This window comes from Dreissena polymorpha, chromosome 12 (genome assembly GCF_020536995.1).
Source record: "Dreissena polymorpha isolate Duluth1 chromosome 12, UMN_Dpol_1.0, whole genome shotgun sequence".
Lineage (NCBI taxonomy): Eukaryota > Metazoa > Mollusca > Bivalvia > Myida > Dreissenidae > Dreissena > Dreissena polymorpha.
This window is the reverse complement of record NC_068366.1, coordinates 52,010,934-52,083,022: the sequence shown is the minus strand read 5'-3', so window position 1 is coordinate 52,083,022 and position 72,089 is coordinate 52,010,934. Positions and strand designations below refer to the sequence as shown.

General features: G+C 34.3%; 2 protein-coding genes across 9 annotated transcripts; both read right to left on the bottom strand.

The window, feature by feature from the left end:
• Positions 1-13,904: 13,904 nt before the first annotated feature.
• On the bottom strand, positions 13,905-35,399 carry LOC127854308 (adhesion G protein-coupled receptor L3-like). Of its 8 annotated transcripts, none has more exons than XM_052389405.1 (26): positions 35,210-35,399; positions 28,904-29,990; positions 28,543-28,704; positions 27,295-27,459; positions 26,653-26,823; positions 25,503-25,613; positions 24,407-24,498; positions 23,474-23,680; positions 22,868-22,933; positions 22,130-22,373; positions 21,534-21,597; positions 21,283-21,388; positions 20,474-20,520; positions 19,552-19,669; positions 19,163-19,263; positions 18,637-18,739; positions 18,139-18,289; positions 17,903-17,972; positions 17,661-17,727; positions 17,296-17,381; positions 16,793-16,919; positions 16,266-16,307; positions 15,808-15,855; positions 15,274-15,310; positions 15,047-15,078; positions 13,905-14,497 (listed from the first exon to the last, which is right to left on the bottom strand). In XM_052389405.1, exons 2-26 carry the CDS (start codon positions 29,943-29,945, stop codon positions 14,237-14,239), a joined length of 3,720 nt encoding a protein of 1,239 aa, XP_052245365.1. In that variant the 5' UTR covers positions 29,946-29,990; positions 35,210-35,399; the 3' UTR covers positions 13,905-14,236. The 8 variants fall into 8 exon arrangements, with proteins under 8 accessions (XP_052245365.1, XP_052245368.1, XP_052245366.1 ...); XM_052389408.1 differs by lacking the exon at positions 35,210-35,399 and adding an exon at positions 33,415-33,454; XM_052389406.1 differs by lacking the exon at positions 35,210-35,399 and adding an exon at positions 33,337-33,438.
• Positions 35,400-46,543: 11,144 nt separating this feature from the next.
• LOC127853563 (uncharacterized) lies at positions 46,544-68,832 on the bottom strand. The gene is made up of 6 exons (XM_052388157.1): positions 68,716-68,832; positions 56,045-56,297; positions 55,099-55,273; positions 54,403-54,519; positions 50,926-51,068; positions 46,544-46,970 (listed from the first exon to the last, which is right to left on the bottom strand). The coding sequence occupies exons 1-6, from the start codon at positions 68,799-68,801 to the stop codon at positions 46,641-46,643; spliced, it is 1,104 nt and encodes a 367-aa protein (XP_052244117.1). The 5' UTR covers positions 68,802-68,832; the 3' UTR covers positions 46,544-46,640.
• Positions 68,833-72,089: the final 3,257 nt, after the last annotated feature.

Sequence of the window (72,089 nt, the reverse complement as noted above, 5' to 3'; positions counted from 1 at the left end):
TAAAATTTTGTCATTGTGTCGTATGAACAAATCTGCATGAATACTACATTATAGGCATTTTTCACTGTTGAATAAAATTGTGTCATTGTGTCGTATGAACAAATCTGCATGTAAACTACATTTGGACTCAAATCGTACATCAAATCATTTCTGTCTTCAGTTGTCAAAACACCTATATACTGTTTGATTCCAATAATGTCGCTTTAATGGTATTACCATTTGTATTCATTTGCTTCTTAATATTAAATCACGTAAACTTGTTTTATTAGTAGCACAGCCCCATTAATATTTTTATTTAGTACTGCCCTTGGAATTTGTTCACGTCATTATGTCATTATGGATTTTTGTGACGTCATACGACCGACTTTCCCAGTTGTAATCTACATGCATAGGTCATTGGGTTTATAATGTTCCATTTTATTTATATTTTCTCTCTGATAGGCGTTTCTTGTTTGATTTAATTATTTTTAATTTGTTTAGCAGTCACATAAACAACCAAGCTATGTAATATGGAATTTTTACACCCATTAATGCTGCTTCTTCCTGTATTTGCGCGATGATTATCTGAGATATTAACTCTATGATTCTACATTCTCAAATCTTTTCTATAAAGAAGGAATGTAGTTGACAATTGTTAATAGTTTTATTTGATCGTTCGTCAAAAAGTTGTAATTCTGTTACTCTTGTATCTTCAATGCAATTGAGTAATTAAATAGTAATTAAATTGAATGCGTTTTAATTCCCTTTTATTATTGTTTAATTTGAGTTACAATGCTATGACGTTAAATTTTATTTACACTTAAATGTATTATGAATATTGCTGGGCCAAGTGTGAGGTTGAGCGCTCTATAACCAGGTTTAAACCCCCAATGCTTTGCATTGACCGTTCCAAGGCGGTGACCCCAGCTTTATTCATATTTTGTGTTTATGTTGGTTTGTATTGTGCTGTATTGTGCTGTTTTGTACTGTTTGGGCAATCGGTCACTTGCCTTAAATAAAGGACCAACTAATTGTTTTTAATGAAAATTCAATACTGCTCCAGCAGCTGGAGTTTCACTTCTTTATATTGTAACAAAGGTCTTGATTTAATTGACCTTCCTAAAATATTCAATGATAAAAATGTACGTCGGTTGATTCCCCCTTATTTCCGCAATACTGAATCACCACTTATTTGCTACAAATATAGTAAACCTGTAAGCAGTATCGTTTTTAATTATAATTCTATTTCCACAGATATAAATGTAATTAGCAATTGTCCTACATTATGTGACTGTACTAGTTCTAAATATATATATGGTCCAGTTGGACATATTATTACTGGGGACCTTAATTTCATTCAAAATAAAAACCTTAGAAATTTGCTACGCAGAGGCCCTAAGTACAGACTGCCTATTCCTGTTGATTTTGATGACTGCATTAAGAATATCGTAACATCCTTACATGATTATTGCACTAAATGGTGCAGGAAGGAAAATGCTAAAATTACTGCACTCAATGATTGGAAAACAAAAATATTTAGTATGGCCATGAATAAAATATGTTTTTATGATACACATCCTTTGGCCCTACCACATTCACCTAAATTTAATAAACAAAATCTCTGTAAATTGCTTGAAGACTTAAAATCTAAATTCGTCTTAGTTCCTGCTGATAAGGCTGCTAATAATGTTATCATAATATGACGAGTGTTTTATGTTCAAACTATTTCACAAGAACTTTCACAAACTACATCATATTGTGAGTACAATAAGCAACCTAATGAAATTATTACCGACCATATTGCGCAATGCATAAAGTTAAATGTAATAGTCAATATTACTGACAAGAAATTGCCATCACTTTACTGGATACCTAAATTACATAAGACGCCATATAAAAGTCGTTTTATCGCTAATTCAGTGTCTTGTACCACCAAACAATTATCAGTGTATCTTACATCTGCATTGAGTGCTATTAGATATCATATAGCTAAATTTTGTAATAAAGTTTATGAAAATAGTAATATTAACCTATTTTGGTCAATAAAAAACACCTTAGAAGTTATTGATAAAATTGAAAATAAAAAATATAAGGTGTCACAGGTAAGTACTTATGATTTTTCGACACTATATACAACGCTTCCTCACGCTTTAATAAAATCCAAACTTGTTTCTTTGATTGAAAAAACTTTTGCTAGAGAGAAATGTTTGTATCTAGCTTTAAACACTAAAACAGCTTTTTTTACTAATCAGATATTAGATAATTACATCATTTGGACTGGTCTTGACTTTTGTGCAGCACTTACTTTTCTTTTGGATAACTTGTTTGTTGAATTTAATGGTAAAATATTTAAACAAATTATTGGCGTTCCTATGGGTACTAATTGTGCGCCACTTATAGCTGACCTTTTTTTATATTGTTATGAAAGCGAATTTATGTTAGAATTATCTAAAACTAAGCAAGTAGATTTGATTAATTGTTTTAACCTTACTAGTAGGTACATTGATGACATACTTAATTTAGATAATCCATTATTTGAACAATATATTCACAAAATCTACCCAAAAGAACTAGTCTTAAATAGATTGTGTATATCCAATACAGACGCTGCGTATTTAGACTTACATTTAACTATTAATACTAATTTGATCAAAACTAGTTTATACGACAAACGGGACGATTTTAACTTTGAAATTGTGAATTTTCCGTTTCTAGATGGCAACATCCCTAAAGGACCTTCCTATGGTATTTACATTTCGCAGTTGGTACGTTATGCTAGAGCATGTTCGTGTATTAAAGATTTTAATGATCGTAATCTAATATTAACTAAAAAATTGCTAAAACAAGGCTTTTTGTATCATAACCTAAGAAATAAATTTGCTAGATTTTACTCTAAGTATGGTGATTTAATTTCAAAATATAATGTTTCTTTAAAATGGCATTTAAATAATGGAATCTCCCATCCATCATTTTATGGAGATGTTTTGAAGCGTGTCCGCAAATTAAAATATGTTAAACCAAATGTTCATATTAAACTTTTCAATTTAATTAACTTGTTTTTATCAAAAGGATACGATGCTTATGTACTTAAAAACACGTGTTTGATGGTTTTTGATTCACTATATCTTTCTTCCCAGAAATTTGGAATCATTAGTGATATTATAGGCATTTTTCACTGTTGAATAAAATTTTGTCATTGTGTCGTATGAACAAATCTGCATGAATACTACATTATAGGCATTTTTCACTGTTGAATAAAATTGTGTCATTGTGTCGTATGAACAAATCTGCATGTAAACTACATTTGGACTCAAATCGTACATCAAATCATTTCTGTCTTCAGTTGTCAAAACACCTATATACTGTTTGATTCCAATAATGTCGCTTTAATGGAATTACCATTTGTATTCATTTGCTTCTTAATATTAAATCACGTAAACTTGTTTTATTAGTAGCACAGCCCCATTAATATTTTTATTTAGTACTGCCCTTGGAATTTGTTCACGTCATTATGTCATTATGGATTTTTGTGACGTCATACGACCGACTTTCCCAGTTGTAATCTACATGCATAGGTCATTGGGTTTATAATGTTCCATTTTATTTATATTTTCTCTTTGATAGGCGTTTCTTGTTTGATTTAATTATTTTTAATTTGTTTAGCAGTCACATAAACAACCAAGCTATGTAATATGGAATTTTTACACCCATTATTGCTGCTTCTTCCTGTATTTGCGCGATGATTATCTGAGATATTAACTCTATGATTCTACATTCTCAAATCTTTTCTATAAAGAAGGAATGTAGTTGACAATTGTTAATAGTTTTATTTGATCGTTCGTCAAAAAGTTGTAATTCTGTTACTCTTGTATCTTCAATGCAATTGAGTAATTAAATAGTAATTAAATTGAATGCGTTTTAATTCCCTTTTATTATTGTTTAATTTGAGTTACAATGCTATGACGTTAAATTTTATTTACACTTAAATGTATTATGAATATTGCTGGGCCAAGTGTGAGGTTGAGCGCTCTATAACCAGGTTTAAACCCCCAATGCTTTGCATTGACCGTTCCAAGGCGGTGACCCCAGCTTTATTCATATTTTGTGTTTATGTTGGTTTGTATTGTGCTGTATTGTGCTGTTTTGTACTGTTTGGGCAATCGGTCACTTGCCTTAAATAAAGGACCAACTAATTGTTTTTAATGAAAATTCAATACTGCTCCAGCAGCTGGAGTTTCACTTCTTTATATAACCTAGGGGTTTATGTCCTAAAGTGTATGTCGTACGCCTTAAACTATGGATCTTGGATGCGCGCGATTCACAGCCGGAAAGAATAACGTTCAGACAGACAAAGGGGAGTACACAAATTATTTTAAAATTGAGGTTGTTAACTCCAAAGACAAGTATGATTGAATGTTTACTACAAAGAAAGCAAATGTTATTACTTGAAATACTGAATCCGACGGAGATATACCACGTTGTGATTCACTCTGACTTGGAATAACAAATAGCTTATCAGAAGAAGATGTTTTGATAATTTTTTCATAAATGTGTAATTCCTATTACGGAAGTTAACTTTCGTAGACTCAATTTCATATGCAGTTAAACACGTTTAATAAAGTTTTTTCTTTAAACGTCGACAACCGTGTATACCACACAAACCTTCGAGTACAACTGATTGATCTTTGTGCGAAAATATGTATTTTAAATGATAAATTACCGAAATGAATCTTTTTAATATTTAAAACAACAACAACAATTATTTGAGTTCTTACTGTCAGAGAAACAAATATTCTTAGAAACAAACATATAGGGTGCTATCTAAACATGTACCTCAACAAACATGAATTGTTGAATTGAAAACATACAATTGAAAATGATCGACATATCTTGAAACATGCCTCTCATTGTCATGTTGACTCATTGCGATAAACAAGAGTACGAACGCTTCTAAGCATTGCAAATAAATGATTTGTTCTTCAAGCATTCAGAGTCGTCCCATAGGTTGTCATAGCGCACTTGTATGCATTCTCCGTAAAACGTTAAAGCATATATGATCGTGTGGACGTTAAAGTTTAATGTTCATTTACTGTGATGGGTCTTGAACATACGGGTAAGTAAGTCCATCTTTTTTCTTCGATGTCCTGGTATACACTTATAAGGACTTTGAGACAATATGACCAGTAGTTTGTGGTTATAGGGTCATTATGAAGGCTTAATTGTTATATTATAAAATTCGTTTAGAAAATGATAATTAATTTGTTAAAAATAGTTTTAAACAAGAGATGTGTTTGTCAGAAACACAATGCCCCCTATTGCGCCGCTTTGAAATAAAATTTCAATATATAACTTGGCAGGTTTATAAATTATTTCCCTTTTAAAGCTTATTACTTCCCTTGGATTGTATTTTTTGACTTTTGACCTTGAAGGATGACCTTGACCTAGATCTTTCACCACTCAAAATGTGCAGCTCTATGAGATACACATGCATGACAAATATCAAGTTTCTATGTTCAATATTACAAAAGTTATGAAGAAGGTTAAAGTTTTGGGACACACACACACACACACACACGCGCGCGCGCACACACACAGAGCCACATACAAAGACAAACAGGCCAAAAAAATATACCCCCGATCTTTCAATCCTGAGGCATAAAAAAACAAGTTACCAGTTATAACATATTAATTTTTGTTTAGTATTGATGCAGATTAGAGAAGACACAGTTTTGTTAAACAGTGTCTGTTGTACAAAACACTATCAGAACGTTTAGAGCAATGCTAGGCCTCGGGTACTATCCATAGTAGCAAAAAAACAGTTGTTTTGAAAAAAGTAAAAATATTTCCTTTTAATTTGCTTGATTTAGGAATGGTAGAATGTTGGAATGGTAAAATACACCAATTTTATCAAGATTAAAAAAAATGATATTGTATACCGTGCTTATTATTGATTTTATATTCTATCAATGTGTTGTTGCATATGTAAACAAACTGTGTGCGCGCATACTAGATTAGGGGATAAAATAATGTATTTTCGTGACTGATCGAAAAAGGTGGTTATTGAAAAACGGCAGTGGGGAATACATGTATGTTATAACATATTCATGTCGATCAGTCACTGAGTACAGTCAATGAAAGTGAATTTTCATATAAAAATGCTCTATAACTTCAGTCTCTGAATACAGATAAAAAGCCACCAGAATGCAGGATTTTACTTTTCTTTTAAATCTTTTCTAGGGAGAGGACCTCCAAACTCTCCGATTGCAGGAGGGGGCATCCCCTCCCCCACTTGCTACTTCGTTGCTCAATAACAATAGATAATAGGAAAATTCGCACCCCCCCTTTTCAAAACTCTGAAAACTGGCTACGGGCCTGATTCCATACACAAATATACTAACAGTGTGAACATTTACAATCATAATAGGCGTTTATGGCATTGTTGAACAAGCTACATCTACCAATATCTAAAATCATCAAAAATTGATACTATCAAAGTTCATCAATAGTCAATGACAGGAACTAACCTATTGTGTTTGCTTTCAACGGTACATTATGATGCCGTATTCTTGTCCTTCGGAAGATTTCGTATTATATGAAGATATAACATGTATATATTTAAATAGATAGAGTACTTTCAAAATACAAAATGTATCATTATTTCTTCCATTCCATTATTATTTAACATTTCATCTCCCCTCTTTATTTCAATCTTTAAGCATATTATCGCATCGTGTTAAACAAATTATGGTAACTATATTAGACATATGCACATTGATGTTAGAACAGATTGTGATACTTATTGTTATTATGTATAATTTTATATTAATGGCTAAATATTTACGTATCTTCATGTATAGTAGTTATTATAACTGTATACGCTTCAATATTGTTTCGTATGATTTTTACCGATTACATTTTTCAAGTCCACAAAGTAAAGTTAAAATGGGTTAACTGTTAAAAATTGTGTTAATTTCCCGAAAATGTCGAGAAATGCACACGATTCCAGTTTAAAAATGATTGTTTAAAGTTTGATATTATACGACTATAACTCAATGCATTGGTGAAACAGATTATGGTAATGCACAAGTTTACATGCTGACTGATTATACTTACGCTATCAGCAATTCTGTTTTGGATAATTCGCCGAACAGCAACACACTGTGGTGGGTGGGGGGATTTAAGCAGATGCAAATAATGTGTATGAGTAAACTGAGTAAAAGCTTACAAATCAGACGTGTAGATCTATTTATATACCGGAAAATAGTTGAGTGGCTACGCGTAAAACAAGTTGAATTACACTTCGTTCCATTATGCAGTGGAAGGACACTATTATATTTGAATATGTGTTTACTTATTTAAGTGAATATGCTGTAGTATGATGATACAGCATGTCAAAAATTTTACATTTTAAATTACGTCAAAATGATATAGAAAAATCAAATACGCTATAATATTCATTTGATTATACGAAACGGGCAATTGGAATTATTCTGCTTATGTAAATTTAAACAGAAGTGCTCAAGTATACAAGATGGTTGCGCTTATTGGTTTGAAATGTTTCATTACTAGTGTACTATTGCATGTTCTGGCCGACACAAGATCAAAATTAGAATGGTATTGCTAAAATGGCAATACTCAGCTTAGGTTAAACAAACAACAGAACAAAAGTACCCAGGTGTGCAAGTACACAAGCTGGTTTATGTGTTGTAATGTTTCATACTTGTGATAGCAATAACTTTTGAGATGCACGCGATTCCAGTTCAAACTTATTTTTTTAATGTGGCTTTAAAGGATTGTAACTCCGATGCAACTAGACCAAATTATGGTAATGCGCAAGTTTATATGCTGGTTGATAGCACTGACGCTAGCAGAAATTATGTTAAGTTACGCGTGAATCCTGCTGCCAATCGCAATGGACGAAGGCATATTTATAATCCGACCACTCCCCTCTGAAAATGGGATAGATATGATCTTTTTGTAGGATGAAAACAAATAGCATTTGTTAAATGATGCACAATGTTCATGCTTAGTGTCGACCGATACACAATATATACGAAAGTCCTCTGGTCAAACATACAATTTATAAACGACTGGTCTCTTCTCAAACTTTACACATTGCTCTGTTCCCAAAATTATACATTGCAAATACATGGTTCTTTGGCAAAATATATTAATTGTAAAGACAAACATATTGAAAAATCAACTTTTCCTCTCAATGAAACACACTATAAATTAAAGGTCTCTTGTAAAAAAATACGCATTAAAATGACAGATATTAACATTTTGAAGCTGCAAAGATACCCATTTAAAAAAGAGAGTATATTTTCATTTAAAAACGTTGCAAGTAAAAGGCATCTTTTTAGGATGTATTTTCTATTGTAGAATGTAAAGGTGGCTTGACAATTTGCCATTCTTGGTTGATTTGTAGGTGACGCCGATGTTGAGGATGTGAAAATGTATTGAAAAGTGTTGAAAATTAGTGTAGAACCTGTGGTATTGGCAGATAATGACCAATATGAAATCAAAGTGGAATCAATATGTTGATGAAGCTGATACAGAGTAGTTTTTAATACAATCGTTGTCGATGGTGTCAGAAGTCGGACAATTGATTTTTTTAGGAACAGAAGCAGCATTTGACGTAATTATCGGTGGAGCATTGATTGGAGATGACAAAATCACTGTTTCAAATGCCGTATCGCCTGATAGTATTGGCGTCTGAATAAGTGTCGGTATTTTCGGTTATGAATGAAATAATTTTTTAAGGGATGGGAATCGTATAAAAACGGTATTCGGATAACCGCATCCAGTATCCGAATATATTCGGATATCCGTATACTTTAATAAGAAAACTATAAAAGACTACCGTCAACATCACTACCAACATCACAACACTTTGAATACGATATTGAGCACGTATAACACACAACTGAACAACGCCTTTTTATGATTAATTTATTAAAATTATTTTAAGTATAATCACAATATCAAAGTCGTAAAGTACGTTCGTTATAAAAGAAAACTCGTAAAACTGATACAGACTCAAGCAAGCTAGATATTTTACATTATATATCAGGCCCGTAGCCAGGGTTTTGAAAAGGGGGGGGGGGCGAATTTTCCCATCAACGAATGTTATGCAACGAAGTGGCGAAGGGGGTAGGTGCGGGAAGGGGGTTCCCCTCCTGCAATCATGGGGTTGAAGGTCCTCCCTCTAAAAACATTTTGAAAATGAAACGTAAAACACTGCATTCTGGTGACTTTTTATCTGTATTTAGAGACTGAAGTTATAGAGCATTTTTATATGAAATTTCCTTTCCATTGACCATACTCAGTGACTGATCGACATGTATATGATATAACATACATGTATTTCCCATTACCGTTTTCCATTTACCACCTTTATCGACCAGTCACGGAATACATTATATTATACGGCGTTTAACCCGACACTAGTATGCGCGCACACACTTTGTTAACATATGCAACAACACATTTATATAAAGTAAAATCAACAATAAGAGCGATATAAAATATCATTATTTATTGGAATCTTGATAATATTAGTGTATTTCACCATTCCAAAATTTTACCATTTATAAGTGAAGCAAATTAAAAGGAAATATTTGACTTTTTTCAAAACAATTGTAGTACCTGAGGCCTAGAATTGCTCTTAACGTACCAATAGTGTATTGTACAACAAACACTGCTTTACAAAACTGGGTCATCTCTAATTTGCATCAAAACCAGTGTGCAGGATCACGGTACTTTGTTAATGGAAGTCAACACACCGTTAAGTGCTGCTTTTTTCCAAATAACTATGTAAAACAATTTTTCTTAAGAATTTCAACTAGTGCATAAAAGATATATTTTGAAGCTACGTATGTCAATGTGAAATACATATGAATAGATTAATATAATAAGCATGTGTTCTTTTTTGAAAAATTTCATTTATACTGCACAAATTTAATATCCTTCACGCAAATTGATTTTTTTGTCACCGATCGATTTCAGACGTATTGTCAAGGATCGACACAAACTGCAAAAAACTGTCTTTTATGCAATAAAGATTTTTGCAAATGTATTTCAATAACGTGACATATTTTTAGAAATAAAGTTCTGAACGGTGTGTTTACATTCTGTCCAGCCCGTGTGTAAATACCTGAAAACCAGGCTTATTCTGCACCATGAATACTAAATAGAAACAAAATGGTATAACTGGTTACTTTTACTTTTGTCAACTTTTTTTAACAAATTTGTTTTCTAAACGAATTTCGAGGGCATGATCATCTGCGGGCGCTCTCGAAATCCGTTCCTGTCCGAGTGCGCAGCACGAGGGCAGGAACGAATTTTGAGAGCACCCGCAGATGATCATGTCCGAGAAAATGTGTATTTTCGCTATTATTGCATAAACAAATCACACATACCAAAATTATTTTAAATAACATTGAAAACAATATGTTTTGTTCATTCGACATCGACAAAATAATTCGATTATTTCAATACAGTTCAAGGTTGTGTTTTACATATGCCTCACTCGGTCATCATCCGAAATGACGTGGCTTTACCTCCGGAAAGGCAGTTTTCGATTTAAAATGTGTTTAAACAGTGGGTTAATGCAAAGTTGAAATGCAGCCGCGCAAAGTAAGAAATGAGGAATTATTTTGGAATTTACAGCAGGAACGTTGAAGGTACATAAACACTTACATTTACAGCATATTCTTTTGAAAGTGTTGAGTAAATAATCTTAACTTCAATGACGTTGCCAATAAAATAAAGCTGTTGTCAAGAGAGTACAGATGGTATAACTTGAAAAGTGGATTGAAATAGTCATTATCCCTGCATGCATGAGGAAACTGGTGCTTATTCAGTTCCCCATTTATGCTTGGAAAGTCGTCGAAGGCCTGAGAAGGGAAGTAAATGCGCGTGGACCAGATTATGGATATGAAAAACACATAACAGGGCTTGAACGGCACGTGAATCGCATTGTTAATACACGATTTCTCCCGTTCAAGCCCTCCTTTTGCCAAGTTTCAGCACCTCGCCAGATGGCATTATAGATAGAGTTTATGCAATTATAAACATTAACGTCCACCTGATCAAATGCTATAACGGTTTAAATTCATTATAACATCATAGATCTTCTCACATGTTGCTGTCAAAACTTCTATTGATTTCAGCAATTCTGCGGTTAATAATTGCAAATAAAAATCACGGTCTATCTTAGAAATGACTTCATAGAGAAATTTAATTATATGGTGACCTGTCTGTAGCCTATTGAATTCAACATTTGTGTAACGCTTAAATACGAAGACTCATTGGATTCAGAGAAAAGATACATAACCGTTTTTTGCGTCGAATAAAGCTGGGTGCAACTTATAGTACACATGTTGTTTACTTGTCAAAAAAACATTGGGTGCGAACGCACCCAACGCACCCCCCCCCCCCCGGCTACGGGTATGTATATACATTTAGCACAGTATAAGAACTTCACACAAATAAATAGCAAGCAGTAATCGATTCAATTGATTGTATATGCAGCAGTGAAGAAAGACACAACCTTATTAACATTGTGTTTTATTACAAAAAGAGATGTTCTACTACAGAGAGAGATTGGAATTGACGATTTGAAAAACAAATGAATGTACAGAACACATGTTTGCAAACTGTTGCACCCGTTAAATTAAATCGAGTAACCATGTCGTCAATTGTCGGTCAAAAATGACCATAGAACAAAACACGAAGGTGCAAGTGAACAATTAGCCATTTAGGCTATTATCGCCATAATGATCGGAGTACTGTCATGGGCACCCGTTCAGTAACAACCAATTTACGGATGTATGATAGTCTGCCAACGATGTCTGGTCGAAATATACGGAAAGAGCATAATGTGCACAACATAATGGGTAATAGAGTTTATTTTACTATTTCGTCAAGAACGTTTTTGTTGTGACTAAATAAGTAGTATATTGTCGGCTTGTGTGTTGTCTGTGCTGCAGAAGACGTTCATCCTGGTGTTGGTGATGAAACCGTGACAGAATGTCCTGTTCAAGTTGAAGACAATGTTGGTGATGATATTGGAGAAGAAGTATGTGATGTATGACCAATTTTGGCAGAAAAACATACAGAATGACAAAAGTACACCTATGACAATTACGATCTCATACATTTTGTTGCACAATGGTTTTCAGTTTCACTATGTGCAAACTCTCCACGTGAGGCTGAAATATAAAGTGTGTTCGACATGTTTGGGTGGACTTCTTAGATAATCAGTGTTGTAACAGTATCATATGTCATGATAAAGAAATAAAATAAAATTGCACATTTGGTAGCGATGAAATTTCATAGATGTATTTAATAACACATAAACAACAACTGAAAAGTCGAGATGTCATAAATATTCAAATTAGGCGTTATTTTGCTTGCTTTTTCTTCCCGTTTATAAGTTTAATAACAACAATCGTTGAATCCACTTGTAAACATTCAGAATCTAAGCGGTTCATCCGTACTATTTTCCTATACTTATATCAGACACATACAGCTGCATACTCGGAAGTATAGGGTGAAAAAATAAAAAGTGTATTGACTCGTCACGACGTAAGTTATACGGTTGGGCTGGTATTCCTGCTAGCCTGGCACGGCCCAAATATATCTTGCATTTATGTCACCCTAACTGTACGTAAGTTAGACGTTGTTTTAAATAACTTTATAATGGTTCGATTGTATCTAAGCAGTGAATTGCATAAGTGCTGTATTGGTTTTTTAAATCTTTTGATAAGAGTCATTCTGCCAAATTTTATCGTTGACAAACATCTGAAACAGTTCTTCCATTTGATTTAAAGCATGAAAATCAATGAATTAGAATGTAATATATACAAAGCAAACCAGGTTTGATACACACACGTAAGTTTAAACGTATAAAAATGTTAAATCGTTTGTTTTGTTAGTGCTATAATAGTACAATTATAAAACTTTCATACATAATTGAACTTACAAACACTTTTATTTATACAAAGCTTCATAAATATAATAATAACACATATGTTGTGATCATTTGTTCAATTTTAATATTATTGTATAGGCTTCTAAACAAGTAAACATCTACTATTAATTCTACTTTTATTATAGCATGTATATTTCAAATAATAAATAATGCACTAGTGTTATGGGTCAAAGAAAGGTGTATACATTTAATTCCATTCTGAATACAATTTAATTACAGAAAAAACCTGGGATCATATCTATGGAACGGTCAATTCAAAGCATTTGGAATTTAAACCTGTTTGGAGGCTAGCTATGTCATGTTATGTAATATGTAATTTTTTATGAAATAGAATATATTACATGTATTAAGTGTAGACTTTAATTATCATGTACGATTCTTTATATACAAAATAATTAATAAAGCAAATAAATCTTAATGTTTAAATATAGCACCGAGGCAATGTGTGCTACAACATTGAGTAGCTTTTATAAGCAACAGCCTAGTTTGTGTTGCCATCCTTAAGTCGCATAAAAAAAGTTTCGCCGTCATCACTAGCCGGTGCAAAGCACAGCAACACCGTTAATGTATATTTAAATCAGTTGAATATGTACATGTTTAGACGTTTTAAACATTGTTAAGAGAAACAGATCTAAATGAACTTAAATACAATAAAACCTCGAAACATTTTAGATAGTCCTTAGATGTGAAACGTTAACGTTGTGATATTGATGACATTTAGTAGCTGCAATTCTAATGGAAACAAATGAATACTAAATGAAAGTTGTCATCCTATTTTCATTTATGAAAGCAATGTTTATATTAACAGTCAAACCAAAATTTTTAAAAATACAGAAGGCGATAAAGCAAAGACTGTTCGTATTCGTTCATTTACGAGTAGTTTTTAGGTGCAAAATTTATGATAGTATGTACAAAGTGTTCAACTAAATAACCTCTGTATTCTTTATTATTGAAACACACAAACTAACATGTGAAGAAAACAATGTCGTACAAAACACAGGTTATAATTAACAAGGCAAACTCGTAACAAAGATAGAAACCCCAAACACGTTAAGATGTAAGTTCATTCATATCATTACTAATAACGAAAACTTAACGATATGACAACTTAAAAGCATAAAACTTAATACACTCTTGTTTATATATATCGTCTTAAATTATTTTTATTAAAACTTATTATAACAACTTTCGTGCAACACAAAACAACCAATATTCGATCATTGGCTCCAAAAATACCATGCATGGTGCATACGAACAGTTTTAAAGTTCTGTTGAAGTGTAATTCCTATATTCGAGGTATCCGGCCTTTCTTTTGTCCGAAAAATGTTTAGCGTGTCTATTGTAGCCCGTATACGCTGTGTATCCATCATTACTCATACCCAACGATGTGTATCCGACCGCATTATCGTCATGGTAACCGTTGTCCTCACTGGACGAAGGCTTATAATCCACATTAGGCCGCTTAATCTTTCCAATTTCGGTAGATGCATTAATGGTTTCATATGACGAGGTTTCAAGAATCTGCGAATAGGTGTTTAGAAATTAACTGGTAAACGCAATGTAAAAACAGACAGCAAATAATATGACAACGTACTGGAATACCAACACTTAGTTATTGTTACGCTATCCAACATGATCATACATTTCATTTAATTGCAATTTTGATCACAACCTATGCCTATATATGAGTAAATAGTTGTTTTTAATGTGTTTCATTACTAATAAATGTAAACATAACCGATGAAAATAGAGCAATAACTGTGCGGTTTGTACGGTTCCGTTAAGTGACACACGTAAGGTTTGTCTTTGCTTGCAAATACTGAATAGATATTTTGCCCTTCATTTTTCATCAATCACACAACCAATTGCATCGAGGATTGATTAGACGGCCACTACGATAAGCCGTTCAAAAAGCTTTGACATAAATGTTTCATGTGTATATCTTGCAAGGAATTCGTGTTCTGTTTACGTATTATGTCGGATTTTTATATAAGGTCGGAGAATTATACATCTGAATGCGTATTGTTATGTGAAATTGCTGGTTCAGTTCATTTCAGTACTGATTCTTACCAAATTTCTCCAGTCAGGGGTACTGTTACTCGCTGCAAAAATACAAAACGCGTTATAAGATAACGGTAACGAAAATTTTGCACGGCATTCGATACAGACAATTGTATTTTAAAGGGTGCATTGTGATATTTAGAACATGCAAGTTAAAAATGTTGAAAACAACCAAAGGCAAACGATTGACTGATATGCATTTTTATGGCAACTTTGAATGCTTTTAAGCAACTTACTGGCATTGGATCGTTTATGTCTGGAGTCTTTTGTGTCCTGCAAAGTTAAACATAATTTTATTTTTTATTTTGAGGCAAAACAACATGGTATTACATAAACATAGCAAACTCTCGACCGGTAAACAATATTGTTAGACATGCGCACATAAGGTTTTCTGGACCATAGCTCTGTAGTTCAAAAGTTATTTCATGTCTGGGCGGTACATGGTAAATATTTGTCGAGAATGGCACAGTGTGTCAATGAGTGAAAGTAAGGAACATATTAGTTGTAACGGTGTATTAAGAATAATTAAAGACAATCATGCATAAACACGAATGAGAAGTAACATAACAACATTAACATGCTCGTGTTATATTCCACATGTGAACTTAATAATTATAACGTTGTATTCATCACAAGTTCAATGACTAATGCAAAATAATCACAACAACTCCATTTCACAATTGAAAAATATCTCTTGATAAGCGTTTACATTACACAGTAACACATGTTGTCAATAACTATAAAGCAACAATAGTTGTAAAATAACTTACGGCTTCGGATTTAAATCGACGATACCGGATGCATAATGCCACTCTCATCTGGAAAACGTCAACTATGGTTAACCAATCAAGAAGCTAAGCATACAAAGCAGAGGTTCATTAGAATAAACAAATGGATTAAAATAATTTCCGGCAACGGAACTCTGTATTGAAAATAAAATATATAAAAGCAGAATAATGTTTTTGTTTTTTTTTCGTTTGTTTTTACTGTTCAAACAATTGGATTGTTTTAAATTCAAATTTTCGAATCTTGATTGTTGACGTTAGGTGAGAAAATATAGATCGATAATTGTTTATTATAAGATATTCTATGCAATATACAAACTCGAGTATAAGCCCTACATCAATAAATGAAACTTCAGAAACTCTATCAAAAGAGAAATCTTGTTTTATTCGGTATTACAATATTTGTCTGTGCATAATATTAGTTTGTGTTAATTTGATTATACCTTTGGGTTAAAGACGCAGTGGATCAGGAAAATACAGAAGCCCTGCAATAAACATAACATTCTAGGTCTTATTACTATATGTCAACGAAAACAAGCACATCGCAATTGCAGTAGACGTCATTTTAAAACATAGCTTACTGTGAAATTCTGTCAACTTTTTTTTAAACTTAATATGATCATACTGATCATGCTTACATTCAGCTACAGCAGTAGACGCAAGTCGACATTGTGGTCTATTTATATACTAATATAATGAGTTTTAATATTGTTTTAATTTTTATTTATAATATCGCTGGTAAACGAGTTCCTTAAATGAACCGATATATTTTCCGTGTAAAGCATGATACATGGTTCTATACACTGTTATGGTTTAGATTACAATAATTAGTGCTTAATAACAGAACGGAACCTTAAGTCTTGTGCAAGGAAATAAGAACGCGGATAATAACCGTTTTGCGCAAGATATTGTTACGTAAAAACCGTATGCACGGATACATCAATATTATGTTGTGAGAATGATTTGTAACCTGTAAGCCATTACAAACGGCAAAAACGTATTGCATGACGGCGAGGTTTTCGTTGACGTAAAAGATACCGAGTATCCAGGACACGCCAATCAATGGTACCAGCACACACAGGGACCGCACACTGGTGCTATGAGACAAAACATTTCAGGAAATATAAAGAACATTTCACACATGGTTAAGTGAGCAATTCTATTTACCTTTAAACAGTATTATAGGGAATCATGTATGAACATAAAGAAAACCACTAAACATAAACATGATTAAAACTGAGGTCACTGCACTATGCAAAGTGCTAAAGCTGGAATTAATAATTATATAACAAAATTTCATGACGTCAAGAAAACAAGTACATTAGATATTTTAAAAAAGTATCATATTCCATGCGAAGTAAGCTCATTCTTATTTATAAAGTAAAACATAACAAATACACGTGTGTCTTCAAATTAGAAAGGTGTGTAATTAAATGCATAACAATGCGCAAATAAGAAGTTTTTTTTTCATACAGGATCTTGTCTTTGAAGTTCTTATTTTCCATGGCTTTCATTGTAAACAGTTTCCTCAGCACAATGACTAAGCTTCCAACATTCAGCTGAAAGTGTAATTGAAAATGTATGTCATACAAACTTGTTTTGGATTTTTGTGTAATCATATAGGTTGCCTTGTTTTGTGTTGAATAGTTTTGTAAAGAGACGAAAGCATTTTCTGATCCACTTGTGATGTAACGGTATTAAGTAGGTCATCTTATGTTCTATTAGAATAAAACGTGAAGGAGAATACTGCGACAGAAAGTACACAATAACAGATCAGAATAAAAATCAAAGAATTTCATATTAGACGTAATGAGAACATATGTTAATCAACTGCATACCAGAATTATAAGTAGAGTTGGCCCAACAAAAGCCCAAATCACGCCATCTTTTATAGACAACCAACAACTGAAAAGGACAAACATCAAGCCGTTTTTACTGACCAGACATCATAATAACCCTGCTGTACAAAATCTGACTTTTAAACATTTAATTTTAAACAATAATATAAAGTTACCAAAATGTATCAATTATTGAGTAGTTTGATACCATGTTATTCCCAAAAAGCTCAAAATATACTTACAAGTTTTCGTTTCCATACCCCTTTGTCTTCGTCACTCCCAAACTTATTCCAACTATTACGGCCGGAATAGCTGTAATACCCAAATTGGTATAATCAAGTATCAGTTATGCATTAAATGGGAATATCGACGGTAAATATGATATCATTGTTCCAAAAGTAATTCATTCTGCTAAAATGTATGAATTAAATGGTTGTTAGAAAAAATTGAGATACGTTGTGAAATGCATTAAACTTACCCCATGCCAGAATAATCATTGGTCTAGCCCTTGACTTGGTGGCAAAGACATAGACTACAGTGATCACTATCTCGATCCCTTCCACCAGCATAAGACAAAATACCACCAAGTATATGTAGTGGAGTAAAGAAGCGACAGCAGCACAGAATGCCTATATGTACATAGCTTTACACTAAACTATAGAAATAAGTATCATGTACATTCAAGAATGCCACGATAACACAATGAACATAAAGGAATACGTCTGAACTCATTAAATCAGAATTTAACTAACACTTAATGGAAAAGATACAACTAATAGAAATAAATCAAACACACAACGTGATTTATTTTAACAAAGAATATGTCCTATTGTTAACTGCGCAGATTTACTTCAACAAAGGAAATGTTCACAAATTTGGTAAATCTGAACCAAACGTTTAATGTTGAATGTTATTTCGGACATTTTAGCTCTTATCATATTGTTCATTGAATTAAAGTATACAATCCACAGCTCACCTTACTTTCCGTTCTATCCACTCCAGAAAGAAAAACAATATACGCACACAATAAGGCAACACACAAATTTATTAGAAGGGACGATCTGTTGTTTTTCACCTGTCTGAAAGACAATAATCAATATAGTGGCAAAATGTTAAGTGCAACTTAAACTTCAAATTTGTAGAATTTCTTTTAATATATTTGGCAATATCAATGTAAATCAAAACATACTTGTAAACATTGTGTATAGATTTAGGTGTGCTTATACTTTCGTTCAAACAATGATGAGCTTCAGTAAATTATATCAATTACAATTTAAACTAGCATGATACCTTTTTGAAAGGCATGATGTTAAATGATTGCATATTTGCATAATGTTATGTTGTTCTTTTTTAAAAGTTGTTATCGACAGGAAATGCGGTGTACAAGTGCGGCGTAGCACAGGTACGAAGACTGAAAAAAACACAGCTGATTAACTGTAAAAGTGCAAGAAAATAAAAACAAACAAACATATGGATAACGTAGTTAATGAAGCGACTCGTACCTCCAAAGACACGCATGAAGTAACACCGTCAGTAGTAGGCCAAAAATGGAGACACTTATGCCGATGATGGAAACCAGTCTTAACGGAAGAATATTGTCAACCTGAACGACCAACGCTAACAGTTAAACTTTGAGTAAACACATGTAGAATTTTATAAAATGTGAGGCCATGATTGGTCAAGACTGTGTTGATATAAAATTACTTCGAAAGAAATCGATACATTATATAAAATGATTTTAAAGAAATAACTCGATATCAAGTCTTTAAATTTGAGCACATAACATCTGTATTACTGCCAAATGAAAGTTCAATAACAAACATTGGATATCAAACGAAATGGTTAATTGTCACTGCATCAAACAGACATGCAATCCTATCAAAATATATACCTCTACAAATGGGCTCATTAAAACTGCAAAGTTGGTTAAGTGGTTACATTCGCATGTTGTGAGGTTTGCCGTCGAATTGACAAAGAAGCACCCCAGTGTTGACCATTGTCCACTTCCACTTCAATCAATGAATTATTGTTTAAGATTACAAATATTGATTCTTAAAATAAAATATCGTATCACACACATTTTAATAATCGACACGACGCCACAACAAAAACGTAAAATTAGATATCTGTGGAACTAGGCAGCGATTTTTTCCTTCTTTATATAGAACCGGAAAACGTAATTTTTTACTATAAGAAAAAAACTACAAATTTCCCAATGGCTGTCAAAAATATTCCCAATTGAAGGTTTAACAAAAATAGTATTATCTTTTTAAGTAAAATGCAACATTAAATTAGTTTCCATATGCAGCTCTATGGCTTGAACCTAAGTTAATATAATATTGACAACTTGACAACACATAGTTATAAATTTTGAAGTATTTAGGAGCAAAAAAATCAAAAATACCGATTTCTTAATATTGAGACGCGAATTTCGCGCACATGTGTCCCAATTTGGCTGGTATTTTTCCCAATTGGACAAAACAATCGCTGTCTAGGTCGCTGTGCATATTTAAAATATAATTTTGGTTCAAATATTTTAAGAAAATCTGCATATATAAACAATATGTAATTTGTCTCATTACACGATATATTTTACTTCAAAAGTTATGTATTATAATAAACATGACTCTTTTAAGATAAAAGTTTGACAGTAGAAAGTATGTTAGAACGTAAAGCCTTTCTACTTGCTTTGCTAATAAAGATATGATTAATATAAATATAATAAAATACACATCTTAAGTCAGAGCAACATAGATTTATTTACAGGTTTTAATGTGTTAACATGTTTGCTTAAGAGTGAAAAAAGTAACAACCTTGATTGTTCATTCCAAAAACTACATTGCGGGTTTGTATATGATGGCTGAAACATAAACATAATACAAGCATTCAGATATATATATGTTATAGGCACGACATAAGTGTAAATATGACAATAAATAATTCATTAGTTTTTGTTTGGCTTTTTTTACACCATATTTGCAAATAAACAAAAATAACACCAAAGATTAGTCATCGATGAAATTAAAAAGTGTTAAAATCACAAGGCGGTGTCAAAAAATCTTACAGCAATTTTGAAACATAAGACTTAAATACAACAATTCGCGTGAAAACTACACACGAGTCCGCACGGCACAGATTTTCTTAGTTACTGCTGGTTGCAATAAAACTCAGCTACAATCAATTATAACTGCTCTGAAATATCCAGGAGCATAAATTATCATGCTCACGACTGTTCATAAAGTTAAACTTTATGCTTATTTAGCGACTAAAATTTTAAAAATATCACAATAATGATATTTATATTAAGATAAAAATAAGACCGTCATGGTGCTCATTTCATACAAATATCACATAAGGTAGTGCGAAAGTTTAAATGCTGATTGCAAACATTAAACAATATTCAACTCTTGAAAATAACATAGTGATTAGTATGCCCATGCCTCCATTCACGATAGTGTTTGAGTTACGTGCGACAGAGATGGTCGGAAGGGCGGGCACTTGGAATCCCGCAATATTTAGCAGCGGAATTAAACAGCCGGGTAGAAATACAAACGTAGAAGTGAAATAATTAAGATGACTTTGATGAATTTTGCAATGTTTAAAGGCAAAGAAAGACAGTTACCGAAAAATGTTCAATCTGTATGGTAATATTTTTCGTCAAATTAACACTTGTATCAGACACCGAAAACGCCACAACCTGTCCACGGATTTCAGTGTAGATTGAGTCACTATAAATACAACGTAATATACAATTGAAGAAAATTTGCGACCGAAGAATATCGTTTTGAGTTTTGTATATACATTTGAAATAAAGCTGCATATTTGCGAGTGTAGCACACGTTTTAAAATCTGAGTTGTTATAAAAAAACTTACTTTGAAGAGTGAGTCGGCAAAATGTCGGACATGTTTCGATAAAGGACGCCAGTTGCAAATGAAGCTGTCAAGTTCAAAATAAAACAAACCATCATCTCTATGCAATACATTAATTGAGTCAGGGTAAAGATAAATATTAACGAGATATTAATTATATAAAAGTAGAATAATCAGACAGGGAATGACGTCAAGGCACAATTACAATACATTATATTATTCTTAAATATATTTTATTTATTATATTATCAATCTCTTATTATTTGCGTTCGTATGGCAGAAAATTGATTGTCGTAATAAAAAAAAATATCAACAATATGGTTATCAAATACAAACTGTCTCAAAAAATATATATCATTAACATCAATAAAACATTTCAATTGTAGCCAAGTATAGTAGGACTCGACTCATAATCATTCAGTATACTGGAATATCGATCTCAACTCTACTGTCTATTTAAGTACAAATTTCGGTTTGCTTATAAGACACCGTACATTATATGTTTATTATTAATGGACATAAAAGAAAAAAGCCGTTTGTCCGGAAAATAATATGTTGGTATATATTGAGAAATAAGCTTAAATAAAAAATATGCGTACCATTAAAACTACTCGGTTGAAAAGTTATTGCAGTTTTCGTTCTTTCGCCACCCCAATCCAGTGTATCTGCGAAAACTCCGCCGGGAAATTGAATTGCTTTATTACCTGTCATATTAAGTAATTCAATTGCAATATTTGTGGTTGAAAAGGTCTTATTTATTGTAGAATCGGCTTCAAAGCTTTTTCTCAGTACGTCCGTCAATGTGTCTACTGCTTTCAAAATTTTGCCGCCATCATTTGTACCCTGCAAGCAAATCGTCACTGTTAATTACGCGCAGATTATAATTTGTATTAACGTGTTTCTAACGTTGTGCTTATATTTTTTTAAATAATTAATTTATTTGGTCACTGAAACTAATAATAAGACACGGTGGCATTGAATGAAATATTTTTAACATTGTTATAAACGTAATATGTAATTACGTTATTTGATTTGCAACTATATTTAGTGCTACAATTGAGTTATTCATTCTTCCATAATTTGATCGTATGTTAGCTTATAATTTGCTTTATGAAGTTGGATGTATTAACCAAATGTAACCTAGTTGACGCCAGCTGTTATTGCCTTAAACCTTATATTGTCACTTTCGTCATTATTGTTTTCGCGTCTGCTTTGTATTGTACAGATGTTGTTTTGTATGCGCATTCGGAGAACACTCTGTCTTCAATACTTCGTTGATATTGTTAAGTACTAGTTCCTATATGTAACGTAGCTTAAAATTCATTTAACAGTTTTACCGATTCTTTCATTGTTTTCCATGTATCTTTTTCCTCCAACAGGTTGCTCGTTGATGTTAGAAAATCCTTAATAATGACAACAAATACTAAATTATAGCAATATTGATATACATTTCAGTTAGAAAAGAACTAAAGCAACCATGAGTTGATAAGAATTGACTAAATATTTGTTGTATGTTTGTATAACTTCTTCCAAGTATGTTTTTAAACTGGACTAGATCTTACGTATTATAACAGGAAAATAATACAAAATAGAAAACACAATTGAGCTTTCACTTAAATTCGACTCTTGAGGATAAACAGATGTATTCCTTATTTAAATGCTTATATTTTAAGACTGCTTTTATTTAAAGACTCAAAGTGTTTTTCCTTGCATTACAAGATGCAATTCTTAAAGGCAATAAAATGTGTTGTGTGAATATCTTAACGCTGATTATAATTTGTGAAGGAAAATTAGGAAGTTACAAATTTGCCATTTTTTATAAATGTCCACCTTAAAAAAAACAGCAAAAGAAAATGGCCATTAACAGATTCACAATCTCATTTTTGTGTATATTTATATATCATTATATAATGTTCACCATACCAAAAATAAGATTTTCTTACTTTGGTCATGCTTGTTGTTATATTCACCGTTCCGGTACTGGATTTCAAGATGTCTGCAACTTTTGATAACGAGTCGGCTAATTTTGAAACTTCTCCTCCTGTTAGTTTTTCAGATGTGGTGGTATTTACAGTTGTCGCTGCCGTCATTGTAATTAACACGTTGACAATGGCACTTGAGTTCGCATTTGTTGCGTTCAGTTCATTCAGCTACAATTATTCAATACCAGAATTCACATGGTATTTGTAACGGTAAAGGTTTGTATTTTTACTTTTATAAAGATCACTCATAGTTTACAATTATTCACACGTCGAATTGTTTTATGTCACTCTAAAATTATCTCGACGCGTGTGCAAAGCGCAAAAAGCATACAGCTTAAATCACTGTATGAGAGCACAAGGCTAATTACAAATATTAAATAATTTGACGGTTCAATATTGCAAATTTGCATATTACATACATTGTTAAAGAACACATTAGATCGTACATGTTGATGGATTTTGACATTTTGGGTTGTACGTGTGTTTTAATAAGTGCATGAACAACTATAAATATTTACACGAAGTGTCGTGAGCTCTTTAATTATAAATGACGAACTTAATTCATTTTCTGTATGTAATAATTGGAGTTTATCGGTGGGCTAGTTGTAATCTCATCTATGGTATTTAAGTGGGATATAGTTTCATCAATTAGTATTCGTAATTATTTTTTTTATATATTATTGCATTAATGCAAATGTCCATTTTATACTTTTATAAGTCACAATCATTGTTAAGATGAATTTATACGATAAATATTCGAAACCACATGCACTTCACTATAGACAGAAAATATTGGATTACTTTCTTAGATATTAAGAATTGAATTTTCTCTATAAAGCAGTACACTTATTATATGATCGGGATTTGAAATGTTTACAGTATGTTCTATCGTACCGTTTTTGCAATGTTACTAATCGCCTCCCGTATACAGGTGTTATTAAAGTTAACCCAAACACCTTTGCTGTCACATTGTCTGGTGTAATTCCCTGCAAATTATAACATCATATAAGAAATCACAAAATAAGTTATATGAAATGGCAATTGGATCATGTCGATATAAATTATTCTATAAAAACTGAAAGTAATAGAAAACTGAGCTGATAAGTTATAAAGCAAGGCGTTTCCAACCTACGGCTTTATGACGGTTATTTTTGACGGGCAACACGGTAAAAAATGAACATCTAGGTTGAAAAATATAATAAGACATGAAAATGATATCAAAATGTTGAGACGACCAAGACATCTCCACGAGATAGACCTTAATTTATAGCCGATAGCCTTGAAATAAGGGCAATGGACAAAAGTCCGAAGCTTTTCATGGCAAAACGTACCAAAACCCAACAACAATCTCATTATTAATTAACATCAGTGTCATTGCTATGAAACGGTCAATTTAATATATACTAAAACATAGCGGACTAAATAACTTTGTTAAGTTTAGCTTTATCACAGTTTACACTGCAATTGTTTCAAAACCATATTAGAAAGGACAAAACGAAAATAGCGACTGAATTTTATTAATCACAAGGGGTAATCATGTTATAGTCAAGATGGCGACGTCCATGCCGAGGCAAGTATTTTTTAAGCCGTTCTATCCCCTTTATTACTTGTATTATTTTTTTTAATGCCGCTCACTTTCCAGCCATATCAGCAAGATAGTTACTAGCGTTTATATCGTATTAATATTCGCTCTAGATTTCGACTTTACTCCCTGCAAACTTTCTTAGCAGGATGACCTAATTACAGCTCAACTAAGAAAATTTGCGGCGAGTAAAGTCGATATATAAAACGAATTTTAAAATGAAATAAACACTTATCACCGTTTTACTTATATGGCTGGAAAGTGAGAGTTATTTTAAAATTTAACAAAAGAAATAAAGGATTTACAACGGCGAAAAATAACAGTCTCGGCATGGACGTCGCCATCTTGACTATAACGTAATAACCCCCTCTGATATTGAAGAATAATTTTCATAACAATATGAAATACCTGAACTTCCTTTTGGACACTGTGACCACTGAGTTTGACCACACAGGGATTCGTACCAAATAACGCCCCAAATATCCGTGTAATATTTGCACGTACATGTCGATACAGCAACTGCATAAATAATCAGTACATTATAAACTCCACAGAAAGCCAAAAATTTCAGACAATGATTGCATATATGCATGAAACATTGATAGTTTATACGATGCAATATTGTTGTATTCAACGAATTGCAATTTCTTAATATGGTTGATTGTTTGGGAGCGAATTTGTTAAAGATATAGAGGATATTTGTTCATGTCCGTGTAAGATCGTTAGTTATTTCACGAGTGATCATAGAAAATATATTTTCACGAGTGGCGCATTATTTTTCTATGATCACGAGTGAAATATCAAACGATCTTACACTGACATGAACAAATTTTCTGTTTCTGTTATGCCCCTTTTTCAATAAAATAAGTAACAGCTGTTTCCCTTTCGCTGAAAAGTTACCCTTTCTCGGAGTTTCTCCCGTGGCGTGCGTCAATACATTTCAAGTGTGACGAAATGACGTCATTATACCAGCGAAATTCTCCAGTTAAACGCTTTTACAATGTAAATCAACGGTGAAAAAGCATAAAATAAAAAATAAGATTCGTTGAATTCGTTGGAATGTTGATTTTAATTGACTCGTGATCATAGAAAATGTATATACAATTATTTATGATAATCTAAGAATAGAAAAAGGAGTTCCGAAAATGTGTTCTTTTCATCGGTGAAAATAACAATTTGTTCTTTTCACTGCTGTTCTTTTACTGCAGAAATGTCATATTTTATCGTGAGGTATAAAAGAAGGCGTTACAATCTAAGCACACGCAAGAAATACAAAGCACAAACTGTACACTATGACACAGGCATAGTGCTTGCTATGTACGTTATATAACAAACAAAAACTGTATATGATAATTTTCTTTATTTCAAGCATAAATTTACATTCCTTTTACCTACCTCGAATATGTTCAAACTAGACAACCTTTTAGAACAAGAACAATGAAGGTATGTGTTGTCCACTACAGACAGCAAGCATATGTCCATGATATTGATACTGCTCGTCATTATAATTATTAATGCTCATATTGTCATTAATGTAGCAATTAATGTATTCGTGTACCTTTTGCACACCTCGGCGTCTGACCACTCCAAAGTCCAGATTCTAGGCATGTCCGTGTCCATGTGCCAACTATGTAGTATCCGTTATTACACGTATAATTGACCATCGATTCATATAACAATCCATTTTGGATCAAACGTCCGTTTTCTGGGTCAGTGAGATTTCCACAAACTACAAAATATTTTTATTACTTTATAATCCCCGCATTAAGTAGTTAACACCAATCTGTTTAAATGTGAATGTTTTTAAACTGTGGATACAACCAAAATTTGTAACGTCAATTTGTTTCTTTCAATAACGACATTTGATGGTTACATGTTGTATTCATCCATTTCTTTTGTTTGCACACATAATTGGAAAATCATGGTATAATTAAATGTTGGACACGGATAAGTTGTTTTTCTCTGAACGAAAACTACATCCATTTGCCAAAGCTCGTGATTTTATATTTCTTATCGCTATTTAAATGTATCTGCATTTCCCAATTACCAAGTGATCTCTATGTATGTACTGATATCAACATAGTTATTGGAACTAACTTAAAAAGGAAATAAACGTGTTTTAACATCACCACATTCAATATGCACAAAAAGAACTACGACGTTTATTTAAAATCATCTTTTGAAAACAGAATCACTATACCTTTTCTGTGGCAAGTTGGTATAGCTGCGCTCCAGTTGCCATCGCCGCATGTCATCTGGCTGCTTCCGTTCAAAACGAATCCCGGTATACACGTGAAAGTGGCACTAGTATTTGAAGCCGACAAACTAACGTTTCCATTTGCAAAGGTTAATGGTATTTTACAATCTGAAAAAAAAACACATAAATTAACGTTCTTCATTTATAGAATGTTATGTAGGTGCTTAAGACTCCAATTTACAAATTATATAAACATAATGATCCCGGAGCAAGCTGCTAAAAACTTAAATAAAGTAAAGTCAGCTTTTTTACATATGAACGAAGATTATGCTTGTTAATTAAATGCCGACTTTCAAACGTAAGTTAAATTAAAACAATTAAATATGCTTAAAACATTGTGAATTTTTATTTAGAAAAATTCTACTCCGGATCTTTCTTGATGCTATGGAAAGCCGTAAGTTTTACTAATTGGACATTTACTTGCAAAGGTTTTCGATACAAGTGTTAATCAAAGCGCTGAAGGCACTGAAGTTGTTCGCTGTTGTATAATCTTAGACGCAACTCAGTTTTCAAAATTATGTTATAGCTTTTATATCGCAAGTTTGAAATGAACACAGCCCATTCACATTAATAAAGAGTGTGTCTTAAAGCACAGGTTGAGATGCGTTTTTTTCTCAAATCATTAATAATTAAATAGATAATTTAAGCTTCATTTTGGGAAAAGGGCTTAATGCATATGATTTAATTTTCATTCCAGTACCAGAAACTGTCTTTAAACGAAAAACACCATAAAATCAGAAATGGTCGTCCTTGATTAGCTTGTGCGCATTGCACCGGCTAATCAGTGTATACATGCTAATTTTATTTGACACGCATTAAGCCCCGTTTTCTCTGAAAGCAGCCAATATGTACAGATTTCAATGATAAACAATAGACTGGCCAATATCGTCTTACAAGCTGTTAAACACTATTGATTAAATACACACTGCAGTGGTATAGCAGACGCTTCTAACATTCGTCGTCTGCACAATTTTACTGCAGGTAGTGACGAAAGGCAGTGGTAATCGTTCATAGCTTAACAAACAGCAGACTGACTTGCAGTTATCGTTCCTAGCGTAGTTACAAGCAAACTGTCTTGCAAAACTGCGTCTCTTCATTAGTGTGAGCTAACGCTCACAACTTAAAATGAGTAATAAATCCCGTAACTTGAGACCATTTAGTAAAATAGAAATTCATTAAACATCATCATACTTTCCAAACAGCTCGGATCATATCCACTCCAAGTACCATTAGCACAAGTGCGTAGTTCGCTGCCGTTCAACCTATATCCATCATGACACGTGTATATCGCGAATTTGCCATCAGCCGAAATAGTTACGTTTCCATTAAACAGTTCTGTTACATTATAACATTCTAAAAAGTAAAATAAATGTTTATGTAAATATAGTATTCAATTAGGTAAAACATATTATATTATTTTATTACTGTTATTGAACATACTCGAGAAGCAAAATGTGTCAACAAATGTGTAATAAATAAATTAGAATGGTACTTATTTTACATGTTACTTTTGTTAAGACACTTTAATTTATTGACGACTTTAAATCAGTACCAAATATAGCTGTTGTACTTGACGGTCCAATTGACATCGATGTTACACTTGGCGACATACTTGATGGCGTTGTTATTACTGGTTGTGTCGATGTTGAACGATCTACAGTTGTTATTGTTTCTGTTTTAATCCGAGTAACGGTCGTTTCTGTATAAGTCGTAGTTTCAGTGGTTGTATCTGTATTGGTCGTATGAATATCTGTCGTTCCTGTGATCACTGTTGGTACCGTGGTGGTGTGCAGAATTGTCATATTATACATTATTGCTTCGGTCGTAGGACCTGTGGTTGTTTCTGAATTTATCGTAAGAGTGTCGGTCGTGTTTGTGTTTGCTGTAGGAGGACTTGCGGTCGTTTGTTTGTTAGTCGAATAAATCGTAGAAATTGTGGTTGATTCTGTTTTAGTCGTAGTTTGATTCGTAGTATCTGAATAGGTTGTATTACTTTCTGTCGTTCCTGTGTAAGCCGTAGGTACCGTTTCCGTGTCTGGCATTGTTGTTTCTGAATGTATCGTATGAGTAGCGCTCGTGTCTGTATTAGTCGTGAGACGAGTTGTCGTCTCTAAATTGATCGTAGGAGTTACGAACGTTTCTGTAGTGGTCGCTTCTGAAATAATCGTAGGAATAACGGCCGCTTCTGTATCAGATGTAAGACTTGTGCTTGTTTCTAAATGTGTCGTGGGATTAACGCTCGTTTCAGTATTCGTTGTATCTTTGACAGTTGCCATTTCTGCAGTCCCAGTCGAAAGCTGGGTCGTTGTCGGTGTGTGAATTATCGTTGGAGTTAGAACATCGGACGTAGTTTCCACTTTAGACGTTGGATCCGCGGTCGATGTTGATGGCAATGTATTTGTAGGCGTTATAGAACCAATAACTGATTGAGTAGTACTCGTTGGTAGTTCAGATCCAGATAATGTCTCAAGTGAAGATGCAGCCGATGTCCATGGTGTACTAGAAGTAGCAGTCGTCGATGAGGTTGAGGTTGAAATAGTTACGGTACAAACACACAAACAGCCCGTGAGTATACTAATTATCGACTGATGCATTTTGTTGAAGAAGTCTGTTGTTACCTAAGACGATTCAAGTAGGCACTGAAAAAGGACGTACGTTTTATATATACTCATACGGCGTGATATTTGCTTAACTAGTAATTTATTATCAGAACTATTATGTTTGATCTAGAACCCTTATTAATTTATCAAAACGTATTGGCGCGAAGCAATTTCAAGACTATGTTTTAAGAACACATAAGCAATGATAAACTCTTAACATCTAGCTAGGTAAATGTAAAACTGCCTCGTTTTTTTATCCATGCAATTTTATATCAGACGAGTGTACATCGTTTTTTATTATACGAGCACGGGATCGCTATATTACTACTATAAATCTCCTGATAAGAGCCAATAAACAGAAAAACACAATCACTTATCAAACCAGCAAATTTAATTATCAACGAAAACTGTTATATTTATAACTTTAGAACAGAATTTGTTGAATGTTATGTAAAAAATGAAATAAAGAAATCATGTATGCATGAATGGACAATCAAATACCTATTGGTTAATTTACCGTATACACTTGAAAAAATAGTCGTTAATTACACTGAAAGCACATCATTATTTTTCCGTAGTTGCTTTTATCCAGGCTTAAAATCATTTGAGCGATAATATATCAATATGTATTAATTTTATCACCAACATATATACAAATTTAACAAGTTCCATAATGCAATACGACTTGCAACTTTTAATACATCCAAAGTATAATGTGTATCTCAATATATGCGTTGTTCATGTTTATATCTTAATTACTTCCAGGAGTTATAGTTAATTGTTAAAAAACAAACTACATTGATTGTGAAATACCTTAATGCCACGAAAGATGCATAACGATCATTTTCCATTTATTGATATATGCCTCAAATGCATAACTTTGACCAAACTTATAATCCAGCTGTAACTTTTATGTTTAACTAATCAATTGTGATTTTTTTTTCCAATTAATATTTCATGTTAACAAACACGTTATGAAGTTACACTTAGAAGAGTTTACCAAAATAGGATAACATTAACGTGCAATTGTACATTGAACCGTCTGAATAGTATTCTCACGCATTGTTTAAATATTTACGTTGTAGTGCGTATTCCATTTAAATGCATAAAGAACTATTTGATTGCATGCCAATTGTTTAGGGTTTAAACATACCTGTACTACAAGTATAACTATTTACACCCATAAGCAATTATTCTCCTTTTTGTCACGACACATGTACTATTTCTCTTTAGTTTACGAGTTCATTATGACAAACATGCTCACGGAAAGGAAGTATTTCACGTCGCTAACCTGACAGAAGATTTATGGATAGGCAGTTTGATAAAGTTAATGGAAATATAAAAGCTAAGAGGCGTAGCCATACTTATAGATTAAACTAATGTATAAGTTGCACAAATAATACAATACGTAGATTCTAATTGTAAAAAAATGTTCCTCCGTTTGTGTTTTGTCATGTTGTCTTTTCCACAAACATCATTTTGCAAAAAAGAAATAATTTAAATACGTTTGAAATCAAATTGTTTGCATATATTGATTAAAATCATTTTAAAACGCGTTGTAAGGATTTAATTCAAATAAAAAATAATAAATCCAATACTGACAATAAATAGTTATGAATTTTAAAAGAATAATTTGCCATTACGAAACGTTATAGATGTCAACGATATTACTGTAACATGTCCATGTTTTCGGCGATGGAAGGTTATTGTTGTGGAGCAATATTGAACAAGAAAGAACTTTAATATTATAATAAACAAACAGATATCTTTAATTTGAAATATGTTATATGGGTTTACGATTGAAAGCCATTTAAAATACATTATTTTAAACCACACCCTGAAAATGTATAGCTCCGCAGTAATAATATACCCAACAAAATAACTCAGTAACTGATTAATAGCTACCCAATCTCAGATTTAGTTCGTCTGTGCGCAGTTTACAGACAGCTGGATGTAAAATAATGCTCGTGCAAATAGTGTTATCAGTTTTACATTCAAAATCGATTTAGTAAATTACTAGTACTATCAAGGGTGATATGCGATTGATTTTGTTTGAGGTTTGCGATAGTGAAAATGACGCATTAACGACATTTTGATAGATGATCCTTTGAAACTGCACCTGACATATTTAACTGTTTAACTGTGTTTAATTTAATAAAATTAAGTTAAAGTTGAAGTTACTGACATCGTTTGTGGTTAACAAACACTGTATTGGGAGGCAGATGAGTGGTTGAGTGGTTGCACATGGACGTTATATGCCTGCATTCTCTTTTTGTTTAGCCTTTTATTTACCGTTACTTATATACACTTCTATCATAACACTGATACTTTATAAAGATGATATTCGTTCATAAGTAAGTAAAATGAGACTTAAATCAAAGTATTGTAATTTATTTGTAAATATGTCGGTTTAAGGGACCTTTCCACGTTTTGACAAATTGATAAAAGTAAAAAGAAAGAGTGTCACATGTTTTAGTTATGTTATTTGCAAGGAAACAGTAATACTGAACATAAATCATGCTCTAAAATATTCATTATATGCATCTTTTGACGATTTAAAAACCTAAAAATTATCAATTGTTACAAACGCGAAACGATTGTATAATTTGAAAAGTTATCTTGACTGCTATCGTTATATTTTGTGACATTACGACGATCGCTTATATTATAAATAAAATACATACAGCGTTCCAGCAGCACGGATGGCGAATTGATTTCAGCGCTCAACTTTTACTCCAAGGGTCAGTGATTCGAGCCTAGGTGTCTATTCTTTTTTTAGTCCTTAAAGTGTTGTAATACTGGAATAATTTACTTCCGATGTTAACATTTATCAATTGAAATCATTTAAAAACAAACTTTAAAACATGCCAAAATCTGTAAAAAAAATGTCCATTAAAATTCCACACATTCTGTCAGAAATAATATAAGAATATGTATTTAAAACGACTTAGTATTCTCTGAATTAATTATTGACACTTATAAATAATGCATTAACTAAAAACGTATTAATCATATTTATGTTTGATACCGTGTCAGTAGATGCTTATTTTGTTCCGCAACCGATTACGAGTTATGGAATGTTAACATACCTTTATAAAATCCCGATAGTGTTATCTCCTTCATAAAGATTGAGACACCGGAAACTTCGTTCGTATTTTAATATAAAACAGGCATACAATCACAATATGTATCACATTTATTTTTTCAAACAAAAATGTCAGAGCGGAATGCAAAGATTGATTTAAGATTTAGGAAACGATATTTCATAACATGGTCATACCACATTATTGGGAACGTCTCCGAATAATTGATAGATGCTTAAAAGAACATGTTTGTATATTGATGACACGTATCTACAAATTAATTGTATGCGTTTAGAACTTACCGTTATCCACGTATAGTAACTTTGATAGCAAAAGTTTTATTATAATCGATATAAATCGTAATACGCTCCAATTTTTACCGTTTCCATTTTCAGACTAGCTTTCGGACGTTTCTGTCTGGGGGATTATGTCAACATCAACTACGCAAAGTCAATATGCATAAAAAGCTAAGCTTTACATCCGTAAGACATTATCTTTGACTCTTAAGATCATCTTAAAAGGACTTGTTCACAGTTTTTTGCATGTTTAAAATGTGTCATTACGTTCTATAAATTGATAATTGGAACTAAATAGCTCCATGTATCCAAATAACATTAAAGAAAGAAGAAACAGTTATCCACATCTGGGCTCGAACCACTGACCATTGGAGTCAAAGACTGGCACTAAGAAAACTCAGCCCTCCGTGTTATTATAAAGCTGTTTTTATGTCACAAAAATATAATTATAACAACAGAACTTGCCAAATTATTCAATTGTTTCGCGTTTGAAATGCTCAATAATTGTCAGGGTTTATAATGGTAAAAAGATGCATGTAATCGATTGTTTATAGTGTGGTAATTGTTCAGTATCGTTTTTCCTCGCAAGTTACTACAACGAACATTTGCAAAATTTAATCTGGAAAATAATTAATTTTGTCAATTTACCAAAGTGTGAACAGGTCCCTTTAATATATTGATCAATGCAGGAAAACGTTATATGGACTCATGCTTGTGCATACACTTTTATCGCATTAATGCCAAACTTGATTGCGTTATTCATGATCGGATGATGATAATCTACACTTTTCAAATACCTCGGTTTCAGGTTTATAGACAATGAATAGTGGGCTTGTCAAACTTCATTTAAGACAAAGCGTTTCCAATATGCTATATCAATATGCATTTGTTTGCATTTTTGACAATACTAGGATTGTTAGGAGTTGTATTCTAGTGGTACTACGTTGACTTGAAACCAATGTGTAAAGCTTGTTTCGAGATTCTCTTCAAATTGAATAACGTTTTTGTACAGCGAGCTCGAGATTATTGTATTTATTTCGGTTGAAACTTATATGCGGGTCGTTAGACGTAACATCTCCTATAAATTGACTGTATACAGTTGAATGTGTTCTTGGTGTAAATTGATATTGAAATGTAATGCAAGTGCTCATCAATATTGACTTTTAATTGTAGAGGTATCAGACAAAGCCCTTATTGAGATCGCGATCGAATTCACCATGGCATCTTTTTTATAACAGTTTAAACATATTTTATTTCCAAATTGACAATTACAAATAAATAACAATTCACAAAGTGTTAAATGGAAAAAGGGTTGGACCTAAAGTGCTACAACATTATGGGAGTTGCTGACCTACTCTCAATGTATTTCGACCAATATCAGTCGTTTACACTCAGAAAAAATGTGATTTTATGACTTGCGGTAAATGAGTGGGGATTTTAACAGTATTGGTATTTTTGTCAATTTTGATAATATACTCAATTTAACATTCCCAGCATACAAAAAAATAATAATTATAACCCAAACAAAATAACTTAATAACTTACGCGGAAGCGGCATGAAAAGCTCTGATACATGTCAAATTCTGCAACTTTTATAAATTCATCGTTAAGAAGAATAATAAAAATAAAACAGCTGTTTATTTCAGTGTCACATCGTTATTTTAATAGACGAGTGGTCAGGTGTAAATATTAAATTTATTTGACAACAATATTATAACCGATATTGTATAACATACAATTTTATTCAAAGTGCATACTCGTCTTGAAAGGAAACCTCTTTAAATGGAAGATATATCCTTATATAATTGTGTATAACAAATTCCAAAAGTCAAAAATTGTAATATATTTATATTAGTTATTAAACAGCAAAAATACATACCTTTACAGCATTTTTGATCTCCAGTTACAACACCTATGTGCCGATATTTGGCAATAATGTACACATACCATATACTGTTTTTTTTACATGTTGAGACCAGTTTTAAAGCACTTTTTTAAGTTTCAAAACGTACTTGTTCTTAAAAACTTGTTTAAACCATTCATGGTGAAGATATCAGGTATCCTTCTCGTTCAATGGTCTATTTAATTGAAATCCGAATATCCTACGTATGCAATAAGAATTGAATGATTTACCAATAATCATTATCATATTATTCGAATAGCTCTGCTTTGTGCTTAACAAAGAATAATCAAATAAGTCAGGATAAATAACTAGTTTTACGCAATTTGTCTATTATGAAATAGAAGTGAAGACACAATTTGTTAATAATTATATTTAACATAATAAAACAGAATGTAACATTTTAGTGAAACCTCAGTGTCAAAGATGAACACCAAGGGCACCCAGAGTGCAAGGATACTAATAACGAGTCGATTTCATTTAAATATTGACATTTAAAAATATGATATGAAACCCTATTATGGTAATATTCAAAATTGGAATAGTTCACTTTGTTTAAAAAAACCAACAAATACTCGTGATTAAGTCATCTCTTGAAGTCGACAGTAGTTGTAGAGAATGGAATGTATCTTCTCGTTTCTGACTTGTATAATACTCACGTATACTGTAAGGCATCTGTTAATTATGTGAGAATGGAATGTTTCTTATCTCACTTTTAACTCACACATAACCTTAAATTAGGTTTTGACACCAGGCCAACAAACACATTTCTAAATAGATAATGATTCAACATCTTTGAACTTATTGTATTAACTTGTATTAGTGCTCAGACAGTGTGTAACTTATTAAACTACTCAAAACAACAATACAGCCATATGTTTGTTATTTATTCATAGATATTTGATTAAACATTCAAGTTTAGTGATGTAAACAAGTGTAACCATGCTTGAAAATCACCGGCTTAAAGGGAAATAAAACCCGGGGCCTCCCGGTTTCAAGACAGACGCCCTACTCTGTCGTTATAGAAGCTTGATAATTTATTAAAGTATTATTTTATTAAAATTAAAAAGCGCTAAAGCATTATATATTCATAATGTAAAACAAAAATTGGCATAAGACCACCCGTGCTTTTTATGTTTAAACGGCCATCTTCCAACAAGAATCATAAATGGTTTGTTAGTTTTGCTATGAAATTTGAAACGAAAAGTCGAAATCCAATAATCTATGTGCCAATCATTGTGTACACACCGGTCTTACTGACCTGTGTGCTAACGCGAAAGGAATTGTGGGTAACACTTCTTTTACGATTGAAAAGTGAAAGCGAAAGCATGTGAGTTAATCGTGCTTCTGATAATCGCTATCAGTCTTAATAGAGATTCAAAATCACATTTGAACATAATTAAATAACATTTCTTTAAACAACACTCCGTTTAATAAAACACACAATAAATAACGATTTACGTCGTAGACGTCGGGATAAAAAAGTTATTGAAGGAAAACCGCCACCAATCTGTTGTCTCTTTACGTGACGTTCGATAAATGGGATGTACAAATATCATTTTCTCTTATAATACACAGTACTGACGCACTTGTACGGTAAAATATAAATTCCTTTTAAGCACATTTTGGGACATGACTTCCAAATGACCAACACAGCTCATACCCATGTAAGAGGGTAATACACGAACATTTCAACGTGAATTAATTTACGATTGCTATGCATGTTCAAAAAAACGTTTCCACAGCTTAAATGTATACCTCTTTCATACTTTTCTCAAGCTACATTACAAAAGATGAAACATAACTTGTATTGTTATAAACTGCGATTATACTGTGTTATAAAGTGGGGAGCTTCACTATTTTGCAATATACATGCACTATTAAGCAGCATAGCGCCGTTTTTGAAAGGGATATTATGTTAGTTTAAACCTATTTATTTTAGCTCGATTGCATCGAAAGCCTAAGGCTGATATAAACGCTCTCGAGTCTGTTTCATGGGCTTAGAACCAGTACTTGGTGTCTTTTGGGGAGATCTAAAGAACGCTCACTATGGGGACGTTGACGTCGCTCTTGGTTACCAGAAAAATTCACATGGATGGATTTCAACCGTCATTGTTTACAATCAATTAAGTGCACAAGTGCTGGAATTGGTATATGGTTTTTAAAGGTGTATGTCCAGCGAGTGTGCCAATAAAAAAGTATAATACTGGGAATAATAAATAAGCCTTGGTCTGTTATCTCGCATGATAAACCCAATGACCTTGTGAAGTTTCAATTCAATATCTGTAGTAGTAACAGAGATATATACATGCTGGATGCAATCTTTTAAGTGAAATTCAACTTTCAGCAAAACATAACTTGACTTTTACAGTAGAGGGTATTATCATGTTTAAAGGATGTTCTGCAATCAGTGAATGTTCATAAAGATCCCTGAACAAATGTGTGACATTTTCATTTCATTATATGTAGTAAATATATATAGCTATGAAAAGGGACATAATTCTTCTAAATTAAAAGTCAAAGTTATTTCACTTGGGAAGTGATATCACATGATAGTCCCAATAACATGTAAGAAGTTTCAATAAAATACATAAGTAAAAAAGTGATATGGAGAAGTTGCATCTTTACCTTACACAGATGCCGAAATTTGGGCAAGTAGTATAGCTCATACTAGCATGTGAATGTGAATGATGGGACTAAAATTGGCATACATGTATTTAGTTAATAAGTGATTTAAGTAAATAAGCAATCAAGTACTAATATTTAACTAATGGCAGTTACAAGTTAAACAACTTGCAGAAAATATACAAATCCTTACAATATTTAACAGTACAAACACTATCACATTCATTTTGAAGACCTGACACGATGTCCATCAATTCTTCAAATCAAATTATCAATAATTTGTTTTTGTTAAAAAGTTGACAAATAATAAATGAACTAAAACAATAGTGCAATTGATTGCTCAATTAATGGTGCATAAGCAAGCCATGCGATTTGAAACTTATTATGATAAAACCCTACTGCCTTGTGTGATTATTTTACTATCCGCATGATATGATGTGTTTTTGCAAACAATTTTTCCATGTGAATGTTTTTCCACAAATATGGCAGGAAAACCTTGGTGGCTGGTTGAGCCGTTTGTGTTGCTTTAATAATCTCTGTCGACTGAATGTTTTATGACATATTTCACACTCATGTGTTCCATTTTGTCTGTTAATGGGGCAAGATGCAGACTTCAAATGGCGGTCCAGTGTATGTTTATATGCAAATTGTTTTCCACATGTTGGACACTCATATTGTTTGTTAAAAGTATGACTGGCTGTATGTGCTACCAGAACACGTTTGGAAGAACACCTTTTCCCACATGTTTCACATTCAAAGGTGGATGAGGTAATATTTTGATTAATAACTTCTTCATAACGTCGAAGTCAATATGGCTTGCTGAACGAGTTTCCACAGTGAGTACACAGATGTTTTTTGTTTCGTGTGTCTTTAGGTGTTGTTTGAGTCAATCTCTATTGAAGAAATCCTTCTTGCAAATTTCACATTTAAAATCACGTGGTCCATGGCTGGTGAAATGATTCGTGAGTCCTCTTTTACTTCTAAAATTCTTATTGCAAATACTGCAAGTTAAGCCCTCTGAGACCTCCATCATTTGAAAAAAAATTCATATCATAATAAGGTCAACATACCCAGAAAGAAAAATGTCAAGAATAAATATTTACATCATTCAATTTATTATATAAAGCACATTAGTTTATTCACCCTATTGTTACTTAAAACCGCTCTTTTTAGCAAAAAAATTATGTCATCTTCGTTTTCTATTAATCTTAAGTCTCCAGGGGCTTTAGATTTTTAATTTGAGATGCTAAAAATGATCAAGCATATCAATCAGCATTGTTTATCAAGTTTATATATACATAAATTATAATGAATTTTCAATTCATTTTATTATATTTTATAACAGATAATGCCATATATGTATTTTGGACTTTTTTGTCTCTAAAATTTGAGTTTGGGATGCACACAGATTACTTTGAAATTTAGTATGCTAGTTCTTTATTTATGATCTAAAAGACAACCATACTGACTCAGCGTTGCTCACCTGAAAGAATCGTAAAATAAAACAAATTTTTACAGAATTAGGATTTTGTTTTTAAATCAACTTTTAAAACTGTAAATAATGTTGACAGTACTTATCTACAAAAAGGGAGAGCCATGCAGGGGAAGGCTTACTCAAAATTCATTCACCCTGTATTTTAATTGCCTGTTTCTGTAATTTTGGTACTTAGACCTTTATTTCTCATAATAAGCAATCCGGATTTTTAACTGAAAGACATTATTGATTTAGATTTTATGTTGGTAAATTGTGTGCTCTCTGTGGGTTATGATTTATTCCCTTATATTAGTAATTAAACCAACTATGTATACATTCAATTGATTGATACGATCATACACACATTCAATTATTTATAGAAAGAAAAATTAGAAACTGTCTTTTTAAATTCAGCTTAACCACAAATCAAGCACATTCTATGCCACAAAATTCAACTATTATTTTAGTACAGTGTCTGTGACGTCATTTAAATGTGTCTTGTTCTGAGAAATCTGGGCTTAATTCATGTGCATAAAGTGTCGTCCCAGAGTAGCCTTTTTAATTAAAATAAAGAAAGAAAACAAGTAACCCTCCACTGGGCTCGAACCTCTGACCCATGGAGTAAAAGTATATCACGAGACCACTCGGCCATACGTGCTCATACATTTAGTGATGAATTTTATACTTAAAGGGGCCTTTTCACAGATTTTGGCATTTTTTAACTTATTCATTAAATGCTTTATATTGATAATTGTAAACATTGGATCGTAAAAGCTCCAGTAAAAAATCAAGAATAAAATTAAAAAAAGGAAAAGAACATTGCCCGGAGCAGGTTTCGAACCAGTGACCCCTGGAGTCCTGCCAGAGTCCTGAAGTAAAAACGCTTTAGCCTACTGAGCTATTGCGCCGAGTACACATACTTGATGTATTTATACCTTATATAAGCAATCTTCGTAGTTTCACAAAATTTAACGACAAAAACAGAACTCTCCAAATTATTCAATCGTTTCGCGTTGCAACGCTTTATAATTTTTAGGTTTTAAAATCGTCAAAAGATGCATATAATGGCTATATTAGACCATGGTAAATGTTCAGTATTACTGTTTCCTCACAAATATCATAACTAAAACGAAAATTTGCGAATCTGAAACAACTTTTTTCAATTTTGTCAATTTACCAAAGCGTGAAAAGATCCCTTTAATATAAGCAATCCTCGTAGTATCATAAAATATAACCACAACAACAGAACTCTCCAAATTATGCAATCGTTTCGCGTTGCGACGCTTTACAATTTTCAGGTTTTTAAATCGTCAAAAGATGCATACAATTGATATTTTAGAGCATGGTAATGTTAAGTAGTACTGTTTCCTCACAAATATTATAACCACATTGAACATTCGCGAATCTGAAACAACTTTGTTTTAATTTTGTCAATTTACCAAAACGTAAAAAGGCCCCTTTAAGGGAAGGGTGCAGATTACATGGACCATAAATAACTTTTCAAGATTTGAAGAGTCATACTCTTCAGGATATCGACGTTTGCGGAGTATAACTCCATATGTATGAGACGTGTATAAGTATGTACATAAAAATGTGACAGAGGAGATTTCGAGTTCGTGAAGCTCACAAGAACAACGACTCAAATGCACGTATACATATTTCTGTTACGTTATTGTCATTTGCGTATTTTTGTAAAGTCATCTTCGTATGTGAAGCATTACTCTGCAAGTATCAGAGGTATATCATTGCGGAGTGATTTTTCTTTTTTTAATTATTTTTTTTATTAATGAATAAATAACACTTCAGTTTTCCCACACTTCAAACTACACGATGAAACTTTTGAGTTTAACAAATCACACAGTGACCGCGCTTGTTTACATATTTATAACGACATGTTGTAATAATTGGTGTATGGTAGGTAACTTTTGGATAAAAATAAAGTCTATAAAGATCCACGAGGACTGTTCGTTTGACTTTAAAAATGTCGTGTTCATATGTTTTCAAGCAAAACATGAGCTTCATCTGTATTCAACAACCACCAAATATTCTCAAAATTGTCAATATGTATGCTTAATATGGGCAAAACCACCTGTACTATTTAAAAAGTACTGCACTTACATACTTAGGTGTGCATCCGCAAATGCAGGTTTATGAGTCTGTAAAGTTGTATCAGAGCATTAGCAATAACTCTTGTGACCCCAATTTCAATAGGGGTCACTGCCGAATGTCAATGCACATGTGAAGCATCAAGCCAATCGGTCAAACCGTTGACAAGTTATTGATCAGAAACGATTATTACAGTTATTGTGTGAGATACCTTTGACCTAGTGATCCCAACTTTAATAGGGGTCATCTACTGTCCAAGGCCAATGCACATGTGAAGTATCAAGCCTATTGGTCGATTCGTTGACGAGTTATTGATCGGAAACTATTTCAAACTTATTGTGACGGTGACCTAGACCTTGGACATAAAACCCAATTTTACTAGGGATCATCTACAGTACAAGGCCAATGCGCATGTGAAGTATCAAGCCAATCGGTCATTAATGCTGTGACGAGTTATTTATCGGATGTTATTTCATGTTACAATATACTAAATCATTTTGGTGTTCAATGCTATACCCTCTAAAAAATGGAACGTCATTTATTTGAAGACACACTTCTCTGTATGGGCACTTGCCATGACTTTATTTTTGAATATTTCTGTGTGCATGTGGTAGGGAAAACATTGTTGTATACTACAAATTCAGTGTTTTGCTTATAGGTTGGAGACTGCATGAGATTTCGACAGATGGCGGGAAACCCTCATCAACTGGAGATCAGCCGGTAAAAGGTGGCCTTAAAACAGTGACCGTTGATTCGCGTCGAGTTCTTTCTTACATACTGCATGACCTATTTTTTTATTGTTTAAATCCATTTGGCTTGACATGCTCTTTAAGAAAAGGTATGGGTATGGGGGTGTCTACGCGCAAAAGTTTGACTTTATTTTTCATTGAAGTTGTTGATTTTACATTGAATTTGTTAAGGAAATCTTTTGGTATATTGTGACCTAAATGCTTTCGATTTCTATAGTGCAGTGCATGTGTTATCCGGTATTGGCATAGATGATAACATACGCACTGACCGTGACGTCTAAACGCTATAAATAGAATGATGACAAATTAGTTGGTAACACGCAATTTTTAATAACATATTTTTGTATACACGAACACTAAATTGTTGTATTTTAAGTGAAGCTAACTTAGCAACATATAGCAGGCTAACGTATTGCATATTCAAAATGATGACGCCTGATATTGGATGTATCATTCGTTTTGTTCGCGCACAAATGTTTAAAAAAATTAATAGCTGCACACAATAGTAATATTAGTATAAGCACAGATTTCATTGCACAATAACACCAACGTTACTTTTTACCAGTATTAGCTGCATAAGAACCATATGGTACAAGAATATTGTCAAGCAATATGGTCCCCTACCGGTTAAACTCCATCATTTTCAGCAATATCTCTAGCCTATTTGTTGCCATAGCAACTAGTCCAAATAATTAGACGTAAGCTACCCCGCTTACGTCTAAACGGCTACCGTCGTTTTCCTATAGCAAATTGAGTTCAACTAAAACTTCAGTTTTTCTCGTTAAATCTTTGCTAATGCATAAAATTATCATTAATTAGACATATATGTGAGCGATTACCTCTTAAATGTGTAAAAATTGTGCTTTTAAACCACTTATGTACATTTTTAAAAATAAACATACACAACACACTTCGTGTGTTTGTCGTTTATAGAATTACATTGAATTATCTTGAACGAAATTATTTTTTGAATAGGTTACACATAACCAATTGTTGTTGTACAACAAACCACAACACTTTTTAGCTTTCTGTACTCTTAAATTAAATGGAACCTATATGTGTGTGTTAAAAATACCAGTTGTATCACGGAGTGTATATTGTTAGGAGATGAATCGAGTATTTGACCCTTACTGTAGTAAATTCAATCTTATGCAAAAACTATTCATCCGATTTTATTGGTTTATACGTTATCTTGTTGCTTATTAATTCCTCTTTCAAAAATATACGTTTTAGTATATTCCCGTTGTTATTAATGGATTTATAGCGAGATAAACACAAGTAATACACATTTTATGTTTTACCACCGCGCGTTTTGCCGTATTGTGGCTATCGATTTTGTACAATTAGCGTACAGCGAAGCGCCGAGGTTATACATTTTGATGTACCCACTCACGTCTTTTATTGAATTATAGTTTCATTTCTCGGCCGATTTTGACAAATTATATATCATTAGAAAGCTTACGTTACGTAGTAAACAGATATATAAATATATATTAAGTTTTTCTTCTGATTTCGACAGCCCGGCGAGTTATAACTTTAACTTTTTCAAATATCATACCGTTTTGGAGTTTTAGAATCTAGATTTACGGTTGACATGTTCGTACTTAATACCAATTTGTAGCGTTCTTCTGATTTCGACAGCCCGGCGAGTTATAACTTTAACTTTTGCAAATATCATACCGTTTTGGAGTTTTAGAATCTAGATTTACGGTTGACATGTTCGTACTTAATACCAATTTGTAGCGTTCTTCTGATTTCGACAGCCCGGTCAGTTATAACTTTAACTTTTGCAAACATCATACCGTTTTGGAGTTTTAGAATCTAGATTTACGGTTGACATGTTCGTACTTAATACCAATTTGTAGCGTTTATATTTGGAGTTCAGTTTTAAAAATTACATCTTGCTTAGGAGAATAGAATTCTGTATACGATAGAAAAAAAATTGTTTAAAAACGAAAGTAATTAAGGAATGAAGGCGGAAGAAAGTAGCGCGAGTTCCTAACGCACTGAACTGATGCTACGGTCTTGGCGATTATGCTTTTGTTTAGAAACCGGCCATTGAATTTCCTTTGCCATGATTATTATATTTTTTATGATATATTGTAGTATTTTGTTCACGAAACATATCAATAAAGCTTATTATAAATAAATCTTAATAAATTAACTATTTCAGCTCTTGTTTATAACACAGCAAGGGTGTTAAATTTATGATGAAACAGCGTATATAGCGGACCCTCTCGATTTTATTCGGCTTTGCATGCATACTTGAAATAAAATGGGTGTCAAAAACATTCATCGTTTGCTGTTAATTATCAACGAGGGAATTATGTATAATTATATGAAATGTTATTTACCTTAAATTATCAATTTATTAAAGATTCTTGAAAATCACGGTCGGTGTTACGCGGGTCATTTCGTATTTTGACATAAGGGCATCATGTTCAACTATTCAAAATCAGATTTTTTTTTCACTGGGACGATGACGGCTTTGATTTAGACAGGCAGACAGATAGTTTATTCAGACTTATACAACAGTACATCGTCTTCAACTCAAATATATAAATTATTTTTAGACGAATTGTTAGGTGATTACACATATAGCAGTGATGATTCTGAGAATGTTGCCATGTTTCTTATCCGTGTAATCTAGAGTCCGTGGTTTAAGCATTTTTATCGCGGTGTTCAATAAAAGATATCTCAATAATCTTGTTTTTTGATAGATCTGTGGTTTTATTGCCCCTGTGTTCAGCACAAACCAATTGTCTCGTTATGATCAGATACTGTGCCGACCAATAATAAATAACACTATGGTGTCATACGCCACAGCAGGGACCTATACTTGTGATCATGGAGTCTAAGTGCAAGACTTAAAAAAGTATGTTGTTTCGCTTGCGGTTGTTAAAGCCAAAACGGGGCTCCCAGCTGGCACAGCTGCTGATATTCAGATCTGAATACTTAAACTTATTTAGACCTTATTCTTAACCGTTGCGCGTTTTACGATATCGGATTTTAGGCGGGAATAAAACTCAGTGAAACTATTCAATTTCTTACACAACATTAAGCATATTAACAGTTATTGAAATTAACAATATCAGCGACATCTTTTTAAAGACTAAACACCTTTTCAAGTATCGAATTTAACATGTCAATAAAATATATTAATACCAAAAAAGGTTTCATTTAATATTGTTCACATTAAACCTTTAAATGAAAGTGTCGCTTTAACTATTTTCCGTGTCTTATTAAGCCGCGAATCGTTTGCTAAAAACAGTTAACAAAAGGGGCTACACGTTCTAATTCTTAATGAAATACAAAAATAAGTATAACATAATTAATAACGTCCATAAACACACACAGCAAGATCAAAGTTTTAATGGAAAACTAATATGACATTCCACGTAAGTTATTATTTTCGTCTAAATCGAATACTATACATAGAGAAACAATGTATTTATAACCGACCAATGAGGTAACATTATGCAACTTTCAATTTACACAGTGCTATATGGCAACAATATGGAATTTGAACAGTGGTAGTGTTTTAAGGTCTGGACTATCATTACTTGTAAGTTTGTATAAACATTTTTCTAATGCAATTAGTAAAATAATGTTTATATTTTATGTTTAATAATTTATTGCATGATTATTCTGTGCTGTTATATGAATTTGATACCGTTAAAGCTTCCGACATGAATTCATGTCGGAACGATGCTATTGCAAAATAACGTTAAACGATATGAGGTCGATGTAAATCGACCTCATATTTATAGGAGTACCATAGCAACCAAATTTCATGACGTAGGTACACAATAAAATGACGTGCATACTCTCCATATTGCCATCTATCCATGTTTCAAGTTTCATGAAAAAATATGAAGAACTTTTTAAGTTATCGCAGGATCCACCATTTTCAGCAATATTTCTAGTCTATTTGTTGCCATAGCAACCAGAAATTCTTGACGTACGAACAAAATGAAATGACGTGCATAATCTCCAAATTGCCATCTGTCCATGTTTCGAAATGCATGAAAAAATATGAAGAACTTTTAAAGGTATCGCAGGATCCAGAAAAGTGTGACAGACTAACAGACACATCGGTAGGGGACAACAAATAGCCTTACTTCACGAATGTCTACGTTTGAACTTATTATACCTTTGCATGCTTCACAAAAAGTTTTAAAAGACATAATCAATGTTGTTCTTCGACATCTTCGCCATCTCTTTGAGAAGAAAAATATTGTGCACATATTTTATATGCAAATAGACAGTTCATGTATCAACAACGTCAAGATTTCGACCTTTGAAAGTCAGATGCAATCATCACATCTTATTGTTAAAATCAAATGCACAGTGCTCAGTAGGTATATTTGTTCATGAGAATCAAATATAACAATTAATGATGTAGAGTTAATAGTCCCTGAAAACAACGGATTGTTTTCAAAGAAGCTCTATTTTTTCAAAGAAGCATATCTTCTAGAAGTGGCTGAGCCAGTTTCGTATTAATGGCGTTCACAAGCGTTATGTTAGCCTTCTTTCCTATTAATCCATCCCAGTCAACCACCATCATTCCACGTGTATATTTTCCCGCTAATTCAACTGTCGCGTATACGTCACTGGTGCTACTGACCAATGAAGGATCGACAACTGTGAGCATCGCGTTCAGGTCACATGACCTGTAGATTGGCATTTTGCGCTCGATTCGCTGACGGTAGGCGGGTAATTTGACAATTGCTTTCATAAAGCGCCCTTTCGGAGTGTCTGTCTCCACCCATTTGTCGTAAAAATCCTGTAAAAATTATAAATATATGTCGTTAACAAGTGTTAATACTACAGTAATATATGACTATACATTGATCTAGGCCAGAATACATTTATTTTGCCTATGCTGTATGTTTGCTTTTTCACAAAGGAAACGAATTTGATACCGTCGACAAGTTTCCATTAAAAGCTACGTTTGTGTGTTGGTTTGTTTTACGGTTTTAAAGCACATTGATTTGATCACGAATCATGCATGTCTTTTTTACCCTTGCAAATCTAACCCAGTTATTGGCCATCTCAATCCTTGATTGATAAGTATGAACTTGTCAACTCTCTTTACCCTATTCTAGTTACATTTTTAACAATGCATTGCCATATTCAAGCCTTTTTAACACTGTTTACTTTGTACGATTGTTTATTACAAGACAGGCCCGGCCAAATCCTAATTTTTAAACGTAAAAAACACATTGTGAAAATCTCTAATTGGGTCAATTGATCATTCTTGCAATTTAAATAGTATAGTGACCAAAATAGTTTAAGTGTTTCTTGATAAATAGACTAGTACATAATAACAACAACAATATCAAAGTCATAACATTTTTTTGCAATACGTAAATATATATTGCGCGATTTTTAATGGCTCGCAAACCACGCAACGTCATTCGCTACATATTTGAACAAATGGCCTTAAAAATACAAACAAGAGGGCCTGAAAGGCCAAAAGTCGCTCACCTGAGATAAAAAGAAATGACCTGTTTTTGCAGCCCAAAATATCAATGGAACAAATGTTCTAACCAAGTTTCATGAAGAATGAACAACAAATGGCCCCTTGGCGGCCATGTTTTTTTAAAAGACCTGAATCATATTTGAACTCTTCCAAGATATGTCCAAATTTCATGAAGATTGGGCAACCAAATGTGTCTTCTAGACTGTTCACATGTTTTCACTACATACACATATAAAGAAAACTGCACCACTCCCTGGCGGCCATGTTTTTTCACTGATCACGACCATTTTCAAACTCGTCCGAGACATCCACATAACTAATGTTATGACAAAATTTCATGATGATTAGGCAAAAAATGCGACTTCTAGAGTGTTCACAAGCTTTTTACCATATAAATATAAGAAAAAAGACCCCCCCCCCTGGCGGCCATGTTTTTCTACCGATCCAAACCATTCGAACTCAACTGTGATATCCAGGTGTGGTAGTGCGGTCTCCTTCGCTTACGCAAACGAGTTATGTCACTCTGTGAGCACTTATGTGTTGCGGAAATATTTATTTGACGAACGCTTATTTCCGGTAAGGATGACACCACTGACTGGTTGCAATTCAATTAACTAAGGGCGTCCAGCAAGAGACGTCTGAATACACTCTAAAAAAAATATTTATATTATTAAGTGAAACCCAAAGCAGCTTTAACAAAAATAACTTACTTTTATTCCAAGAACTCGGAAAATGAAGAACAATGACAGAGAATAAAGAACAGGTACAAGCCAAGTCTAAGGAATCTAAGTATCGTTACAAAAATGAACAACATACAGCAAATACCTTAATGAATGTAAAAACAAATTCATAATCTGTAAAAAAAAATCTGATATAAATCAGGGCCCTCAATCCATTTTAGGGAAGCGGGTCGCTACCCATAGCAGGGGGAATTTTCGCGGCGTTTCCCTTTTTGGGGAATTTTTAACTTACTCTATAATTATTACATTTGTACATGTTTGCACTATATTCATTGCTTATTTCATAATTTAGTATGTTTGACAAGATTAAATTAAAATAGAATTGAGATATAATAATCATGAGACATCTATCTATAAAAAAAATAAATATATTATTTCTTTTTTTTAGGGGGAATTTTTCCCCCAAAAAGGGGAAAAAAGTATACTTTTCAGGGGAGGGGGGGAATGCGGCCGAATCTCGGCCGCGGATTTGACAGATTGAGGGCCCTGTAAATATTAGTTACTGTAAGTCTAGAAAGTGCTTCAAAAATCTGGTTTACAAAATAGATCTAACTTAATCTAAAGAACAATATTTATGGAGATAAGGAAACTTAAGTGAATCAAATGTAAAAATAAGAAGAATTTACTAAAGTTATTGAAATAAAATAGAGTCTTTCTAATTTAGAAAATACCAAATAAAAATAATCTTAATAATAAGAATAATGTAGAAAATAATGCCAAAATGTCTTGATGCTGGTGTTAAAATAATTAATAGTTTAATAATTTCAAAATTCCAAACTTTTTCAAGAGCTGTAACCCGTTACTATAGCCATATAAAGAACAAGAGCACCGCCTTGAGGGTGCAGACCGCTCATCTATTTTCTTTTTAAAGGTGAAGGGACTCTCAATTTCAATCACAAAGGAGGGAGGGGTGGAGTGAAGAGGGGTGTTTAGTGTGGGGGTGTGGACATTTATTACATTATCTTCCCAAAATGCGAAAAAAAATGCAAAAAAAAAAATCGGGGCAGGGGGGGTGGGGGGGGGGAGATTCTTGGGTGCGATGGTTGGACGGTATTTCAAAAATAAAATAATAAAAATAAATATTTGTGTTTTTTAACCGTTTAAAAAAAAAACTTTGGGGTGGGGTGGGGGTGGGGGGTAAAGTGTGAGGGTGTGGTGGTCATTTGTGAGATGACCTTAAAAAAAAATTAGGGAGGGGGAGGATTCGAGGGGGGGGGAGGGCACGGGGGATGGTTTGGGTGGAGTCTATTGTGGTATGTCAGGTAAGAGTAGTTTTGTCAAAGTATCGATCAAATCTAATCATAAATAAAGAAGTTATGGCAATTTTAGCAAAATTTAATAATTTGACCTTGAGAGTCAAGGTCATTCAAAGGTCAAGGTAAAATTCAACTTGCCAGGTACAGTAACCTCATGATAGCATGAAAGTATTTGAAGTTTGAAAGCAATAGCCTTGATACTTTAGAAGTAAAGTGGATCGAAACACAAAATTTAACCATATATTCAAAGTTACTAAGTCAAAAAAGGGCCATAATTCCGTAAAAATGACAACCAGAGTTATGCAACTTGTCCTTTTACTGTACCCTTATGATAGTTTGCGAGTGTTCCAAGTATGAAAGCAATATCTATGATACTTCAGGGGTAAAGTGGACCAAAACACAAAACTTAACCAAATTTTCAATTTTCTAAGTATAAAGGGCCCATAATTCCGTCAAAATGCCAGTCAGAGTTACATAACTTTGCCTGCACAGTCCCCTTATGATAGTTAGTAAGTGTTGCAAGTATGAAAGCAATAGCTTTGATACTTAAGGAATAAAATGGACCTAAACACAAAACTTAACCAAAATTTTCAATTTTCTAAGTATAAAAAGGGCACATAATTCTGTCAAAATGCACGCCAGAGTTATCTAACTTTGCCTGCCCAGTACCCTCATGATAGTAAGTAAGTGTACCAAGTTTGAATGCAATAGCATTGATACTTTCTGAGAAAAGTGGACCTAAACGCAAAACTTAACCGGACGCCGACGCCAACACCGATGCCAAGGTGATGACAATTGCTCATAATTTTTTTTCAAAAAATAGATGAGCTAAAAATGCCCTGCCCCCTAGCGGCCATGTTTTTTAACCAACCGGCATCATTTTCGAACTCGTCCAAGATATTATTAAGATGAATCTTCTGACCAAGTTTCATGAAGATCAGACAATAAATGTGGCCTCTAGAGTGTTAACAAGATTTTACTATAGCAATATAAGGAAAAATGCCCCGCCCCTTGGCAGCCATGTTTTTCAAGCAAACGTAATTATTTTTGAACTCATTCAAGATATCATTGAGACCAATCTTCTAACAATTTCATGAAGATTGGACAATAAATGTGACCTCTAGAGTGTTAACAAGGCAAATGTTGACGCCGCACGACGGACGCCGCACGACGGACAAAAGGCGATCACAAAAGCTCACCATGAGCACGTTGTGCTCAGGTGAGCTTAAAAACACGCACAACATAAAAACGTTGTCTCACCCAAGGTTGTCCTGTTGCCGCAGTGAGGTTGACTTCCCAAGGCACCACTGTCAGGTTCCGCCCCATTTCGCTCAGCACCACGAACGCCGCGTCAGGATCGACGGCGAAGTTAAACTCGGCACACGGTAAGACGTTCCCACGACCTGTAGATAAAATAAAACTAATAGAGAATTGAAAATTAAAAAAACAACACTTTCTTCGGCAAATATTACCTTCATAGTCTCATATTATTGTGAAGGAGCACGGCGAAGTTAAATAACAGTATTCTGAGTAGCGTACAGCTCTAGCGATCTTAAAACGAAAAATTGCAAACGCTCGGTGATTCTAAATTGAGAAAAGCTCCTATCTTGTACGAATACGTTTCTGGTCACATTGCGACGCGCAACTAAGAATGCATTGCGCTTTTTAATCGGCAGATCATTTATCTGTTAGAGACATCACTTAAATTATTTATTTATGTCAATAGTGTTAAAATAAAAGGCGCACCCACACAAAGTTGAACATAAGATATGTAAAGGTTTCTCACTCAAAAAGTGTTTAACAAGCCCAACAGGAGATTGAGAACATGAGCATGAGTGACTACAAATCGAATGCCGACCGATCAATTGACCAGTAACTTAATGTATCATCGCATATAAGTTAAATTCCGATTTTCTAATAACCGAAACTTAAACAAAATACGAAAACAAAATTAACTTCTTTATATCGTTTTTCGTTGTACTTATTATAAAACAAAAAACGAAATTGATTTCCCTGTGCATATTTTGTTTCAATTCATATGACAAAAATAAATGTTTGAAAATTGGAACGGATTGTTTGATCTCGTTTACCGTTCTTAGTTTGAAAAAACGGTATACGAAAAAAGAGTGGCGTTTGCGGGATGTGCTGCTGTCTTGGGGAGGTAACTCTTTAGTGGCTTTTTGCGCGTATTTTTCTCCCTTACATAATCCTTAATCACTTATTTCCATCAGCATGACTTCCTACGTGCTTTTTTCGTGGAGGTAAAGACACGCCCGTAAGGGACAGAGACGAGGATATTTTCATTTGTTTTTCCAGGTATTGTATTTTTCCAATTTGAAATGATCATAATCTTGACATCGAAAGGTTTTTCAACGTACCGGTATTTCATGCCGATCCAGCCGATTAGATAGGGCTATAATTAGACTCTTATGACACTTCTTGTTCTTTGCCCCTATGCTATGTAAATTCAGTACTTACTTTACAAAAAAAAAATTCGTTTTAATCCTATTATCATTGGGGAGTTACTTTCATTTTAAGAGCTGCAATACCCCGCCCCCTGAGTCCCGAATTCCTATTTGTATTTCCCGTTAGACCTGCATGACAATTTAAGGACACAATAATCGGCGGCGGCTGCTAAAATGTCCCTATGTTTTACTTTTAACGTCACCTTGCAAAATAGAATAAATAAAAAAATGTTTTAATCTTATGGAACGGTAAAGTGTAAGGTGTCTAATATATAATTTCCAATTCGTTCGATTAATAACAAATACATGTTGCATTTAACAACTGCATTGTGATATGTCTAGTGATTTTAGCTCTAAGACAAGAGTTATAACCAAACACCTTATATGAAACCGCTTTGCACTTGAAGAAAATGAAATTAACTTAAATATTATTAATAAATGTGCCAATTTAATAACTTATTAAACAACATATTTAATGTTCCTGAAAGAGCGCCCAAGATATAGTTAATGCTAACAAGATATATACATTCCAATGATATTATTACGCCGCTTAATATTTTTTCCTTTAAACGTTACGTTACTTAAAGAAGGCGAATTTCATGCGTCAAGCCTATAGAATCTACTTGCACTCATTGAAATGTTCCGTTTAAGACCTTGGTTGTCTCCTAAAATGAAACTCGAATGCCATTATAGAAAAGTGTTTACATTTGTAACAATACGTGTATGATTTGCTGAGCCCATGATATATATGAGGAGCGGAAAAGTGTATTATTTTATTCGTTTTATACACATCCAGTTCATTTTAACAGTCCTTCAAAAATTGGACAAAATCTGTACACCAAACAAAAACGTTATTAAAAATAAATAAAGAAATTTGTAACAACGTCAGTGTTGTAACTTATAAAATAAAATCCATTGACATAATGTACTATACTTAGCGTTGATTTTTCTGTTATTTGAATAATGTGTTCTCGCAAAGAGTTTCAAATAATTTTATAATTTTTATAAGCAAATTTTCTTTATTCTATAAAGGTAGCACCAAATATAATCATGCTGATAAAATTTAAAAAGAACTCAGTGCATGAACCGATAGCTTTATAACAAAATAAATTAATACATTCAGGGCCAGTGTCGCAGCCTACATTTGCAACTTGTTGCAAATCACTGGTTGGATGCAAGAACTGCATGGACACCTGGTACGAGAGGCACCGCCAGCCAGTTACCCGAAGTGTATGAGCCAGGACGGCACACGACGTGCCATTACAGGGCTTTATGAGGCCGTGCATGCGCTTAGGAATAGTTCACCATACTAATTGAATGTACATGTGTATATGTTTAGCAATAATGTGGATTTTTTATTTCATTTCTTAAACAGATATGAATACAGTGTAGTAAATAATTCGATTTGTGTTTATTACTTGAAGAGAAAGGCTACGCCGAACAAAGATATTTTATTGTGCAATGATTATTGTAATGCATGTTATACATTAAATCAAATCCAATGACTTGAAACAAAAGCAGGTATGTATATTGGTATATAACTTTACTGTTGATCTATTCATTATTCCATAAGACTAGCCAAAAAGAGCTGTGCCAAGACTCGTCTAGTCTTCCTCTATAATACATGTAATAGTGAACATTTTATTATTCAAAACAATTGTTTCAAAGGGAGGAAACTGCGCACTAAGATTAATCATGAGTTATCATCCAAATAAAGCTGCGCAGCGCCCCTCGTTTTCCGTTTTCCGTGTATCGTTTCATCAAATCAAGAACGATGAATGAGAGCAGGCGCTTTATTTCAATTTTCAAATATTGATTTTTTAAAATTTAAATTGAAACGAAATAGGAATAGACATACACGTTTCGTGTTTTGTTTTGTTATTAGTAAAACGAAAAACGATATAAAAAAGTCGATTTGTTCTTTGTTTTTTGTAAATGTTTCGCTTATAAGAAAATCGGAATATGAACTAATATGCGTTTATTTTCGTGTTTCGTGTTGTCGAATGCAAAACGAAAAACGAAAAGACGGTATGTACACGGACCGATAGGGCTGGTATTCACATAGCCCTTTATAAAAATGTTATCTTTATTGCCAATCAAATGTTTTAGGCTTTCAATTGAATTGTTTAACAATATTTACTTGTTAAATCATGGCTACCAAAATTAACCTAATAACAAATACAAGCCAGAGACCTTAAACTAGAAGTTTAAGAAATTATCTTAAGTTTATCCTTAGCAGCTTGTAAATATGGACTCTGGTCAATATGCTCACCTTGTGTGTTTCCTCCCATCACCGTGATACTCTTCAACTTCTCGCCGAGTGCAGGGTCCTGACGCAAGGCAAGGGCGATGTTGGTCAGTGGGGCAAGGGCAACCAGAGTAATCTCCCCTAATAAAACAAAATGGCGGCTTAAGCAGGAAATCTGGAAAACTCGTTTTCAATAGATTCTATTATATGCTAATGATCAATTGAGACATTTGTTGGGAGTTTGATACAATTTCTTTGCGCAAGAGCACTGGGAGCAGATTAACGTACATGCATCTGCTTACGTTTAAAACACGGTATGTAGTTCAAATGTATAACTTTCAACCATACATCGTCATATAATCCATAGCAACGTGCAAAAAGAGGCGATTAAACTGTGGATACTGTTAGATATTAAGCCGAGTGTTACAAGGTAAGGCCAAGGTATAACAAAGGTGTAGTACTGTTTGTTTTGAGTACATAATGTATACATATTTGAGCACAGACATATTTAATTTTACGTATATCTTAGAAATGAAAAAGAAAGATATAAATACACATAATGCTACTAAAATATTGGATATTTTTTCTCTTTTTTTAGTTATGTTTTCTTCATATAATCATTGTCAAACTGTGATCATCCTTCGAAATAACTGATCACGCTTAGGTCAAATTTTGATGTTTCTAGAATGCAGGTTTGGAAATAATGAAAAGACGCCTTACCTGGATTTTCATTGACAAGTCTTATTATGGCTGATACAGCATGCTCTTTTTGCGCTTGGTCCCTGGATACGGCGATGTCAAGGTCAGCATCTCCGAGGCCGTCTTTCCCATGGTAATGGGTGGCGGTGAAACCTTCAACCACCATGGCGCTACTGGCGCCCCTGAACACTGGAATCTGTTCGTAAGGCACATAGTCGTTTTTTGCTTCTTTTCCAAAACATATAAGAAAGAATGTGCATGTGGAATTAAGCCTTAAGTACAGGTGCTTACAATAAAAGTTATGTGTATACAGCGGCCATAGAGCGAAGCGTTTGTGCAACGTATTTCTGCAAAACCCAACTATGCAAAAGCAAACTATTTGCTTTATTGATAAATTTCATATTAAACATTTTTAAAAAAGGTACGGAAAACTGCATGATAAAACCACCCATATCTCAAGTCTTATGTAAGTAAAATAAAATGTTTGTGGGGAAGTGGCTTCAAAAAAGTGATCTACAGCAGACTTACTGCTAATTTACGGTATCGCAGACAGCAATTTTAAGGTTTACAAATAATATTAAGTTTGTCAACAAAACATTGAAAACAAAGAGAACCGTTAAAACCTATGAATGAGTCGATATAAGATAAACAAGCAAATTCGTTGAATTGATATCCCCCGCCATTATACTTCTAGACACAAAAGTTTTCTGGACGAGTGGACAACGCCAACGTGCACCATCCTCTTATCCATATATATATACTCAAACCAAGTTTCAATGAAATCAGCCAAAGCACTTCCAAGATATGGCTCCGGACACAAAAGTGCCGGACGGACGGACGGATGCAAAGACGGAAGGACGGAAAGACGGACGGACGGATGGACGGACAACGCCAAAACAATATCCCTCCGCCTAAGACGAAACACAAAGGATTGCAGCGCCAGTATGAACAGAAAAGTACAACTTACGTCCAGACGTCCCCACACTGTAAGGATTTTGAGAGTGTTTAGAACGACCTGGTCAACGGGCACATTTCCGGCCACGCACGTGATTGCTATGACGTCAACGTCCGGTCTCGAGAGCGCCAGCATAAGCGCCTGTGCGTCGTCAACTCCCGTGTCAACGTCGATAATGTACTTGGATTTCATCATTGTAAGCCGATAACTTGGGTATTGCGAACTTCTTTTGGAGGCAGGTGATTGCGATGTAGTTCGAATACAGCTTTAAATAAATTATAATGTTAATACATGTAGTTAAAACAGACGTTTAAATGCAGCCCCTCGTGCGGAAGGCCCGATAAACTTGAAATATGTGCCTAAGATGTGAGCTTGAAAATATACACGTATATAGTTAATCACAACAAACGATTTTGCCGTTCTTAATTAAGAAGTAACTATATTCATAATTGTAATAACTTGTTACGGGTAGAGTAGATCACAGTCCTCGGAATCTATATGTATGAATGCCTCATAATTCATTTATTGTTTCAACAGTCGTTTTACCCGGTCAAGAACTACAGTGCGTTCATTATTATTTGTTTATCCAACCACATTAAAACTTCATCTATTACAGGACCACTTTTAAACGATATAGCTGCGAGGAAACATAATTATTAGTATCTTGCACCCAATTGCACCTGAAAGAAAACAGACGGAACACTCAAACTATGTCACAAAAATGACATGTCTGTCTTATCCTTTTACCTGCATTTACACAAGCAATGTTTCGGTCTATAGCTTGGTGTCTGTACATAAGACAAAAATGTGTGTGTTACCACTAACCCGACCGACCCTAAATTGTTGTTCCGATCGTTAACTTTTGTTGTATTGCAGGTCGAGTGTTCAATCCTGCTTTTCTAAATGTAATAGAATTACTTCATATTTCGATCAAATTATCTATATTCGAGCATACACATGTATTCTTAAATTAACTTTCTATTTACTAAAATTTACTTAATATATAATTTAACATAGTAAAAAACACTCTTTATCAAAGTTTACAAATTACACAAGCTATAACTGTACATCAATAAAGTAAATGTTTTTCAAATGTTTTATCACTACTGGGTATATAATTTAAGTTAAAGATATGGTCGATTTCTGCATGTAATTACATGTTCTTACATTGGGTAGAGTGAACAAGTGAATGAAAAAAAGTTTTGCCGACATACCTACCCTACTTTTTGGCGATGTTAGTGAAAACAATAGAGACATTGACCTACACACTGAGTAAGCCCGCGTGTCCGTGCATAACAGACTGGTACACGGATGCCCATGCATACTGATCCAGACTGACAACGCGCCAGATAAAATAGACACACATTTAACACAGTGAGAAGTTATTTTGATTTATCGTATTTCAACCATGTTTAAGATATCCAGTATTTGCTGTTGAGCTAAAAGACTGAGACTTACCAACACAATTAAATACATATATAAAGGGATGAATTTGGGAAACGTTTAAATATTACGTAGTAATTAAGTATTCTAATAAAGCAAAGACTCACCGTTATAAATTGAGCTGTAAATCATGAATTCTAAGGTTTGAGATCTTACGTACAAGGTTTCAACATCAACAATACTTAAATAATCAAATGATTCACAGTAACACAAATTAATGAAATGCAATGAAAGAATCCATATGAGCGCTACATTTTTGGGGCAGTCCAAAAACCACTGGCCAAGACAACAAAACCATTAACATTGTGTTGATAGTGTATGCTTTAAATTCTAATGATATAGTTTTCTTTTGGTAGTAATGCCATAAATATGTTATGTTAAACACTGACAGGATAAACTAAACTAAAATTAATACAAATACATCAAATGTTGCAATTAATTAAAGACGCAATCATTTGCAGAGTGTTATTACTCTAAGATTTCCAACACTTAAAAATAAGTATTTACATCTCCGAAAATTTAGATCCAAACAAGAGATGTGTTCGTCAGAAACACAATGCCCCCTACTGCGCCACTTTGAAATAAAATTTCTATTTATCATTTGCAAGTATAGAAATCATCTTTCTTTAAAGCTTATTACTTCCCTTGGATTTTGTCCAATCCAAACGGGGGGGGAGGGGGTCTGTAGACAGTCAAAAATGACCCAAGTCAGACATCACTGACAACCAAGGCAAGTGGTTTATCAAAGAGATCATAGCCAGAGTTTTTGTATCTATGGACATAAGTCCACAGGTATGTAATGAACTCTACTATTCACAAATTGGTACAGGAAAGAAATGATAATTATATCATTTAAAACAAACATTTGACAAATCAATCATTTGAGTTATAAATAATCAAAATAAAAAATCTGTACAGTAACTGTGAAAATAACTTAAATTTTTGGTAAGGAAATACATAATTTGAGATTTATAATAATATAAATTACTTCCCTTGAAAATAATTGTCGCTAACGAATCTCTATTTTTAGTAGCAAATAATTAAAAGCCACTACCGTGACTGTAGATTCACCACTCAAAACGTGCAGCTCCATGAGATACACATGCATGCCAAATATCAAGTTGCTATGTTCAATATTGAATAACTATTTCCCTTTAAAGCGTATTACTTCCCTTGGATTTGCATTTTTGACCTTATACCTTGAAGGATGACCTTGACCTTTTATCAAGATGTGTTTGTCAGAAACACAATGCCGCCTACTGCGCCGCTTTGATTTATTTAACAAAAATATATAAATTGGCAGGTCAGATAATTATGTCCATTTAAAGCTTATTACTTCCCTTGGATTTGTTTTTTCGACCCCGTGACCTAGTTTTTGACCCGGCATGACCCATATTCGAACTTGACCTAGATATTGTCTAGATACAACTTCTGACAAAGTTTCGTAAAGATCATCATCGTGTTTCCGGTCGCCATGTTGGCTGTTTGTAAATAAAGAATATATTAAAGCTTCTGAAATTAACCGCCAAAGTTACAGGAAAACAGAGAGGCCCTGCAAGAACAGAGAATTCCAAATCCACTACACTACCGCTATTGATAACTTGCCCGTCCATGACTAATTTTTTTTCTTTTTCGTAAATTCTTTAATAGCACTATTTCGGACGTCATTTGGTTTTCGGAAATTTTTTTCTTGGTTTTTATATTACAGTATATAGCAACTACCAAATGACTTAACATAGCATTATTATTTATTTATATAAACTTTTTGGGTTATTGACCTGTGCGGTGCGTGTTATTTATGTTATACTGTCAGGTTATTAACGGCATTTAGATTAAATTTATATATATTGGTTGATTGTCCCAGGATTGCGTTTGTAGTAATTATTCTTTCTTTATACCTTGTCGATTTCTTTTTCTCATTCAATTCCTACAAAGTCCTCTCACAACAAAACATCCAAGGGGCAGAGCAAGAACCTGGCCCCTTTACTAGGGGAGGCACTTTCAGGGTTAGATTCCCATCGTCTTACTCACAACATCATGCCCTTTAAGTGCCTCCTCCAGTCAGTTGGAAGCGTAGGCCCCATTATGTCTTTTTTCACTATTTTTCAACTGGCCTCGTGTTTGGCTAAGGAGCTTCCTGGACTCGTTGAGCGGACTGTGCCTCTTGCGTCCGGTTGCATTTTACTGCAACTCAAGTCCGCTCAGGCGCTTGCCACCCTACTCTCTAGGGGGACTTTCCACCTTGGCAGCGTCGCAGTCCGGGCCTTATCACCTTCAAACATGAGGTCAGTTTCAGGTTTCATAGCAGGGATCCCGGAAAGTCAGGAACTCATGGAACTTCAAGGAAATCTTATATTTAGCCCTGCGATTCCCCTTTCCGAACTCTCTATAACTAACTTGGAAAGGGTTAACCCCTATCGCCCTGCGCCCCCTGGCTTTCCGAGACTGGTCAAAATAACTTTCCTTACATCTATCCCAGTCCCTAACAAAATCCTTGTGAAGGGCACGAATATTGCCCTTGACATTCGCCCCTGCCCGGTCCAACCTGCCCGGTGTTTTAACTGCCAGGGTTTTGGACACATAGCCAGCAGGGGTAAATGCTCCAGTTGCCGCTGCGCCGGAACTACTTGCCAGAGAAGGTGCACCAACAAAACACGTTGGTGCGCCAACTGTGGCGGCCCGCACTCTGCTTCCTACCAGGGGTGCCCCTCCTATAAGAAGGCTGTCACCTTAGCCACCTTCGCTCATTTTTATGGGGTCACCTGGTCCGAGGCGGAGAGCAGGCTATTTATGCCTGACACTGCGAGCCACAGCGTGGGCGCCCGTAACACAATCAACACAACCGGTTCCAAGTCATCAACCAAACATGCCTCTGCCGGTATTATCACGCCCCAAACCGAGAGGTCATGTCCTTTAGTTGAGGGGCTAGTGGGTAAGAGTACCCCCCCTCAACCTTTAAATAGGGAATCCCCCCCCAAGGTTACTATTGTGGAACCGGTAACCAAACACACACCCGATTTATGCACCACCCCCCCTGTATCGCCTATCCAGGGGGATCCACCCACTCAGAGACGCCCTCCTGTGGCTACCAGGGGGTCCTCCCCGTCCACCACGTTGACCGACGGTGCTAGCGACACCACCTGTAGTGGTCCTACACTGTCGGACGACTCTATGTTTGATATCACGGGGAGAGACTCTCTGGTGTCAGTGCACTCCAGTATATTGGAGAACCTTTCTATCTCTGGTATCTGTGAAATAGAGGAGGAACCCCGAGTTAGTGTCCCCCCTAACCGTCCCAGAATGGTCGACTCCCAGACATCCCCAATGAGCTCCCCTTCCGACAACACCAGCAGACGTAACTCGTTTGCTGGGGACTCATTTATTAAAATCAAGGATCCGCCAGCAACAGGTCCCACATATAGGAAAATATATCTCAGCGAGCTGGCGGATCTGGTTGCTGAGATAATAAAGGACCAGAAAAGGCCCACTGGGAGTCGAGTTATATCTTACATTTATAACAAAATTGATTCTCGATTCAAAAATTGCAGAGAATCAATAACAAAGGTTATCCCCCCTGATAAAATTTTAACTAATAAAATCCATTCTGGAACTGGGGATCCTCCAATAGTAGTAGCAGATCCAGGATGCCCCCCCCCCGGCCAGCGGTACCCTCCCCGCAAATAAGAAACACGTTCGGCTTGCCAGGACCCCCGCGAAACTCAAAGGGGCCTGTGCAGGCCACAAACTAGGAGTTAAATCTCCTCACCACTCAATAAATCAGATTAAACGAAAGTTAATTTCACACCACTATGGACAGTAACCTGCAAATAATTTCATTCAATGTTGGTGGTCTTTCCGCCAACAAATTTACTGAATTAAAATATTTTATTGACTGCAACCCCAATACCCATATCATATGTTTACAGGAAACTAAATTTTCAAATGTTTCTGTAAAACAAATACCAGGGTATAACTGCGAATTTAAGAATTATGTTACTTCTAACCAAAATATTGCTGGTGGTCTTGCCATATATATTAAAAATACAATTAATTATGAACACCTGGGAGTGAACAACCAATTTAAATCTGATGGTAGCACTGCTATTGAGGCATTAGCAATAAAATTGGTTATTGACAAGAACCGGCCTCTTATCCTGGTCAACTTATATTCAAGAGGATGTGATCTTGAAACCCTGAACGGCCTCTTTAAGGAATTAAGGACCATTAAAGGACCCTTTGATGTAATATTCACAGGCGACTTTAATGCACATCACCCTGCTTGGGGTTCCATAAATTCAGATGCAGAAGGTCGGGCGGTAATAGAATGGTTGGACGAGAAAGATCTTATACTGCTCAATGACGGTTCTCCAACCAGGCTTAACCCCACTGGTTTAAACTCCCACATTGACCTTACTGCTGTTAATGCCAGGATAGCAAGTGCGTCTGCATGGGCAACTGTTAAAGATACCATGGGATCTGATCACCTCCCACAACAGGTTACCCTGCTCAACTATATTGCACAGGGAACTGAGGCCCAATGCTCAGGGGAGCAAAAGTTTTTATTGGAAAAAGCTAATTGGGCTCAGTTTAGGGACCTCTGCTCAGATCTCTCCCTTGCAGATGTTCACTCCCAGGATCCAAATCTGTTTTGTATTAACTTAACCAGCAGGATACTGTCCATAGCGGAATGTAGCATACCGGTCTCCTCCGGCAAGGTCAAAGCCAGAAATAGGGTCCCGTGGTGGAATGAGGCGTGCTCCAATGCGGTACAGGATTGTAAAAATGCTTTAAAAATTCTTAAAAAGAACCCCGCTGAGCATAATCTTCTTAATTATAGGTCCCTCGAAAATCAGGCAAAGCGGGTTATTTTGGACGCAAAAGCTCAAAATTGGAAAGAATTCTGTGATTCAGCTATCATTAATAAGAAAAATACTAGGGATTTTTGGCAAAAAATTCACAGAATTAAAGGAAATTCATTCACCCCTCTACCGCTACTTAAATACAAAGGCGAAATTGCCACTACCCCAAGGGACAAGGCTCAATTTTTGGTACGACATTTCCAATCTGTCTCCAGTGACTCAAACCTTCCCGTTGAAACTCTGAATTATCAAAAGCGGTTTGAGACTGAGCACCGAAATATTTTAAATGAGCCTGGGGATAATAGCACGCCTCTCAATTTACCTTTCACTATTACAGAATTATTAAGTGCCATCAACAGCAGGAGCAACACAGCCACGGGGCCTGACAAAAGAGCATATTTAATGTTTAAAAATATGCCAGCTATAACTCTAAAAATCTGGCTTAACCTATTCAATCAGGTGTATAGGACAGGCAGGATACCACCCGAGTGGAAGCAGGCCACAGTGATTCCAATTCCTAAACCCGGTAAAGACAAAAATGATCCAAACTCATATCGTCCTATAAGTCTAACATCACATGCAGGTAAATTACTAGAAATAATAGTCAAATATAGATTAGAACACTTATTGAAATCAAATAACATACTAAACCCCTTCCAGTCTGGCTTTAGGAAGGGGCGATCTACTCTTGATCAGCTAGCTAGATTACAACATGATATTCTTTCTGCAAAAAATCAAGGGCAATCAGTATTAGCAATTTTTTTGGACCTTCAGGCCGCCTTTGATTTAACATGGACCTTCGGCATACTAAAAAAGCTAGCTGACTATGGAATCACTGGATACTGTTTCCACTACCTCAGAGCATTCCTAGAGGGCCGTAAAATCCAGGTTAGGGTCGATGGGGAGTTATCAGAGGTAGCCATAACTGACCGCGGAACCCCTCAGGGGTCCGTAATATCCCCAACTCTGTTCTCCCTCATCGTAAACGGTCTACCTGATGCCGTAAAAGACTCAGGAATGGTTATCTCCCAGTTTGCCGATGACTCAGGCACTTGGTTAAAGGGGTCTAACATGTTACGCCTGCAAAAGAGGGCTCAAGCAGGCTTAGACTCCATATGGAAATGGGCAATTGAATGGGGATTCAAAATTTCTCCAACCAAAACAGTAGGAGTACTATTTGGCGAACAATTTCAGCACTCTTTGGACTAAAATTTAGGCGGCACCAAAATTATCTTTGAAAAAGTGGTGAAATTTCTAGGTATGTACCTAGATAAACAGTTAACTTTTACTCACCACTTCAAATATTTGGCAGAAAGGTGCGAAAGGGACCTAAATTTAATGAGAATGTTAAGAGGCACAGGTTTCGGATCAGATAAAAATAGCCTCTTAACACTCTACAAGTCCCTTATACGTCCAAAGCTAGATTATGGAGCCCAAATCTATGCATGTGCTAAGCCAAACGCCCTAAAAATGGTTGATGCCATTCAACACAAGGCCCTAAGGATAGCTCTGAGAGCCCTAAACTGTACACCGGGTGCACTGCTAGAGAAGGAGGCCGGTGTGTTACCTCTTGACTTGCGTAGAAAACAACAGTCCCTCAATTTCTGGGCCAGGGTTAAGTCTCGGCATGGTTCAAACCCCGTTAACAAACTTGTCGGGACTGGCACCTTCGTCAAGGGGAAAATACTTAAGCGTAAGCATGTCGCCCTACCTTTTGGTGCGAGTATTAGGACCCTGGTTGAGGATGCCGGTCTCGACAAGGTACATGTAGCAGACCTGAGGCCCTCCAAGGCCCCCCCCTGGACGCTTGGACCCATTGATGTTGACCTATCACTCTCTAATAAAATAACGAAAACTGACTTGCCACAACTAATCAAGTCAGAAGCTCTCTCTCTTATAGATAATATGTATGCTGAGCATCTAAAAATCTACACTGACGGCTCCAAATGCCCTAACTCTGGTTTGGTAGCCAACTCTTTTGTAATCCCTTCAAAAAACATTAGTAAAACGCACAGGCTCAGCAACAATCTCTCTATTTTTACAGCAGAACTTTTGGCAATTAAATTCTCTCTGTGCTGGATATTGGTCAATAAACCTACTAAAACTGCTATTTTATCAGACTCAATGTCATCTCTTGAGTCCATAAAAAACAGAAATAGCAGATCTAGGCCTGATATTTTAGCTAGCATTTTGGAACTTCATCAACAGTGCCTAGATAAATCTTTAAAGGTCACATTAGTATGGTGTCCAGCACATGTCAACATCAGTGGGAATGAACAGGCCGACAGGGGGGCCAAAGAGGGCCTCTTGAGGGGGGCCGTAGATGTTGGGGAACCCCTGGCACCTTCTGAGATCTACTCCCTGACAAAGAAATTTGTTTTGGGCGAGTGGAATCTCCGGACCGACAATTTGTCTTCCCGTCGACATACTTTTACTAGGCCTGCGAAAACCCTCAGGCCGCCTGACAGATACTCAGCAAGCATTGTGCTTGACAGAGCCATCACGCGCCTGAGGATGGGAACCACCCTATTACCCGGTGGCGCAGGAAAGTATGTCCTCGGTATAGACCCTACATGTCCTAGGTGCCAGGAACCTCTCACTGCGCCCCACATGCTGCTACACTGTCCTAACCATAAGGCGCAGAGGGACCACCTCGAAGCTGCATTGCACTCCCATGGACTAGTTTTTAACCTTACCAACGTGCTAGACCCCAAGGGAGCAGCTAGGGGCCCGGTCTTCTCTGCCCTCGCCAAATACTTACTAGATTGTCAAATAACTGACAAAATCTAGGTCATTGGGGGAGGGAGAGCAGCCAACACCCACCTAATTATACAGTCTTGTGACTGTTTTCTTTTAAAAATGTGTAATCTCTGCACAAACCTGGTGTAATCAAATAATTGTGTTGGATTTGTGTCGCTTTTACACAACCTTTATTTTAGTTTTTAATGGGTTTATTGTTCTACCCCGCCCTTTCTAAATCAGGCCAATGGCATTGACCTGGTCTTCTTTATTTTAATATATTTTTTATGAGAGCATGACGTTAGTCCACCATTTACATTTTTCAGTTTTTTAATATAATCATATTTTATGGCATTTCTTACTACAAGAAAGGACGAGGCTGTCCAGTAACCTGGGATTGTTGGCTGCATTGCACCCCCTCCCTTCCTCTTTGACACCCCACCCTTTCCCCTTCAAACTGGAAGAACCATGTCGGACTGGAGTGCACGGTGCAGGGCCTTATACCATTATAAACACCTATTTAGCCCTATCTAGGACAAAGTATTGTCGACCTTGTTGAAAGTATTAATCTTGTACCTTGAAGTACATTAAGGATTATTATAACTGCTATCTTGTGTAGCAATTTCCTTATTTTTGTGAAAACTGCTATTTTATATAGCAAATTGCCTTAATTTTATTATTATTGCATTAACTCATGTTAAAATTGCTACTTTTATAGCAAATATCCTAATTTTTATATTAAATTGCTATTTTATATAGCAAATTGCCTCGGTTTTACTGTCTAATTGTCATTTTGGATACCATATAAGGTACTTTAGTATTATTTCCTCCAATGTTATCATCAGTATACTAATAATATTGGATAGATTAGAGCTTTTTGGGTTTATCTTAACGTATCTAGGTAATATTTGGTCTTTTTACCATTTTACATCTTACCATTATCAATTTTCCTTCAATAGTATACAAACTATTTTTCATTTACCGTGCACTCCCTCTGGTCCAGGGGAAACAACCATTGTAGACTTCATCATCACAATTACCTCCCTTAGTACAACTGAGTGACACCACCCCTGCTGGCTCTTCTTTTCCCCCTCCCACATCGGCCTACACTTCCATAAAATCTCTCCTTCTTTCAACCCTCCAGGGTGGCAACATGTATTTTAAATATATAAATGCATATAGTCCTGTACATATTGTAAATAATGTACATCTTGTACAAATTTAGCTGTTTTTGTCTTATTTTTAACTGTATAGTACATTGTCTTACCCTTAATTTTTATGTGGCCCTATGAAGGTGACCGTTTGGAGACACGTAAGTTATTGCCCTTAACATATAAGGGTTTATTACTAAACCCACTTTTAAACATTGTTTTAATGCCACTCTGGGGGGATCTCTCTTTTCCATAGCCCAATCCTCCTTAAGTTCCACACAGACAGGGTCTTATGTTGGAGCATTACGGCTATATTCCCTGTCTGCAAGTGTTCAACATTGAGCCACATACATAAACTTGTACTCATTATTTTTTTAACAACTCAATACTCAATTGCAATATTAATATATAATTGAGAGTTACACACTCTATGTGATATCATATATTGTCTTTTTTTTCCTTTCCTTCTCATATAATTGCATTTGCACATGCAACTTCACTCTACATTTGAGAGCTGTTAAATCAGGCCCTGGCATCCCTATTAATAAATGTTCTTAGATATAAACATATCTCTCTTATGATTAGATCTTGCTGTTTGGCGTTTAGTTTAAACTTTAAACATACACATAAAAATGGTACTTGACTATGCATGTAAACATATTGTGGCAATGTTCAACCACTTTGTGATCTGGAAAACCCTCAAATATTATTATTTTGTTACACAAACATATTACACATCTGTGTATTCCTTTTTCTATAATTAATATATTAAAATAGTCCTATTTGGATTCAAATTTTTAAAACACAGATCACAAAGTCTAAAGACTCCAACAAACCCATTGCAGTATATACTGAACAGTGGGTCTGGTAATGATGCTGCCACATACAACAGTATGTGTGTTTTCACCATCTTTACTTATAAAAATTGGGCTATTCTTTCTCTCTCTCCTCCTTAAAAAAACAATACAAAGAATAACATACAATAACAACATCATATGAATGATAATAATTAATAATAAGTACAGTAACGTAACAAAAACATAGTAATCTTATACTATAAAACAACTCCAATTTCTTTTGGATTAACTCATTCTTTTTCTTTAATTTATATTTTTGCATATAAACCATTATTGTTTACTTTTTCTTAAAAGTACAAAGTCAGCCGTGGGAAAATCTATTTTAAAACGGATTGACCTACTGGCAATCCTTAATAAGAAATTTCGGCCAATCAGCGCCATCGTTATATAAGCGCATCAACCAATTAAAACGCCGCTTTTTTAACCGCGTTAGGCCTATCCACTGTAGAGCACTGCGTCTTTTTAACGCTTCATATAAAGGTTATATATTTTTAAATCAATAGATTTTTATTAAGGCACCGCACCAACACTGCAAAGTTTTATATTTATACCAATGGTACAGCCCAGTAAAATCGGGCTGTCCATTTTATGGCCGTTTTCGGCTTTTTATGCAGAGTTCTATGTTAAGCAGTGTGCTCGGGCAATGGTTTTTAACCGAAGTCCCGAGGGTAAATAACCCCATTAGTTAGTTCGTAAAGATCGGATGAAAACTAATTGAATTAGAGAGCGGACACGAAAAGTGTGACAGACTGACGGACAGACTTACAGACAGACGGACAGTGCGAAAACTATATACACCCTTTTTCTTCGGAAGGGGGCATAAAAATATTTGTAAAATACAGGTGTTCAAAAATTAACAAGCAAAAATAAAGGTGTTTGAAAATGTATAGACTTAAAAAACAAATATTGTATTGACGATCGAATTCGGGTATGCACTATGTAGACCGTCAATTGTTTCGACGAATAATAACAGGTGCTTGTAAAATTACATGCCGTTTAGTATAAATTACTTTTATATATGTTCACTTTAAGCTGTTGGGTGAAACCGTTGTCTAGAACCAGCTATACATAGTAAATTACGTAATAACGCAATTGTAAAGATCCGTTTCATTAAGGCATTCGTCCTCCAGGTTTGATGTTCTTAATCCGATTGTAAAACAGCATGATCGAAGTATCAGCAGATAAGCGTTACGGGATATATTATAATAAAAAACAAGTTTAAAATAAACATTCCGAACATTTAAATCATTAATTATGAACGAAAACCCGTACGTCCGAAAATTGACAGTCACGAAAACTAATTATTTTGGCTAAACGGGGGTGTCCGAAAACTTACAGTAATTACGGTATATAAAGCTTGACTATTATTACCAAAAAACATTATGAAGATACTGTTTTGCCCATCCAATATATACTATGCCCAGCGTGTAACACCTAAATGTATTTGTTGCATTTCTACTTAACTGAAATATATAGAAGTATTCATTTTATTATTAGTGGTCTGTCACCCATATGAGTTAGGTCGTAATTTAGAACGAGTCCGCGTGAATATTGATTAGAAGGTGGCAAGTACAAAACGATATGCATTCATTCTACATAGTGATGACATTCGATGTGCGCAAAACCATCAATACCTGTATCTGGAAAAAATCCAAATAAAATGAAAGTACGCGACTCTGTTCACAAGAGGAGTTATAGATAGTTTCCATAGACGAGCCATATATCTGTATATGGATTTTATGGAAAGAACGTAGGCAGTAAAGCAATAAAATTTTTAATAAAGGTAGCACTATAGAGTTTTTAGCCTTAGTTGAATAAGACCGGGTTCATGAAAATCGCTGCAAAATTGATGAAGTTATGGCTGTTCAAAGCGATGCTTCCTGTTTTTTGGGGTTATTTCGAGTTGAATACCTTGTTATATATATATATATATATATATATATATATATATATATATATATATATATATATATATATATATATATATGATATAATATATATATATATATATATTTGATATATATATATATATATATATATATATATATATATATATATTTGATAGTGAATTATTTTTTCGGAAAAGTTGATTTTTCGTTACAATATGATTATTTATCATTCAAAATGATGTTTTCACTAATTAATAGCATAGCCACACGCTAACCATCTGTGTTATAACGTAAAGTGTAATGTAAATCAACAAGCAAAAATACAAACAAAAGTGTATCAATCAATTAAATTTTAGCTAATTAATGCTGTCCTTTGAATTAAAAAGATTTAAAATCGATTATTCACCGTTTAAATCAGTGAAAAATAGCAGTTAAATTATTGATTAAGTACGTATTGAACGCCATTGCGATATTATTCTCGCGAAATTCGGATTCCAGGCACTTCAACCATTTACTTTCACGCGTGCTTAAACCCTTAGTTATGGTCATATACGACCAATGTGCGAAACAATGGTGCTTTTTCATTAACGGTATTCTTGTACAAGAATACTGCTTATACGTCAAGTGTTGAGAAACTAATATTTTACACTTTATTCTTTTGAATTTAAAATTCTAATACAAAGTAGATTTGGTGGTTATAGGCCTAAGACATTAGCAATTCGTCAAGAGCCTTTAATGAAAGAAATGGGCAGTCATGAAATGTAGACCTGACAAATGACCAAGTCAAAACAAAGGGAAGTAAATTGGTAAAAACGGCTAAAATTCAACAACAAGCAAACAGACGAAATTCAACCTACCGAATTTAATTGTAGGTACAGATGAGTAACAAGCCAAACTTGTTAGTGCAGTTGTACAACACTACAGTATGATTATTCGATTGAAATAAAAATCTTAAACGTAGCCTAGATACTAGTCTAATCCATAAACTGCATGCATACATGTCATGATGTGAGATTGGCGTAGGTGTGCCCGCGTTGCAGTAACCGTTCCATATCAATAACTCGCAATAGTTTTCAACATCGGGTCCTTCTTATTAAAAATCGTACAAAGCATATGATTGGTTATGCGCTGAACTACAAATCTTCGGATCGCGGGTTCGATCCCCGGCTGGGCCACATGGGAATTGTTCATCAAAACCTTTAGTTTAGTTTAAACCTATTTATTTAAGCTTGATTGCATCGAAAGCCTCAGGCTTATAGAAACGCTCTCGAGTCCGATTCCTGTGCCTATAACCAGTACTTGGTGTCTTTGGGGAAGATCTAGAGTACGCTCCCCGAGAGGGGATCGAACCCGTGACCTCCCGATCCCGAAATCTTTTTACCGCAATCCTCCGCCTCCTTCGTATTCAAGAAGAGTAGTTTGCTTACCGTAATGTTACCGTAACTTATTTTAGAAGACAAGACTTTGGTCATAACGTCCACTTTCCTGAGTGGATGGTGGCATATTAAGACTGGAAATGATTTAAAACAAGAGCTATCAGAGGACAGCGCGCTCGACTATTCGAGTGCTTGACAGTATAACTTAAGCCATCATGGGGAAATTGTTTATATTCAATAATTTATTTGACGATCTTTCAAATTTAAAATATTTTTTTTCGGGGGGAGGGGGGGGGAGGGGCAGGGATTCTGGGTTGGGGCGTGGGGTATTGTTTGGGTGGAATCCATTGTGGTATTCAGGTAAGTGTTGTTTTGTCAAAGTATTAATAAAATCTGATCATAAATAAAGAAGTTATGGCAATGTAACTAAAGTAATATGCATATTATAATGGAAAAAGGGCCATAATTCTTACAAAATGCTTGATACAGTTGTCTGCTCTTGTTTATAGATTGGGGTCATGTTGGTAAGGAAGTTTGCAAAATATGAAAGCAATATGTCAAGGGACATTGAAAATATTTGAGGGGGTACGCAAACTTTAACATAGATTTATCAATAATATGCATATTCTAAGTGAAAAAGGGCCATAATTCTTACAAAATGCTTGATACAGTTGTCTGCTCTTGTTTATAGGTTGGGGTCATGTTGGTAAAGAAGTATGCAAAATATTAAAGCAATATGTCAACTTAAACATTTGCACGCTCATGCCAACGCGAGTAGGATAGCTCCACTATATATATTTCATATATAATAGTCAAGCTAAAAAGGTTAACCCAGCTCATAATTGTTTGTGACTTTTGATTTCATGATTTATCTTATGCATCTGTTTTGGCGTAGGTAATGTGATGCAGAAAGAGTTGAAGTTATCATTTAAGAGAAGAAACATTGAATAATGTAGCTTTGTCTAGCATGTAAGACATATTCATTGACTATGGCGTAATGTAATTCATGATTGTTTTAATGTAATGTACTTGTTTAAGGTTAATGTTGAAAACAGAAAGTTGCATGATATTTAGAATATATGGTACATTTTAAACATACAAATTTGGCACATAACGCAAGGAATGAGAATTAAAAGGGAAGAATGAAATTAATGATTCTTACTGCCCATGGTAGGCTGTTTGAGGTCAAGTCAATGAGTTTACATGTGTGAGTTGAATTTAGATGCTATTTCATTTATGTTTACTTATTATTTCCATACAAAAATACACCTATGCATTCGTGTCAATTGTTTATCATTTGCTAATTTTCATCACCAATCTGTTGCAACAATAATTCCTCTTTCAGGACCTTCTTCAAAATTTTTACAATCTCTGAACAACATCTATAGTCACAAGAGGTGGATGGGACTTAAAAATAATCAAGAATTGCAGAGAAGCATGAATATCTAAAATTTGCGCGAAGCTAAAATATTGTTTTCAGTCATGGACCTATCATAACAGAAAGTGGTTGGAGCGTATGCGTGTCATCAGTATTGGGATAGCTTTTCCAACGTTAAGGTACATGAATGGCGTACAATCAAATTTACAATATGACCTCTTTCATGAGCGGTTCTCCAATGATGCTTGTGTTCAAATTGGTTATGATAGCGAATAACGACATTTTTTGTACTGCACTTGAGTGAATGTGTAATGCTAATAAACGTGCACATGACACACATTTAAATTGTGTTACAATTTATGTGT

Bases quoted from the DNA above. Each gene is read 5' to 3' on its own strand.
- LOC127853563 (XM_052388157.1), bottom strand. From the start codon at position 68,801: ATGGCTCGTCTATGGAAACTATCTATAACTCCTCTTGTGAACAGAGTC. The intron at 56,298-68,715 runs GTATTGATGGTT...ATTTATTTAAAG, and splicing joins TGGATTTTTTCCAGATACAG to CTGTATTCGAACTACATCGC. The intron at 55,274-56,044 runs GTAAGTTGTACT...CCTTACGAACAG, and splicing joins CAGTGTGGGGACGTCTGGAC to ATTCCAGTGTTCAGGGGCGC.
- LOC127854308 (XM_052389405.1), bottom strand. From the start codon at position 29,945: ATGCATCAGTCGATAATTAGTATACTCACGGGCTGTTTGTGTGTTTGT. The intron at 28,705-28,903 runs GTACTGATTTAA...TTTACTTTTTAG, and splicing joins AAGTACAACAGCTATATTTG to AATGTTATAATGTAACAGAA. The intron at 20,521-21,282 runs GTAACTGTCTTT...TTTATGTTTCAG, and splicing joins TACAGATTGAACATTTTTCG to CCATCATATACAAACCCGCA.